This window comes from Vipera ursinii (assembly GCF_947247035.1).
Source record: "Vipera ursinii genome assembly, chromosome: 5".
NCBI classification, from domain to species: Eukaryota; Metazoa; Chordata; class Lepidosauria; order Squamata; family Viperidae; genus Vipera; species Vipera ursinii.
In genome coordinates, this window is record NC_139518.1 from 3,426,724 (window position 1) to 3,496,133 (window position 69,410).

The window sequence follows — 69,410 nt, forward strand, 5'->3', positions numbered from 1 at the left end:
TCTTCTTCTTCTTCTTCTTCTTCTTCTTCTTCTTCTTCTTCTTCTTCTTCTTCTTCTTCTTCTTCTTTTCTTCTTCTTCTTCTTCTTCTTCTTCTTCTTCTTTCTTCTTCTTCTTCTATTATTGTTGTTGTTGTTGTTGTTATTGTCTTCCCACTGATTTTTTTTCATGGTCAGGAAGTTTCTCCTTAGTTCTAGGTTGCGTCTCTCCTTGATTAGTTTCCATCTGTTGCTTCTTCTCCAGCCTTCCGGTGCTTTGGAGAATAGCTTGATGCCCGTCTTCCTTGTGGCAGCCCCTCAGATATTGAAAGACTGCAATTATATCACCTGCTACAGTACATTGTAGGTTTTAACCTCCAGCCCCCAAATCGTCTTTTTAAGAGCTGGATCTATATAACAGAGTTGGAAGGGACCTTGGAGGTCTTCTAGTCCAACCCCCTGCTCAAGCAGGAGTTCCTGTACCATTTCAGACAAAGGGTTCTCCTATTTCTTCTTGAGAACCTCCTGTGTTGGAGCATCCACAACTTCTGGAGGCCAGCAGTTCCACTGGTGAATTGTTCTCACTGTCAGGAAAATTCCTCCTTAGTTCTAGGTTGCTTCTCTCCTTGATCAACTTCCATCCTCTTGAGCACCTGTCAATTAAGGTCTTGGTGCCAGAAAGATTCTTTGCCCCATCTGAGAGAAAAGGTAGCAGCTGTGAGGATTTGATATCCCAAAAGGATATTCCAGAGCTCAAGAAAGACATGGGAAAACAACAACAAAAATACTAAAGAGGCAATGCCAGAATGGGAAAAGTTTTAACGTTTTGGACTGTGAGTAGTGAAGGCGCAATAAATACTTTACAGCAGAGGTCCCCAACCGTGGCTACTTTAGGACTCGTGGACTTCAACTCCCAGAATGCTGGCTGAGGAATTCTGGGAATTGAAGTCCACGAGTCCGACAGTCGCCACGTTTGGGGACCCCTGCTTTACAGAGAGTCCTTGGCTTACAACCCCTGGTTTAATGACTGTCTGAAGTTACAACGGCACTGAAGAGAGAGACTTATGGCCGTTCCTCACCGCTGCAGCATCTCCGTGCTCACGGGATCCTCTTGTGACAACTTTCTCCTGAGCAAAGTCAATGGGGGAAGCCAGATCCACTTCACATCCACATTGCTAACTTAACAGCTGCAGTGATTCGCTTCACGACGTTGGCATAGGAAGGTCACGAAAGGCAAAACTCACTGAATGACTGGAGTGGAAATTTGGGGCTCAACTGTGGCCGGAAGTTGAGATTCTTATCTGTTACCTGATTTCTTCCCTACTGTCGCCATTCGCCGGCGAGATTTGTCTGTTTTTTTTCCACAGAAGCAATTCCGTAATAATCCTCTTTCCAATTGGGTCAATGACGAACAGGATATCGCATCCGTGATCCTGTCAGTTTTCAATCTTTGCCTTTTGAGAAGCTTGACAGCTACACTAATATTTACCAAAAGGCCCGGAACTTGGAAAAGAGTCATCCGATTTTTTTCCTGTGGAAAGGAAAACATCAGCTGAGGACGCCCAAGAAGTCTGCCTGGCTTGTTTATTGGATGACAAAAAAAACACAAAAAAACAACAACCCATGACAGGAGGACATTTTTGATTGATCGTTCTGGAAATGTCAGAACTGGATTGACGTATCCGTCTCCTTGTCAAGCTTCTGAAAGGTTCACCAAGGGAAGAGACACAGGTGCCACGACCAAGTGTCTGTCTGGGAGAACCTGTGAGCCAGAATCACGTGCAGGTATTAAAAAAATAAAATTAAAAATAAAATTAATTCCCCAATTTCAGTACTGTTGAGGACCCAGATGGTCAAGGACTATTTCCAGCCCGGGTTTTCTCGTCTCAGATGTATGTGTGTATTCAGAATTCAGAGAAGAGCAACTAAGATGATCCAAGGCCTGGAGGCTAAAACATACCAAGGACGGCCGCGGGAGTGGGGTTTGGCTAGTCTAAAAAAAAAAGAAGAAATGGGGGAGACATGATAGCAGCGTCCCAGTGTCTGAGGGGCTGCCACAAAGAAGAGGGGGGTCAAATTATTCGCCAAAGCATCAGAAGGCAGGACAGGAAACAGTGGTTGCAAATTGATCAAAGAGAGAAGCAACCTGGAATTTTACGGAGAAACTTCCTGACAGTGAGGACAATGAACCAGTGGAACAGCTTGCCACCAGAAATACAGTTATCAGAAAGTGTTCAGGGGGTCTTTGTAGACCAGCTTCCTCTCTTCTACTTTGAACAGGCGGACATCATTGGGAAGACCAGGAAGAACGTTCTCCTCCACAGGTTGTCCCTTCCGGGACAATGTTCATTGTCTTTTCCACTCAGTTGTCAAGAATAAATCATCCCCACCCCCAAAAGTATTTGTAGCTCAGGTTTCACCTGTGGGAAACCTTGGTGCCTCAAAGCTTGGTTGTTTTCCTGCAGACATTTTATGACCCAACTAGGTAACATCATCAAGGTTAGAAGGAAGGGGACTTTGCAGGGTGGAGAAGGAGAAGAAGAAGAAGAAGAAGAAGAAGAAGAAGAAGAAGAAGAAGAAGAAGAAGAAGAAGAAGAAGAAGAAGAAGAAGAAGAAGAAGAAGAAGAAGAAGAAGAAGTGGAGGCTAAAACAGGAATGGTTGGTGAAATTGGGTATGTCCGGTTTAATGAAGGGAAGGATGAGAGGGGACATGATAGCTGTGTTCCCATATCTCAGGGGCTGCCCCAAAGAAGAGGGAGTCAAGCTATTCTCCAAAGCCCCTGAAGGCAGGACAAGAAACAACTGATGGAAACTCACCAAGGAGAGAAGCAACCTGGAACTAAGGAGAAATTTCCTGACAGAACAATTAACCAGTGGAACAATCTGCCTCCAGAAGCTGTGAATGCTCCAACACTGGAAGTTTTTAAGAAGAGACTGGACAGCCATTTGTCCGAAATGGTATAGGGCAGGGGTCGGCAACCTCGGCTCTTTTATGACTCGTGGACTTCAACTCCCAGAATTCCTGAGCCAGCTATTCTGGGAGTTGAAGTCCACGAGTCATAAAAGAGCCGAGGTTGCCGACCCCTGGTATAGGGCAAGCATGTCAAACTTGCGACGTCATGTGACGTCGTGTAACATACCGCAACCTTTTCCCCATTGCCGGCAATGGGGTGGGTGCGGTTTCAGTGTGATGCAGCCGACCCACGGGCCGGCAGTTTGACATGCCTTGTATATTTCCTGCCTGAGCAGAGGGTTGGACTAGATGGCCTCCAAGATCCCTTCCAACTTTATTATTATTATTATTATTATTATTATTATTATTATTATTATTATTATTATTATTATTATATTCTTCCCAGATAAGAAGACATTTATACCAATATTAACACCAGACCAACAACCAAGCTCTAAAGAACACCCCAGTCAAGAAACTATCAACTCAGGCAAACAATCAAAGAGTAACACTGACAGAGCACCAGCAGGCTGGCTGGGGAATTCTGGGAGTTGAAGTCCATTCCTCTTAAAGTTGTCAAGGTCGAGAAACTTCGGTCTACCGTACAGGTAGTCCTCACCTTACGACTGCAATTGAGCCCAGAATTTATGTTGCTCAGTGAGACATTTGTTAAGTGAGTTTTGCCCCATGATACGGCCTTTCTTGCCACGGTCGTTAAGTGAATCACTGCAGTGGCTATATTAGCAACACGGCTGTTAAGTGAATCCGGCTTCCCCCATTGACTTTGCTGGTCACAAGGTCGCAAAAAGGGATTAACGTGACCCTGGGGGACACTGCAATTGTCGTAAATATGAACCAGTTGTCAAGCATCCAAACCTCAATCACGCGACCATGGGGATGCTGCAATGGTCGTAAGTGTGAAAAATGATCATAATTCGCTTTTTTCAGCGCCACTGTAACTTCGAACGGTCACTCAATAGACTTTCGTAAATCAAGGACTACTTTTATACAGATTATTGATCCAAGAACAGTGATATATGCCAATTTTCTCCCTGCCTTGCAAAAAAGGATCCTAAAAGAAAATGCCGGCCACTCCCCCTCAAGTAAAATAGTATTTATTTTTCTCTCTCTTTCCCTTTGTGTTTTGTTTTTTGACATGAGAAATATAAAAATGTTGCGAAGGTTTATAGAAAGGAAATGTCTTAGAATGCTTAAGTGGAATTGATCTTGAGAAAATTTCAAAAGGACAAAAATGTTTTGAACAGACCTAAAAGATTAGATAATTGGATTTATTAAATGGAACATTTAAATATATGTTTGAATATGGTTAAAAAGAAGAGGAAAAAATCTGAATATAAATGTACCTTAGCCTAAGAGCGTCATGTATTTTACGTAGTATACTATCTTCTTATTTCTTTTTCTTCTCTCTCTCTCTTCTTTTTAAGATGAGAAATGTAAAAGTGTTGGGATGGCCTGTATGAGGAAAAAAGACTTAAATACTTAACTGTAATTAACTTTGAGAAAATCTTAATCGGTAAGAATGTTTTGAACATTGTGGGGAAAACAAATTTAAATCAGAATTTTGTAAACAGAATCTATCACGAGGCGATCAAGATGATCAGTTAGAAAAGAAGCTTTATATTGATGTGGTCATTATTTGCAGAAATATTAGAAAAATGTCTATATTTAATTGTTATTTATCCAAATAATAAATGTATTAGTTCAAGGTTGGCAAAAGAGAATATCATTGGAAGAAGAGAAAATCAAGAAAAGATATTATGTGGACTACAGAATTGAAGAAACTATCTGTTGTTGATTGTTTTTTTTTAAATATAAACCCAGACAACACGCTGTTTACCAAATATTAACGTGATTCTGTTAAAAAAATATCAATAAAACATATTTTTTTTAAAAAATATCATTGCCTTTTGCTGGGTTTACAAGAGACAGTTCCTATGTCAGAAAGAGTGTGGAAGAAAATATGGAATATGGAAAGGTGTTACGTGATCCGGCTTGCCCATTATTTGGCCCTGTAAACTCTACCAAAAAAAACGGAAATCAAAGAAATTTTTTTTAAGCTGACACACAGAACCTCAAACCGACCGATTTCAACAAATGGAAATTTCAAGGAAAACCTCTTCATAATCGGGTAGAAGTGCATGAGGAGCTTCCTGGAGTTGCAGAGGTGGGCCTGGAAGGTCTGGAGATGTTTAAACAGAATGCACGCTGGTCTGGCTAGGGGTAGGCCATCTTGGCTCTTTGATGACTCGTGGACTTCAACTCCCAGAATTCCTGAGCCAGCCATGCTGAGGGGAAAGGGAGAGGTTTCCCAGCTGAGCCATGCTGGCTCAGGAATTCTGGGAGTTGAAGTCCACGAATCATAAAAGAGCCAAGATTGCCTACCCCTGGTCCAGTAAGATTTGTGGACTTCAACTCCCAGAATTCTTGAGCCAGCATGGCTCAGCTTGGAAACCTCTCCCTTTCCCCTCAGCATGGCTGGCTCAGGAATTCTGGGAGTTGAAGTCCACGAGTCTTAAAGTTGCCAAGTTTGAAGGCCCTTGATCTAGATCAGGGGTAGACAACCTTGGCTCTTTTCTGACTCATGGACTTCAACTCCCAGAATTCCTGAGCCAGCATGGCTTGGCTTGGAAACCTCTCCCTTTTCCCTCAGAATGGCTGGCTCAGGAATTCTGGGAGTTGAAGTCCACGAGTCATAAAAGAGCCAAGGTTGCCTATCCCTGGGCTAGAACTACAGATAACATGTGAAAATGGGGGATTCTCCTTGTGTTATGAGGGTATTCACTGCGAATGTGGCCCTATTCAAACAACTAACCAACTTTTACGTTACCCTCTGGGACCGATTTGTACACATACATAGACACAGAATAATAATAATAATAATAATAATAATAATAATAATAATAATAATAATAATAATAAGAAGAAGAAGAAGAAGAAGAAGAAGAAGAAGAAGAAGAAGAAGAAGAAAAAGAAGAAGAAGAAGAAGAAGAAGAAGAAGAAGAAGAAGAAGAAGAAGAAGAAGAAGAAGAAGAAGAAGAAGAAGAAAGTTGGAAGGGACTTTGGAGATCCTCTAGTCCAACCCCCTGCTCAGGGAGGAGACCCTATACCATTTCAGACAAGTGGCTGTCCAGTTTCTTCTTAAATGCCTCCAGTGATGGAGCTCCCACGACTTCTAAAGGGAAAATGTTCCGTTGATTCATTTTTTTTTCAACTGTTGGGAAATTTCTCCTTTAATTGTAGATAGGTTCTCGCCTTGATGAGTTTCCATCCGTTGCTTCTCGTCCTGCCTTCAGGTGCTTTGGAGAATAGGTTGAGCCCATGACATGAGGGCAGTGTTCCAGTGTCTGATGGGCTGCCACAAGGCAGAGCGAAGGATGAGAAACAATGTTTGGAAACTGACCAAAGAGAGAAGCAACCTGGAATTAAGGAGAAACTTCCTGACATTGAGGACAATCAACCAGTGGAACAGCCTGCCACCAGAAATCATGGGCGCTCCATCACTGGAGATTTTTAAGAAGAGACTGGACAGTCAGCTGTCTGAGGTGGTGGAGGTTCTCCTGCTTGAGCAGGGGGCTGGACTAGAAGGCCTCCAAGGTCCCTTCCAGCTCTACTCTACTCTACTCTACTCTACTCTACTCTACTCTACTCTTTGTAGCAGTCCCTGAGATATTGGAGCAGTGCTATCCTGTCACCCCAAGTCCTTCTTTTGATTAAACTAGACATTTCCAATTCCAGCAGCCATTCTTCATAGGCTCTTCATAAGTCAAAGAATGACTTGCTGGTCAGAAATATCTCCGCCATTATCACTGCCCGATACTGGGCCGGGGCTATATAAATCTACATTTTATAAAAGCTTTTAAACTCTTTAAATATTAAATTAACAATTTCCCCTTTGCTAGTTCCTTCCAATTTCTGACAGGCGTCGAGACTGCTGGGTTTTCTTTGGCAGCTGATTCCAGGAAGGTATTGCCGATCCAGAACAAACGGAGGTGGGCACACACAACACCCACCCCTGGGATCAGCCCAGGCTGATGGAAAGAACACAACAATGGGGAAAAACCCGGAACCCTTGGAAACAAACCAAAGGTTATCACGGAGCTTTGTGTTTTTTGGGAACAGACACCTGAGCTAACACCTGTGAGCAGAGCCACAGGTGACACAGCTTCCGCTTCCAGGTGAGCTCCTTCAACCACTCTCAGGGATTGCAAAGTTGGAATCACACACATGCCCATCATAGTAGGCTGGGTAATTAACAGCAGAGCTATAATTAATCAGTTAATTTAGAATTACAATTAGAGTTAGAGTTAGAATTAGAGATAGAGTTAGAAGTAGAAGTAGAATTTTTTATTGGCCAAGTGGAATTGGACACACAAGGAATTTGTCTCCGGTGCATAAGCTCTTAGTGTACATACAAGCAACAAGTAATAAATAATGATTACAATCATAAAATATATTCACCATAAATCACAAGATATAACTCAGTGATTCTCTTTTTAAGAGAGTAGAATAGAGTACGGGAGGGTAAAGTAGGGTAGCATATGAATGGAATGCAATAGAATAGAATAATATTAGGATAGGATAGGATAGGATAGAATAGAGAAATAGAATAGAATAGAATAGAATAGAATAGAATAGAAATTAGAATAGAAAAGAAATAGAAATAGAAATAGAAATTAGAGTAGAATAGAAATAGAAATTAAAATAGAATAGAATAGAATAGAAATAGAAATAGAAATAGAAATTAGAATAGAATAGAGTAGAGTAGAATAGAATATAGAAATTAGAATAGAATAGAGAAATAGAATAGAATAGAATAGAATAGAATAGAATAGAATAGAATAGAATAGAATAGAGTAGAGTAGAATATAGAAATTAGAACAGAACAGAATAGAGAAATAGAATAGAATAGAATAGAATAGAATAGAATAGAATAGAATAGAATAGAATAGAATAGAATAGAATAGAACTAAGTCAGAATATCAGCAAACAGCCTGTGCCTGCAAAGATGAAGTGAGGGAAGCTAAGGCTCAAAATGAACTAAGGCTTGCAACCAAAGTCAAAAATAACAAAAAAAATGCTTCTTTCAACATATAAAAAACAAGAAAAAGGTTAAGGAAATGATTGGTCCATTAGTGGGGGAAAGTGGCAAGAAGGTGAGAAGCAACAGGGAGAAAGCAGAACTATTTAACTCGTTTTTTGCATCTGTCTTTACACAAAGAGAAAAAACAGTCCAACCTACCAAAACTAGTGCCATAAAAAACAGAATAGAAACGGAAGTTAAGATAGGCAAGAAAATGGTAAGTGAGCACCTGTCCAGCCTAGACGAGTTCAAATCACCAGGACCAGACGGATTACACCCCAAAGTTCTCAAGGAACTGGCAGACGTGATCTCAGAACCACTGAACTATATTTTTCAAAGATCCTGGAGCACTGGGGAACTACCAGAGGACTGGAAGAGAGCTGATGCAGTTCCCATCTTCAAAAGAGGGAAAAAAATAGATCCAGGAAACTACAGACCTATCAGCTTGACCTCAATACCTGGGAAGATTCTGGAAAAGATAATCAAACAACAAATCAGCGAACACCTTGATGCAAACAAAGTCATCACTAAAAGTCAACATGGGTTTGTCAAAAACAGATCGTGCCAGACAAATCTTATTACATTCTTTGACCAAGTGACAAAACTAGTGGACCAGAGGAATGCTGTAGATATAATTTACTTGGACTTCAGTAAGACATTTGATAAAGTAGATCACAACCTACTAGTTGATAAGATAGAAAAATGTGGGTTAGACAGAATCACCACCAGATGGATTCGTAGCTGGCTGACAGGCCGTACTCAGCGTGTGGTCCTCAATGGAACCGCATCTACATGGAAGGAAGTGTGTAGTGGGGTGCCCCAGGGCTCCGTTCTGGGCCCAGTGCTCTTCAATATCTTCATTAATGATTTGGATGAGGGGATAGATGGGGAACTCATCAAATTTGCAGACGACACCAAGCTGGCAGGAATAGCCAATACTCCAGAAGATAGGCTTAAGATACAGGAGGATCTGGACACACTCGAACACTGGGCGCTATCTAACAAAATGAAATTCAATGGCGAAAAAAGTAAGGTTCTACATTTAGGCAGGAAAAATCAAATGCACAGGTATAGTACAGGGGGTACCTTGCTCAATAGTAGTAACTGTGAGAGGCCTCACAAGACCGATGGCTCGTTGAGGTGCTTCCAAGCAAAAGGCAGCACGCAGGGATGCAATCAGGTGAAGCTTTATTTAGATATAAAGCAAAGAGAAAGAGTTCCCTGGCATGGAGGCACCCATGCCTGGATTGAGCCCATGGATCAGTCCCAAAGGGAGCTACAACAAGAGCTAAAGAGCAGCCCCTGTGCAGAGGTTTTTTATGGGGGTCCCCGGCCCCTCCCTTACCAATAAGAGTGAGGGGGCCGGAGGGCCATTAACTCTCTCCAATGGGACTGTAGGGGCCGGAGACCCCTGACCCACCAGTGGGAGCAAAGGTGCCTCTTTGCTCCCATCTGGTGACCTTTCAAGGAGCTGCCATGGCTGGCACAAAAACATCTAACAGTAACTGTGAGAGGGATCTCGGAGTCCTAGTAGACAATCCCATAAATAGGAGCCAGCAGTGTGCTGCAGCTGCCAAAAAAGCCAACACAGTGCTAGGCTGCATTAACAGAGGGATAGAATCAAGATCAAGTGAAGTACTAATACCACTTTACAATGCTTTGGAAAGGCCACACCTGGAATACTGCATCCAGTTTTGGTCACCACGATGTAAAAAAGATGTCGAGACTCTAGAAAGAGTACAGAGAAGAGCAACAAAGATGATTAGGGGGCTGGAGGCTAAAACATATAGGGAACGGTTGCTGGAATTGGGTATGTGTAGTTTAAGGGGTGACATGATAGCAGCCTTCCAATCTCTCAGGGGCTGCCCCAAAGAAGAGGGAGTCAAGCTCTTCTCCAAAGCGCCCGAAGGCAGGACAAGAAGCAACAGATGGAAACCAATCAAGGAGAGAAGCAACTAACAACTAAGGAGAAACTTCCTGACAGTTAGAACAATTAACCAGTGGAACAAGTTGCCTCCAGAAACGGTGAATGCTCCAGCACTGGAAGTTTTTAAGAAGAGACTAGACAGCCATTTGTCTGAAATGGTATAGGGTTTCCTGCCTGAGCAGGGGGTTGGGCTAGATGACCTCCAAAGTCCCTTCTAACTAGATGATGATCATGATGATGATGCAAATCAATACATCAATGCCAATACATCAATAAATCAATACATCAATAAATCATTATACAAGTATGCATTGTGTCTTTGATACAAGAACTGTCTGACAAGTCTTAAAGTGGCACAAATGAGGATTGAACAATCCTCGGTTGTATAAACAGAGGCACAGAATCAAATTCCCATGAAGTATTAAGGACCACTTTATAAAAAGCCTTAGTAAAGCCACACCTGGAATACGGCATCCAGCTTTGGTCACCACACTGCTAAAAAAAAAGGTGTTGAGACTCTGGAAAGAGTGCAGAGAAGAGCAACAAAGAGGATCAGGGGACCGGAGGCTAAAAGATACGAAGAACGGTTGCAGGAATTGGGGATGTCTAATTTAATGAAGAGAAGGACGAGGGGAGACAGGATAGCCGTGCTCCAAATTTGAGGGGCTGCCACAAAGAGGAGGGGGTCGAGTTGTTTCCGAAAGCAGCAGAAGGCAAGACAAGAAGCAACGGATGGAAACTGATCAAGGAGAGAAGCAACTTCCTAAAACAGTGAGGACAATTGACCAGTGGAACCGCTTGCCTCCAGACGTTGTGGGTGCTCCATCACTGGAGATTTTTAAGCGAAGACTGGACAGTCAGCTATCTGAAAAAGCACAGGATCTCCAGCTTGAATCTGCCTATGGAGATTCTCAACCGCCCAGGTCAAGGTGCTTTTCCAAAAGGCAATTGGTTTTCTTTTAATCGTGAAAAACGTTTTGCTTCTCATTCGAGACGCTTCTTCATTAGCAACCGGCCTGCCTTCCACTAAGGACTAGTATATTGCGCGGGTCAGAAAAAGGCCTGAGAAAGCATCTACAGACCCCTTGGACATAAAGTCTTTCACCTCCTGCCCTCGGGACACCAGCTTAGGGCACTGCATGCCAAAACAACTAGACACAAAGACAGGTTTTTGGGTTCCCCCCCCCCCCTGTGCCATCACTCGGCTGAACACCTAATCCTCACAATATTGTTTTATGTCTAAGTATATTTACCCGGGTTTGATGGCTGTATTGCTATTCTCCTTCTCGTCTTTTCCACTTCCTTCTCCTATTGGCACCATTATATGGTGATTATTATTATTACTAATACTCTGTTGTTTTGAATGTACACTGAGAGATTCTGCACCGGAGACACATTCCTTTGTGAGTCGAATCGCACTTGGCCAAACGAAATTCAATGGTGGAAAAAGTAAGGTTCTACATTTAGGCAGGAAAAACCAAATGCACAGGTATAGTACAGGGGGTACCTTGCCCAATAGTAGTAACTGTGAGAGGGATCTCGGAGTCCTAGTGGGAGCCAGCCGTGTGCTGCAGCTGCCAAAAAGCCAACACAGTGCTAGGCTGCATCAACAGAGGGATAGAATTGAGATCACACGAAGTGTTAATACCACTTTACAAGGCCTAGGTAAGGCCACCCTTGGAATATGGCATCTAGTTTTGGTCACCACGATGTAAAAAAGATGTTGAGACTCTAGAAAGAGTGCAGAGAAGAGCAACAAAGATGATTAGGGGATTGGAGGCTAAAACACATAAGGAATAGTTGCTAGAATTGGGTATGTCTAGTTTAATGAAGAGAAGGACGAGGGGGGACATGATAGCAGTCTTGCAATATCTCAAGGGATGCCCCAAAGAAAAGGGAGTCAAGCTATTCTCCAAAGCATCTGAAGGCAGGACAAGAAGCAATGGATGGAAACTCATCAAGGAGAGAAGCAACCTAGAACTAAGGAGAAACTTCCTGACAGTTAGAACAATTAAACAGTGGAACAACCTGCTTCCGGAAGCGGTGAATGCTCCAACACTGGAAGTTTTTAAAGAGAGACTGGACAGCCATTTGTCTGAAATGGTATAAGGTTTCCTGCCTGAGCAGGGGGTTGGACTAGATGATCTCCAAGGTCCCTTCCAACTTTATCATCATCATCACCGCCATCATCATTATTAAGTATTCTAGTTCAGCTCAGAAGCTTCTTCTGAAGAATTAAAGAAGCTTCTTGGATGAGAAATGTTTTCAAGGGGGGAAAAAAACCCCATGAAAGTCCAGTTAATCTCTTGCTCCTCCATCAATCCAAGACGGGAGGGATGTTCATCCCACGTGAACCCCCCCCATTGCTAAGGTTCACAGAATTACTTACTGGGGAAGGAATGAAGGCATCATGGTATTTCCTGGGGTTTATCCTTAAGAGAAAAAAAGAAGGAAACATTGAAATTAGATTTCAGCAAAGAAGTTGCTTTAATGTGTTACCAGAAAGTCGAAATAGAAACCAGCGGCCGCTTCCTACTGAGGCAAAACTGACTAATAATGGCTCGGTTGCAAATAAGGCACTTAGTAAGATCCTCCATAAAACTATTATAAAAAGCTAAAGCTATTATAAAAAGCCGAAGCTGCAAGGAGAATATGGCAGGGGTCTTCAAGCCTGGCCCTTTTATGACTTGTGGACTTCAACTCCCAGAATTCCTCAGCCAGTCAGAATTCCTCAGCCAACTCCCAGGAATTCTGGGAGTTGAAGTCCACAAGTCATAAAAGGGCCAAGTTTGAAGGCCTTTGATCTATACCAAAAATTATCTATCAAAAAATAAAATAAAATTAAACGATTCCAGAATCAGGCCTAGCTTTTAAGAAATGCTTTCCCTTGCTGACAATCGAATTCCAACACCTCATTAGTTCTTACTTGATCCTGCAAATGAAGATATTTCCCTGCTAACATTAATAAGAATATTTTAACCGGGAGAAAGAGCCGAAGAAAGGAAGAGCAGATTCTGCAACCTGGATTCAAATGCAGTAGCCACAAATGTCTTTGGCAGTAAAGGCTGAGCCTTGTAGATTTACAGTACTGGCAGTACCGGTATATATCTTCAGGAGAATAAAAACATCTGGCCATATTATCGTAGATCAGGGGTCTTCAAACTTGGCCCCTTCATGACTTGTGGACTTCAACTCCCAGAATTCCTCAGCCAGCGTGGAATTCCCCACCCCTGCTTTAAACCACAATCTATGTCTTGTGTCTCAAAACATGGTGCTTGTGTATATGTGTGCCTATGAGTGATATTCACATTTCATATAACACACGAGCATGTTTCCAGTCCCCTTCTTCCATCATTGTAAGTCCTTGTAAGTCCTCCACTTGCAACAGCTCACTCAGTGACTCTAAGAAGTTACAACGGCACCGGGGAAAAAGTGACTTATGACCGTTTTTCACACTTACGACCGTTGCCGCATCCCCACAGTCCTGTGACTTATATTTGGGTGCTTGACAACTGACTCGTACTTACGACGGTTGCGGCATCCCGGGGTCAGGTGACCCCCCTTTGGCGACCTTCTGACCAGCAAATTCAATTGGGCGGGTGGGGGGAGGAAGCCTGATTGACTTAACACCCGTGCTCCCAGTTTAGCAACTGCAGCGATTCCCTTAACGAAGGTGGCGAGGAAGGTTGTAAAACGGGGCAGAACTCACTGAGCAAATGGTCTCCCACAGCCACATAAACTTCGGGCTCCGTTGTGGCCATACGTAATTTGAGGACTTCCTGTGTGCATTTTATTGCTTATTGCATTAAAAGAAGCCACTAACCTTTGCATTTATGAGTGAAAAGCCCTCTGGGATTGCAGGCCTATTTCTACACCAAGGCCGTAGCGCTTATCTGATCTTTATCTTATCTTGTCATCCCTTTTCTTGGCTAGGGGGCAGTAGCGAGCCAACTGAAAAGCTAAGCAGATACCGAAAAAAACGATCACTGGTGTAGGCTAAACTTGGTTTAAAAGAAACAAACAAACAAAAAAAAACATTTTGTATCCCTGGCAAGGAAATTGCTTGAAAGTTGATGCTGTCTTTCTTTCTGAAGCCGGATTCATGGCTTTGTATCAGGGGTCTTCAAACTTGGCCCTTTTATGACTTGTGGACTTCAACTCCCAGCGTGCCTGGCTGAGGAATTCTGGGAGTTGTGGTCCACAAGTCATAAAAGGGCCAAGCTTGAAGCCCCCTGCTTTGTATGATTCTATTGCCCAACTCCATGGGTTTAAGAATTCCTCAGCCAGCTTGCTGCCTGGGGAATTCTGGGAAATGAAGTCCACACATCTGACTATGGTTGAGGTTGGGAAGCTCTGTTCTAATGGAACAATCCGGAATAGTTCTGAAAAAGATGGTGGATTTCTTAGAGTAACAAATACCAAAGGAATGCTTATATGTTGTTCATTGCAGTGACATTTTTAAACTGATGGGGGGGAGGGAGGCTCTTTATATATTACCTATCTCAAAGCTTTTGTTTATTGTTGCCTGCGTTGCCCTCTGCTCCTCGCTTGGTGGAAAAAAAGCGGTAGTTAAAATTTGGTTTATGGTCATCTCTACCCCAAAAACATGCTTTTGCACAAATTCTTAACATTTTTTTTACTTTGTTGTTGTTAGTTGCGAAGTCGTGTCCGACCCATCGCGACCCTATGGACAATGTTCCTCCAGGCCTTCCTGTCCTCTACCATCTTCTGGAGTCCATTTAGGCTCACGCTTCAGTGAGTCCATCCAGCCACCTCCTTCTCTGTCGTCCCCTTCTTCTCTTGCCCTCAATCTTTCCCAGCATTAGGCTCTTCTCCAGTGAGTCCTTCCTTCTCGTTAGGTGGCCAAAGGATTTGAGTTTCCACTTCAGGATCTGGCCTTCTAAAGAGCAGTCAGGGTTGATCTCCTCTAGGACTGACCGGTTTGATCGCCTTACAGTCCAAGGAACTCGCAGGAGTCTTCTCCAGCACCAGAGTTCAAAGGCCTCCATTCTTTGGCGCTCACCCTTTCTTATGGTCCAGCTTTCACTGCCATACATTGCAACTGGGAAGACCATAGCCTTGACTATACGCACTTTTGTTGACAGGGTGACGTCTCTGCTGTTTAGTGTGCTGTCTAGATTTGCCATGGCTTTCCTCCCAAGGAGAAAGCATCTTTTAATTTCTTGGCTACAGTCCCCATCTGCAGTGATCTTGGAGCCCAGGAAAATAAAATCTGTCACTACCTCCATTTCTTCCCCATCTATTTGCCAGGAATTGAGAGGGCCGGATGCCATGATCTTGGTTTTCTTAATGTTAAGTTTACTTTAACTTTACTTTAACTTTACTTTAACTTCAATTTTACTTTACTTTACCTTTACTTTACTTTAACTTTACTTTAACTTTAACTTGACTTGACTTTAACTTGACTTTAACTTTAACTTTAATTTTACTTTAATTTTAATTTTACTTTACTTTAACTTTAACTTTAACTTTAATTTTACTTTAACTTTAATTTTAACTTTAACTTTAATTTTACTTTACTTTAGCTTTACTTTAACTTTACTTTATTTTAACCTTAACTTTGCTTTATCTTTAATTTTACTTGACTTTAACTTTACTTTTACTTTATTTTAACTTTACTGTAACTTTACTTTAACTTTACTTTACTTTAACTTTACTTTAACTTTAACTTTACTTGACTTGACTTTAACTTGACTTGAACTTTAATTTTACTTTACTTTAGCTTTACAGTAACCCCAGGGATCCAGTGACCCCCTTTTGCAACCTCCTGACCAGCAAAGTCAAGGGGGGGGGTAGAAGCCTGATTCATTTAACAACGGTTTCACTAACTCAACAACCGCAGTGCTTCACTTAACAACTTTGGCACAAAAAGGCTGTCAAAACGGGGCAAAAACTCACTTAACAAACAAAGGTCTTGCTTGGCAATATAAATTCTGGGGCCCAGGTGTGGTTGTTAGTCAAGGGCTCCTTGCATGAAAAAGCTAAAACTGTACACCACCTATAAACAATATAAGAAAGATACTCTAAAAAGTAAAACACTTTTAAAATGTACGTCAAAAACATTGTTTTTTTTTCTGATAGGCTGATAGCTCTGCTTTTGCACCAGGCCATTTTCCCTTCATTCCTATTGCCCCCGCGCCCCCACCCCTCACACACACACACACACACACACACACACACAGAGGTTGGATGTTAATTGCACACTTATGCACACACAACCACACAAAGACAGCTCGTTCCCTTTGCCTCTCCTGCCCTGTCCAATTTAAGGGAATGATGTTAACTGCCCCGGGGCAGTTGCTCTGCAAATACCTCTGACCTCAACTGGTTTTTGTAAAGCCACCCCCCCCCTTACCCCTATGGGGGCAATTCTAGATAAGGGGCAGTGGTGACAGCATCAGGAGCTCTGGGAAGTGATACGCAGAATCTCCTACAAGGAAGCACCAAGAAAGGCCAAGCCAATTTCCCACCACTGGTTGTAAACTTTACTTTGTCTAACCGGGAAAGAAAGATGAAAAAAAAATGAGGTTCTTGGGTCTTAAATCTTGGCCCTTTTATGACTTGTGGACTTCAACTCCCAGATTTCCTCAGCCAGGCATGCTGGGAGTTGAAGTCCACAAGTCATAAAAGGGCCAAATTTGAAAAACCCCGTTCTAAGACAAGAGTCTTCAAACTGGGCGACTTTACGATTTGTGGACTTCAACTCCCAGAATTCCTGGCTGAGGAATTCCGGGAATTGAAGTTCCAAAAGTTGCAAAGTCAGCCAGTTTGGAGACCCCTGTTGTAAGACAGCAGTAGTTTCATAATCCTGAAGCCCGTTTTCCCATTGATGGGGGAGACAATTTGGATCAGAACAGGAGCCTCATTAGAAGGTAAATTTCCTCTTGAGTAGACCTTCCAGGCTGGCGATTTCATGAAAGATATCCAGATAGAGCTCAGCAGCATTTGTGGATATGGGTGCTCCGGCCTTCTACCGGGACTCTGGGATCTCCTTGTGGTCTCCCAACCAAGGACCCGCATGGTCCAATTGATTTTTGCTTTTCTATGTCTGTCTCTCCAAGGCAGCAGCTGCTTCGCAAAGGAAATTGTTTTTATTTGTTTGTTTGTATCCCGCATTTATTAGTTTAACAAATAACTCAAGGCCGTGAACATGGCCGTGAACATGAACTTACCTTCCTCCTCCTAAAATTGCCACAACAACCTTGTGAGGTGGGCTGAGAGAGAGAGACTGGCCCAAGGTCAATCAGTTGGCTTTCACAGCTAAGGCGGGACTAGAACTCACTGTTTCCTGTTGATTGGTAGAAATCAGCCAGTCAGCTTTCATCCTTAAGGGACTAGAACTCACCATCTCCTGGTAATTGGCATCACCCAACCAGCTTTCGTGGCTAAGGCGGGACTAGAACTCAGTGTCTCCTGATGATTGGCCCAAAGTCACCCAGCTAACTTTCATCCCTAAGGTGGGACTAGAACTCACCGTCTCCTAATGATTGACAAATCACCCAGTGGCCTTTCCTGCCTAAGGCGGGACTAGAACTTTCTGTCTCCTGGTAATTGGTGCGAAGTCCCCCGGCCAGCTTTCATTTCTAAGACAGGACTAGAACTCACCATCTCCCGGTTCCTAGCCTGGTGCCTTCACCTGGCTAAAATTATGCCGGGAGAGCGAAAGGTTGAAGCGAGCCAAGGGCTACGGGAGAAAACTCTGTTAAAGGGAAGCATACGCACACATACACACATGCACTCACTAACCAGGATTTAACAAACCACAGGTGCATTCAGAGAGATCATAAGCTCCTGCGCTGCAAACTGCACAGAGTCAGTTCAAAGGGAGAAGGGGGCGGCAAATAAATGTAATAAATAAATCAACAAGAAAGTCCCACTGTGGCTGCACTCATACCACCAGTTTAACCAAGCCAGGCCAGGTTAAACTCAGTGCTTGGCTTTACACAAAAGGCAAAGCTAAAGGTGGTTTAAGCCTCACCTTGGTTACTGAAGTGTGCAAGCAATTAGTCAACCCCGAAGGTGGAGTACATCAAGAACCAGTCAAAGCGTCCTGCAAGGTAAGCTGGCTTCGTTATCATTTCAGAATAACAAGAGTTGGAAGGGACCTTGTAGGTCATCTAGTCCAACCCCCGCCCAAGCAGGAGACCCGGCCTACACCATTTCTGACCGATGGCGGTCCAGTCTCTCCTTGACAGCTTCCTTTGATGAAGCTCCCACAACTTCTGGAGGCAACTCCTGTTCCACTGCTTGATTGTTCTCACTCATTTGATGACCTGCAGATGGTAGCTGGCTTCCCACAACCGCTAAGCCCACCCTCGGGTTAGCCGGGGGAGACGGGCTCGCACCCGCAACTTGTGAGAATCACAGCAGCCGATCTTGGAGCCGATCTCATCTTGCTTCCCCACCTCCCAATTTTTATGGCAGTCAGCATACTCTGGGTCTTGGGATTTTGCAGTGTGGGGTCCACAATGTTTGTCCGTGTGTGTGTGTGTGTGTGTGTGTGTGTGTGCGTGCGTGTACACAGAATCCCTGGAAACAGCTTAAATCCTAATCCTAATAGTAAAGTTGTTGAGGTCCTTTACTTAGGATCTCGCCATCCTCCTTTCTGGCTCCTTGGATCCCCTGAAGACAAAAAAGGGTTGGGAAGGGGGGAAATGAGCCTTGGTGGAGCAGTGGGCTAACCCCTCCTTAAGTAACACCAGCTGCCTGCAATTAGTGCAGGTTCGCATCCCACCAGGCTCAAGGTGGACTCAGCCTTCCGTCCTTCCGAGGTGGGTAAAATGAGGACCCAGATTGTTGGGGGCAATTAAGCTGACTTTGTAATAATGCCGCTTGGGGGTATGTGTGAAAGCCCTAATAATAAGCAGGCATATACATAGAATGAAGGCTATTGCTAAGCACATTGATTTGTGCTTTAGATTGTAAGCCGCCCTGAGTCTTCGGAGAAGGATGGGATATAAATGGGATTAAAAAAAAAAAGTATCCCCCACCCTACCCCTGGAACTTGAGACATTAGGGGAAAAAAGGAGGGAAAGAAAGAAAGAAAGAAAGAAAGAAAGAAAGAAAGAAAAAGAAAGAAAGAAAGAAAGAAAGAAAGAAAGAAAGAAAGAAAGAAAGAAAGAAAGAAAGAAAGAAAGAAAGAAAGAAAGAAGCAGGGGAAAAAGACTGCAAAAGGGGAGGGAAGAAGGGGTTTCTCAACCCCCAACTCAAAGCGTTTGCCGGTGTGAGATGGACTCCCACGCCCATGGTGCCCGGCCGTGCGGGGATCTCGAGCGCGGAAAGCCAGGTCGGAGGAGGAGGAGGAGGAGGAAGAGGCGCCGGCTGAGCTTCGGCCCCAGAGCGCCCCCTCGGGGCCCGTCCCCCCCCCCCCAGGCCAGGAGAAGGCGGGCCGGCGAGCGACGGATGGCTGGATCGCGACGGCTCCCCCCTCCTCCCTCCCCCCCCTCCGGCCGGGGCGGAGGATGCCGTCGGTGCGTCACCTGCAGCTGGCTTATATAAGGCGCGGACAGCCATGCCGGCGCTGCGAGCGAATCCGGCCAGGCAGGCAAAGGCGGCTCCACTCGGCTCTCTTCGGCTCCGCGGTCCGCGCCGTCGAGGATTCTCTCTCGCTCTCTCTCGCCCAGCGGCTCTGCCGGCGCCTGCGCACCCCGGGATGTTCGTCTCCCGTCCGGCGGCCAGCGGGCTGCTGCTGCTGTCCTTGCTGGCGCTCTCCCTCGACGGGAAGCCGCTGGAGCAGAAGTGGCTGGGTCCTGAGATCCCGCCAATGGAGCAAAAGTGGCTGGATCCTGAGATCCCAACAATGGAGCAGAAGTGGCTGGATCCTGAGATCCCAACAATGGAGCAGAAGTGGCTGGATCCTGAGATCCCACCGCTGGAGCAGAAGTGGCTGGATCCTGAGATCCCAACAATGGAGCAGAACTGGCCGGGTCCTAAGGTCCCACCGCTGGAGCAGAAGTGGCTGGATCCTGAGATCCCACCGCTGGAGCAGAGGCGGCCGGGCCCTGAGATCCCACCGCTGGAGCAGAAGTGGCTGGATCCTGAGATCCCAACAATGGAGCAGAAGTGGCTCGGTCCTGAGATCCCACCGCTGGAGCAGAAGTGGCTGGATCCTGAGATCCCACCGCTGGAGCAGAAGTGGCTGGATCCTGAGATCCCACCGCTGGAGCAGAGGCGGCCGGGCCCTGAGATCCCACCGCTGGAGCAGAAGTGGCTGGATCCTGAGATCCCAACAATGGAGCAGAAGTGGCTCGGTCCTGAGATCCCACCGCTGGAGCAGAAGTGGCTGGATCCTGAGATCCCACCGCTGGAGCAGAAGTGGCTGGATCCTGAGATCCCACCGCTGGAGCAGAACTGGCCGGGTCCTAAGGTCCCACCGCTGGAGCAGAAGTGGCTGGATCCTGAGATCCCACCGCTGGAGCAGAAGTGGCGGGGGCCGCTGCAACCCGAGGGACCGCCGCTGATGCAGCCGCACCAGGTGAGTCGTCGGCGGGCTCCGCCGGTTCGCTTGGGCTTTCCTCGACGGGGGAGCCGGGCCTGCTTTGGCTCCGTCTTGAGCCGGGGGGGGGGAGAAGAGACGGGAGGGCCCTTTGCGGCGATGTCGGGCGATGGCGACGTCGGGTTAGGCTCGCGGGGGAGGGGGGAATCCCGGGCGAGAAGCGGAGAGGGGACTACACATCCCATCGGCTCCTCTTAACTTGGCCATTGCAGCCGGGGAGCGCCCGGATGGAGCGAAGGGGCCGCTGGGTGGTGGGAACGGACGGCGGGACCCCCCCTCGCCTTTTTCCCCCTGCACCCGCCCCGTCTGATCTGTTTTCCTGCAAACCCCCTGCACGACCCCCCCCCCGCCTTTCCTCCCCGCTCTCCTCCCCCTCCCCCCTGGCGATCCAGCCTTCGGGCAACGGGCGTCCCTCGTCCCGGGATCGGGCTGCCGTCGGCTCTGCTGCATGACTGCCCTTGCCTTGCAGCTGTCGGCGGGCGGCACGACGGCCTGGCGGGAGGAGCTGAGCCCGAGGGCGGAAGGAGCGTCGGCGGCGTCGCGGCTGATTTATTTATTCTTTTATTTTATTTGAATTCCATTTCTATGCGCACCGACGGCGAGCAGGCGCGGCAAAAGTGGGCCCGGATGGTGCACCACGAGCAACGGCGAGGAGGAGGATGGCGTGATGAGAATCAGCCGCCCAAAGGCAGCAACTGCTTCGGCCACAGGATCGACCGCATCGGCTCCGTCAGCGGCCTCGGCTGCAATAAGGTCGACGACCATGATTAAGGGGGAAGGAGGTAAAAAAGACAAAACCACAAAACGTCGAGGGTTGCAGCTCAGGGGTATCCGAAGCAGAAAACCAGATTCAGTCACAGCTTTGTGCCATACAGTATCAACCTTGGGAACTCTAAAGCTTCCTCCTCCCGTTATGTATTTCATAATAATAATACTAATAATACTAACACTAATAATAATACTAATAATACTAATAATAATAATAATGTAGCAGCAGTAGTAATAATAAAGTTGGAAGGGACCTTGGAGGTCTTCTAGTCCAACCCCCTGCTAAGGCAGGAAACCCTATACCATTTCAGACAAATGGCTGGCCAGTCTCTTCTTAAAAACTTCCAGTGTTGGAGCATTCACAGCTTCTGGAGGCAGGTTGTTCCACTGGTTAATTGTTCTAACTGTCAGGAAGTTTCTCCTTATTTCCAGGTTGCTTCTCTCCTTGATGAGTTTCCATCCGTTGCTTCTTGTCCATTCAAGATGGACAGTGATTAATATTTATATGTTACTTATATGTAAGGGTGTAGGTCTATACATATGTTGTATATAGTATGCTTAAATGTGTGTTATGTAGGTGTACACTTTGAGAGCAAGCAACTAAATTTCATTTTTAATGTGTGCCATTGTGCTCACAGTAAAAAAATGACAATAATTTATTTTTTTATTTTATTTTAATTCCATTTATATCCCGCCCTTCTCCAAAGACTCAGGGCGGCTTACAAGCTTAGCAGTAGCCTTCATTCTATGTATATGCCTGCTTATTAGGGCTTTCACAACCCCCCCCCCAAGCGGCATTATTACAAAGTCAGCTTATTCCCCCCAACAATCTGGGTCCTCATTTTACCTACCTCGGAAGAATGGAAGGCTGAGTCAACCTTGAGCCTGGTGGGATGCGAACCTGCACTAATTGCAGGCAGCTGGTGTTACTTAAGGAGGCATTAGCCCACTGCTCTACCAAGCTTTATCTATCTATCTGTCTATAACTATCTATCTGTCTATATCTATCTATCTATCTATCTATCTATCTATCTATCTATCTATCTATCGCTATCTATCTATCTATCATCTATCTATCCTATCTATCCTATCTATCTATCTATCTATCTATCTATCTATCTATCTATCTATCTATCTATCTATCTATCGCTATCTATCTGTCTATAGCTATCTATCTATCTATCTATCTGTCTATAGCTATCTATCTATCATCTATCCTATCTATCTATCTATGTATCTATTTGTGGGTCTGCTGTTTGTCCTCAGGATAGAGAACTTTAGGGAGGTTGGTGATGGGGGAGGGGCACTGAAAAGACCTGGGGGGTGGAGGGGGCTGTGTTCAGACAATGTGATTTTTCCGTTTCCCGAATCTGTTTCCAGGGTTCGCACACAATTTATTTACAGGCAGTTCTCAATATCTCGTCCGCAATGGAGTCCAAACTTCCTTTGCTAAGTGAGACATTTATGTTAAGGTGAATTTGCCCCCATTTTACGACCTTTTGTGCCGCAGTTGTTAAGTTAGTAAGGCGGTGAGTCTGGCTTCCCCATGGGCTTTGCGTGTCAAAGAAGGTCAAGGAAGTGGACCCCATGGGCCTCGGGACACTGCGACCGTCGTAAATAGGAGTCACTGGCCAAGCGTCTAAATTCGGATCGCCTGACCGTGATCAAACTGCCCGGTGGTTAAGTGTGGGGGGAAAATGGTGGTTTTTTTCCCCCAGTGTTGTTGTAACTTAGAATGGTCAGTAAGTGAACTGCTGTAATTTCAGCATTACCTCTGTTTGTTATTTATTTGTTTATTTATTAAATTTATTAGCTGCCCATCTCCTTGCGAAAGGACTCTGGGACAATGGGACTGTAAAATAATGAAGTCACTTAAGGTTTGCCCGGCCGTAAAGCTGGAAGGAATCCAAGCTAGGCATGTTGGGAAGTAGCTGTTAACCGACCTGGGTTAAGTGTGTTGTGTGAATGGAGCCTGGGAGTGTGTTATGTTCCATCCAGCTCTGGATGGTCCATTATCCTGCCTTTCTTGTAGATGATAGTTTTGCAATAGGGAGAGAGACGTTGGTGTGTCAAACGATGGACCGTGTAGTTTTTGAGCTACAGAGTGTTTTTCCCGTGCAATTGTTAAAACCCGCTGGGAATGCTGGGAGTTGAAGTCTTGAACAACTGGAAGGATTCAAGTTGTGGAAGCTGGGCAACTTTAAGATGGGTGGACTTCACCTCCCAGAATTCCCCAGCCACCACAGCTTTAACTTTCCCCTTTTTCTTCCCAATTTATGAAATTTATTTGCTGCCCATCTTGTATCCAACAACTCCGGCTGGCTTACCGGTATAAAAATATGAAAGCAAACAAAATGTTTTGGCCCAGCGGAGGAAAAGGAACATTGAGAAGGAACCCCAATTCGTCTGTTCCCGGAGCTGAATAGCTGTGCGAGCTGCCAATCCTGATTTTAGTGTGTAAAAACTCTGGCTAGAATGAGCTGAAGTAAGGAGACGCGGTGGCTGCGTTCACATGATACACTGACCCGGGTTATATAAACACAGGACTAGCTCTGTTGCCGGCACTTCTCCAGTTGTTTGAGTGACAGGTTTAGAGACTGACAACCGAGTTTTCTCTGTACACATTTCTGCACAGGTAGTCCTTGGCTTACGACGGTTCATTTAATGACGGTTCAAAGTTTACAAAAAAAAAAGTAACTTAGGATCATTTTTCTCCTAACCCCTGAAGTCTAATTAAAGATGTTTAAATTAAGATGAACATTTCACAAGTAGTCCTCAACTTACAACAATTCGTTTACCGTTTGAAAGTACAGTGGCATTGAAAAAAGGGTCTTATGATCGTATCTCACACTTACAACCGTTGCAGCAACTCAGAATTCAGTCCCCTAGCCACTGACTCGTATTTATGACGGTTGCAGTGTCCCGGGGTCGCGTGATCCCCTTTTGCGACCTTCTAACAATTGAAGTCAACAGGGAATCCAGATTCGCTCAACTGCATCACTAATTTAGCCACACATTAACAAATGTCGAAAGAAATGTTGTAAAATGGGGGAAAATTCATTGAAGAAATGTCTCACTTAGCAACAGAAATTTGGGGCTCAGACGTGTACAGGATTTGTGAGCAATTAGTGTGCTTTGCCACAAGTTGTTTTCCTTCCAATCCTTCAGACGCCGAACGACAAAGTTAAATCCGCTCCTCTCGTCCCACCGGTTTTTATTAATTTTTTAAAATTTATGCACCGCTCATCCCGGTCAGCCTGCAAGCCTCGTTAAAAACAAGGTGCAAAGCATTAAATATTAAAATCAGAGATTATGAAATAAGGTGGGTTTTTTTAGTTTTTTTTTAAAAATCCAATTTTAAGATAGAACACACATTTCTCTTAAATTTCCCTTCGAATTCAAGGCCGGGAGCTCTGCAGCTGGCAGAGCCAATATGCAAGTTATTTTGTAGCCTGTTCAATCTTGCTAGGCAAAACCGCTGCGAGTTTTGCACCAAAACTCTCGATTTTCCCCAAAGATTCTTAAACAAAAGCCGATAAAATTTCTCCAGGGCTGGAAGACTCAGTAAAAAGGGCTTCCCACCCCAGAATCTGGGGTCCCAGATACTTTTTCGAGCAATGTCTCGAATCCAAAACCACAACTGTGCGACAGGGTGGCGCAATTATTTTTTTTTCACCCCTTAAAAACAACCGTCCGATTTGGCCTCCACCTGTTTCTGGCTAAATGAGGCACTGGGCATAATTATAGTTGTCGGCCTGGTTAGCTTTCTAACCAGCCAGCTGGAAAAAGTTTATTTCTCAATTTAAAATAAAATACGTATAAATATATGCAGACGGCTTTGCGAGAGCTTCTTGCACATCTGCTGCATAGCAGAGATGGCTCCAGCCCCAAATCGGTGTGAGAGAAAAAAAAACCCATTGGACGATCTTTCTTGCCGCTGTCCTTCGACAGGTGACTCTTGCCTGCTTTTGCGACTTTTTTGCAATGGTTTTTAAGTGAAGCGTGCAATTGCTAAGCGAATCCGGCTTTAATCTGGGCGAATGAGATCTGTTGTTTCAAGGATTCCAAGTTCCAATTCATCAGAATAGAGCTAGAAGGGGCCTTGGAGGTCATCTAGCCCAACCCCTTGCTCCAGCAGGACACCCTATTATTTCAGTCCAGTCTCTTCTTAAAAACCTCCGGTGATGAAGCACCTACAAAACTTCTGGTGGCAAGCTGTTCCACTGGTTAACTGTCCACCCTGTTAGGAAGTTTCTCCTGAATTCCAGGTTGCTTCTCTCCTTGTTGGAAGCTCTTGATGACTATTTTGATGCTTTTCTTCCAGGTCATTGAAGGGACACCCCACCCCATCCGCAAACATTTCTGGACATCCCCTGCAATTCATCCAGGGCCCCATTGGCGGGACCCCAGAGCCACACAGCCTGTCTCCTGTTGGTACGAAGACTTGAAGCAGAACCGGCCATTTTTGAGCGGGAGGGGTCTGGGTAGGGTTGGATCGAGTTTTGCGCCCCCCCAATCTTCCTATCTTACCTAATATATACAGACGCCATATATGTCAATAGATACAAACACACCCGCCCACAACTTCTTCCCCGCGACAAAGGACCGTTTCGGGAGACTGAGTAAACCAGCTGCGTATGCCATCCAAATTGCTGTTTGTACATTCGTGTCATGCATAAATGTGTTGTTCATAAAGAGATATTTATAAAAAATATTGTATTTATGTAAACTAAATGAAAAGGGGCCGAGCATTGTAACTTTTTCCCCCCCCTCTCAACCTGAATCGTCGGAAGAAAAGAAAAGAAAGAAAAAAAATCACGGATTGCGTTTTAATCGGACGCCATCTTTCTTTCCGAAATGGGTGGTTTGAACAAGGCGTTTAGCTACCATGGATAAGAGTAAATGTATTTGTAAAGAAATCACAGGCTATCTACCAAAGGTTTAAAAGAACCCAAATGCGCCGTTTTTGTCATTTTTATCAGAATTTCAAACCACTTTTCCAAAATGTCCTCATAATTAAACTTGCTAGTCTGGAGGTGATTTTTGTTTTGTTTTTTTTCGTAACGCTACGGCAGCATCGAGTAATTTCTCTGAGAGCTGGTGAATATGGTCCTCTTTGAATGATCTTGGCTCTTCTTTAAAGCTCAAGGGTCCAATCTAAATACAGGTAGTCCTTGACCTACGACCACAAGGGAGCCCAAAATTTATGTCGTTAAGTGAGACATCTGTTAAGTGAGTTTTGCCCCACTTTTTCCTGCCACAGTGGCTAAGTGGATCACTGCAGCTGATAAGCTAGTGACCAGTTGTGAACAGCTGGCTTCCCCGTCGCAAAAGGGGATCACGTGACTGGCACAGAGCAGCGGTCCTAAATTTGAAACGGTAGCCAAGAAGCTGAAATTCGATCACGTGAGCATGGGGAGCAGACCGTAACTGTGGAAAATGGTCATGTCACTTTTTTCAGTGCCGCTGTAACTTTGGACGGTCACTAAGTGAAGTGTTTTAAGTCAAGGACTACCTATTGCTTACAACAGGGTTTCCCCAACATGGCAACTTTAAGTGAGGTTTGCTCCGTGTTTATGTACGGGAGCTTTCCCTGCCAGCGTTGACGGGGGTGTGGATTTCTCCTCGGTAGTTCCTTGATTAGGATATTATTTTCACTGGTTTGTTTGTCTGGGGTTAATTCCTGCTTATCTGGGCATCGGCTCTCCAAGACAACAACCCAGCTCAGAGACTACCAAGGACCCCACAGTCCTCCTCCCCCTCCTCTCCACAAGCCCCCCTCCCTTCTAGCACTGATGATGTTCCCTACTTGGGTCATGAAACGTCTGCAGGAAAACAAGAAAGCTCAAGAGAGCACGAAGTATCCCGTAGTCCTCCTCCTCCCCCTTGTAAAAAACATGCCACTCCCTTCTAGCACTGATGATGTTCCCTAGTTGGGTCGTGAAACCTCTCCAAGACAACAACCCAGCTCAGAGACCACCAAGGACCCCACAGTCCTCCTCCTCTCCACAAGCCCCCCTCCCTTCTAGCACTGATGATGTTCCCTAGTTGGGTTATGTAATGTCTGCAAGAAAGCAATCAAGCTCAGAGCATCAAGGATCCCATAGTCGTCGTCCTCCTCCTCCTTGCTACACATGCCATTCCCTTCTAGCACTGATGTTGTTACTTAATTGGGTCATGAAACGCCTGCAAGAAAACCACCCAGCTCCGAGAGCACCAAGGACCCCACAGTTCAACCCTGAGCTACAAATACTCTCTTCTTTTGGTACCCGTCCGTCCATCCAATTGACAAGACCACTCATCTCGTATGGCCGACTCTGGCTGCTTGCAATTAAAACAATTCCTGGCTGGCTCAGGAATTCTGGGAGTTGAAGTCCACCAGTTATAAAAGAGCCAAAAGGCTGAAACACCAGATGCTCCTCACTTACTACTGCCTTGCTCAGCAAAGGGAATTCTCAACTGTACAGGTAGTCCTCAAATTATAACAGCTCGCTTAGGGGCCGTTCAAAGTTACAACGGCACTGAAAAAAGTGACTTTTTTCAGCTTTTCATACTTATGACCATTGTAGCATCCCCCACGGTCACGCAGTTTACATTCGGACGCTTGACAACTGACTCACATTTATGACGGTTGCAGCATCCCAGGGTCACTTGATCCCCTTTTGTGACCTTCTGACAAACAAAGTCAAGGGAGAAGCCAGATTCGCTTAATGACTGTTACGAATTTTTTTAACAACTGCAGCGATTCGCCTAACGAAAGGTCATAAAAATGGGGCAAAACTCACTTCACAAATTTCTCGCTTAGCGACATCCATTTTGGGCTCGATTGGGGTCATAAGCTGAAGACTTACCTGTACTCATAAGTCGAGGACTAGCTGTAAATGGTTGAGCGGGGCTGGCATTTTCAAAACACCTTGAACACGGATAGTCCTTAGAAAACTAGCAGAAGTGAGCCTGGCAATGAAAGTCGTTAAGTCGTGACGGTCATAAAGCAGGCCGCTGCACAACCTGCCTGATTTTATGAGCTTTTTGGGGGGGCGGAGGGCTCATTAAGGAAATGCAACAGTTGTTATGCAGACCGTGGTTTGAGAAAACCTTGTCAATCACGGCCACGTTCCCGCAGGATGCTGCAAACAGCTGTAAACGCAGGCCGGCTGCCGTGCACTCGAGGCGCTAAGCGACCGGCCGTAAGGTGAGGAGGACTACCTGTATCTGAACAGGTGACCGGATGGGGGGAACCCTGGGCTGTCAACGGGGGGGGGGAATGTTTCGGGCTGCCCGGCAAAGATCAGGAAGAAGAGAGAGCACCGCCCACCGGAGGCCCTTCGCTTCTGTACGCAGCGCCCAAATCCAGATGTATTTCGCTGAAAAAAACCAACCCACACAAGCTCACCACGGGGTGACGTTTCAGGGGTGACTTATCATTTTTTTTTAATAGAAAACAATCCTTCGGTTCAAGTCACCTTGCGCGAGTCTGTAACAGGTATCAAATTAAAAAAAAAAAGCAAAAAAAGCTGAAATGCTCCAAACCGTCTTAAGAAATGTACAAAAGAAGGGGTGTGTGTGTGTGTGTGTGTGCGTCAAAGACAACTAGAAAGGAATTCAAGTTCTCAGCCTCCGAAAGGACCTCTCCTCCGTTGCCCAAACTAAGGGTTCTGGATCAGGAAACGATGGGGGGGGAAGGATCTCTTGGTTGGATCTCCCTGGCGCCCCACGCGCCACCTTCAAGGAGCTGCCTGGGCTTCAAAGGAGAGCCTGACAGATGGTGAGTAAACATGCCCGGCGCCTGCCAGCGTGAGGTAGAGCAGGGGTCCCCACGCCCCGGGCTGTGGACCAGTTATTTACCGGGCCGTGGCCCATTCAAAACCGGGCGACAGAATGGATGGGCGAGCGCACGAATGCAGCTCCAATTGCGCAAGAGGCGGGCGCTCGTACCTGTGGCTCGTGCAAAGGGAGCCAAACTCACGCTCGCCCGCAGCTTGCCCAGAACCGCTGCTTGCTGGAACGGTTGGGGACCACTGAGGTAGAGAGTTGACTTCGAAGATCAAGGCCAAAGAGATGAAGAACGAGCAGCGAAGGCAGGGATGTCACATGCTCCCTCTGGCCTTTGGCCGGAAAACCCGACCTCCCAACCCTGCCCCGCCCCGCCCCCACACGGGGAAGCGCACTGCTGCCAAGGAACAAAACTCCTGGTGGGAGCAACCCCAAAGGGTGGCCATCTGACCCTCCAAATACAGGGAAACCCCCACACACACCAAAGTCCTAACGCAAAGCTCTGGGAGACAATGTTGGCAGTGTCGACTGACTCAGCTGCTGATGGAAGGGGGTTGTGGGGAGGGGGGGGAGGAGGAAGCAGGCAGACCATGGAGGCCAGAAACCCCTTTCCTCCAGAGTCACTGAGGGCCCCCGGCAACTCCCCCCCAACCCACCCCCGGCAGCAGCTCTGGGCACTAGTGGCGACTGGAGACCAGCCCTTTGGCCTTGGAGACCTTCTTGGTGGGTTGCCTCTGCTCTGGGTGAGGACACTCCCGCTCGGCCAGCTGCTGGTCCATGTCTTGGGTAGAAGAGGAGGAGGACGCGGTGGCCTTCAAGGTCTTCTTGATGTTCAGGACCTGGAAGGGAAAGCAAAAGCAGGGACGCTGGGAGCAAGCCATGTTTCTCTGAAGGAGAACCACCGCCAGGCCCCTCCATCCCTTCGACCCAGGTGACAGAGGGCAGAGAGACCTGGCCACTCATGATGGGCCTCCTCACTTTCAGACGGAGGAGGAGGAGGCAACAGACTTCACCTGCCCCGACCCTCAGCAGGTAGTCCTCAACTTACGGCCAGCCCCTTAGCGACTTGTTCCCAAGTTACAGGTAGTCCGCGACCGTTAAGACCACAACGGAGCCCAAAAGGCCTCTTGCAAGTGTGAGACAGCTGTCGAGTGAGTTTTGCCCCGTTTTACGACCTTTCTTGCCACCGTTAAGTGAGTCGCTTGCAGCTGTTAAGTGAGCAACCCGGTTCTTAAGTGAATCCGGCTTCCCCCATGGACTTTGCTGGTCAGAACGTCACAAACGAGGATCACGTGACACCCCCCCAGGGGACACTGCGACTGTCGTAAATACACGCCGGTTGCCAAGGCTCTGAATTCTGATCACACGACCACAGGGACGCTGCAACGGTCATTAAGTGCAAAAAACTGTCAGGAGTCCCTTTTTCCACTACCGTGGTAACTTTGGTCACTAAACGAGTGGTTGTAAGTCGAGAACTACCTGCATGGAAGGAATGGAGCATAAACTGGCAAGAAAACAACAACAACCAGCGGACAAAAAAAAGCAGCAGCACAAGAGCCAGGACGTGGGTCTACTCGGCAGCTTTGGATGTTTTACAGAGAGAGATAATAATAATAATAGTTGGAAGGGACCTTGGAGGTCATCTAGCCCAACCCCCTGCTCAGGCAGCAAAGCCTACACCATTTCGGACAAATGCCTGTCCAGTCTCTTCTTAAAAACTTCCAGTGTTGGAGCATTCACCGCTTCTGGAGGCAAGGAGTTCCACTGGTTAATTGTTCTAACTGTCAGGAAGTTTCTCCACAATTCCAGGTTGCTTCAGGAAGCCAAAGATAAGCCACCTTCCTTTATATTTGGGCATAGCGCCACCTTCTGGGACACAGGAGTCAAAACTCTCTTTATGGGGGGGGGGGAAACCCGAAAGGCCCACAGTATTTTCCTGACCCCTTTCCCCCTCCCGAATCTATCCCGCTCCTACAATCAGCAGCAAGGGAAGAAATCTGCCTGTGAAGTTATATTTTATTACCAATCATTTCAGGATAGGATTGCCAGGGAAACCGTAGTGAAGTTTAGGAGTCGTGGTGGCGCAGGGGTCAGAACCACGGCATTGCAGGCTCACTCACTGCTCACCCCGGTTCGATGCTGACCGGGTTCAAGGCCGACTCGGCCTTCCATCCTTCCGAGGTCGGTAAAATGTGGACCCAGATTGGTTTGTTTCTTTTTGTTGTTGTTTTTTTTTGGGGGGGCGCTACAGGCTGACTCCGTAAACTGCTTAGAGAGGGCTGTAAAGCACTGTGAAGCGGTATATAAGTCTATTGCTATCTTCCTTCCTTCCTCCCTCCTTTTTGTGTTGGCACAGTGGTTAGAATTCAGCATTGCAGGCTGACTCTGCCCACTGCCAGCAGTTCGATCCTGACCGGCTCAAGGCTGACTCGGCCTCCATCCTTCCGAGGTGGTTTAGAGAGGGCTGTAAAGGACTCTGAAGTAGTATATAAGTTTATTGCTATCTTCCTTCCTTCCTCCCTCCCTTCTTCCTTCCTCATCCCTCTCTAGGTGGTTCACAAATCCAGGTCCTCATTTTACCAACCTCGGAAGGATGGAAGGCCGAGTCAACCTTGAGCCGGTCAGGATCAAACTGTTGGCAGCTGGCAGAATTAGCCTGCAATACTGCATTCTAACCACTGCACCACCACAGGAGGGAGGGAGGGCAATAGCACTTAAGACTTATATACTTATATACCGCACCACAGTGGACGGAAGGCTGAGTCAACCTTGAGCGGGTGTGGATCGAACTGCTGGCAGTGGGCAGTCAGCCTGCAATGCTGCATTCTAACCACTGCGCTACCACAAGAGGGAGGGAGGGAGGAAGATAGCAATAAACCTATATGCTACTTCAGAGTGCTTTACACCCCTCTCTAAACAGTTTACCAAGATCAGCATCTCGCCCACCCCAACAGTCTGGCTCCTCATTTTACTGACCTCGGAAGGATGGAAGGCTAGTCAATCTTGAGCTGGTCAGGATTGAACTGCTGGCAGTCAGCACAATTAGCCTGCAATGTTGCATTCTAACCACTGAGCCACCACAGAAGGAAGGAAGGAAGGAAGGAAGGAAGGAAGGAAGGAAGGAAGGAAGGAAGGAAGGAAGGATAGCACGTAGACTTATATACCACTTCATAGTGCTTTGCAGTCATCTCTGAGTGATTTACAGAGTCAACATCTTGCCCCTCACTCAACAATCTGGGTCCTAACTTTACCAACCTCAGAAGGAGGGAAGGCTGAGTTGACGACCTTGAGCCAGTCAGGATCGAACTCCTGGCAGTGCGCACTTTGCCTGCAATGCTGCATACTTAACCACTGCACCACCACGGTTTGTGCCTATCTCAGAAATCCTCTTTGCTACGGTGGCGCAGTGGCTAAGAATGCAACCATCTGGGTCCTCGTTTTACCGACCTGGGAAATGAGGGAAGGCAGAGTCACCTGGAGCCAGTGAAAAATCGAACTGCTGGAAGTCGTCAGAATTAGCCTGCAATGTTGCATCCTGACCACTGCGCCACCCCTGATCTTGTGAGGCGCCTACCTCCGTCTCCACCTGTTGCTGAGTTCGGTTGTGGTTCTCCTTGTACTGGTTGGCTCTGAGGACCTGTTGTTCGATTCCTAACAGGACAGCCTCACACCCGTCGCACCTGCCGACACAAAAACTTCCCACAGTTAAGGAGAAGGGAAGGGAGAAGCGAAAAAGGCAGCCATGCTGCCTAAACTGGGAACAGGAAGAGACCCCCACACACACCTGTTGGACCAGAGGGAGGGAGGCTGGAGGGAGGGAGGCTGGGAAGGAGAGAGGGAGGCTGGAGGGAGGAGGGAGGGAGAATGGAGGGTGGGAGGCAGGAGGGAGGGAGGAGGGAGGGAGGGAGGCGGGAGGGAGGGGGAGAGAGGGAAGGAGGGAGAGAGGCGGGAGAGAGGGAGGCGGGAGGGAGGGGGGAGAGAGGAAAGGAGGGAGAGAGGCGGGAGGGAGGGAGGCAGGAGAGAGGGAGGCTGAAGGGAGGGAAGGAGGGAGGCTGGAGGGAGGAAGGAGGGAGGGATGTGGGAGGGAGGCGGGAGGGAGAGAAGGAGGGAGGCAGGATGGAGGGAGGGAGGCAATGAGGGAAGGAGGCGGAAGGGAGGGAGGCGAGAGGGAAGGAGGGGAGGGAGGCTGGAGGGAGGCTGGAGGGAGGCTGGAGGGAGGGAGGAGGGAGGCAGGAGGAGGGAGGGAGGAAGGCGGGAGGGAGGCAAGGAGGGAGGGAGGGGGGAGAGGGAAGGCTGGAGGGAGGGAGGCAGGAGAGAGGGAGGCTGGAGGGAGGGAAGGAGGGGAGTGGCTGGAGGGAGGGTGGGAGGTGGGAGAGAGGGAGGGGCAGAACTCACCACTCATTGAGGGTTTTAATGATGTTGCTGATGTCCTTCCTTTGGATGTCCCGCCCGATGCAGAAATCCACTTCTAGCACTTGGTTCCGTTGATCCAGTTTGCCTTGGATGATGTCAGTGTAAACGGCTTCAATAATCAGGTCCTCCAGCTCCCGGAGGTTGCGCATGTCCAGGTCTTTCAGCAGCACCGAATAAGGGATGCACTGGGGAGGGGGAGGGGGGCAGGGGAGAGAGGGAAGGTCGGAAGGGAAGCCACTGCCCAGAGGAGGCATAGCAGCAGCACTTAAGACTTATACAGGCAGCCCTCAACTTACGACTGTTCGTTTAGTGACTTCACTTATCAACTGCAGTGGCTTACTTAATGACTGGGGCAAGGAAGCTGGTAGATTGGGGCAAGACTCACTTCACAACTGTCTCACTTAACAACAGAAATTTGGGGCTCCATTGTGGCTGTAAGACAAGGACTACCTATAAACCCGCTCCACAAGGCATTGCAGCCCTGTCTGAGCGGTTTACACAGCCAGAGTCTTGGCCGCCCCCCAACAATCTGGGTCCTCATTTTACCGACTTCGGAAGGACGGAAGGCTGAGTCGATGTGGAGGCATAGCCTAGGGGTAGGCAACCTGGGCTCTTTTATGACTGGTGGACTTCAACTCCCAGAATGCCTCAGCCAGAGTGGGGGAACTTTGGCCCCTTCATGACTAGTGGACTACAACTACCAGAATTCCTCAGCCAGCGTGGGGGAACTTTGGCCCCTTCATGACTCGTGGACTTCAACTCCCAGAATTCCTCAGCCAGCATGGCTCAACTTGGAAACCTCTCCCTTTCCCCTCAGCATTGCTGGCTGAGGAATTCTGGGAGTTGAAGTCCACCAGTCATAAAAGGGCCAGGTTTGAAGTCCTACGATCTAGATCAGCGTTCCCCATCCTTTCCGGCTTGATGGGCCAGAGGGGAAGGGGGTGTGTGTGGGGGGGGGAGAGGGGATAGTTCTGCGCGAGCTGCATCACTTGAGGAAATGGGACTTCACACATGCACGCACTCACACGGCGCTCGCACAAATGGAACTGCGTCCGTGCACACGCACGTACGCTCACCTGCCGCTCGCCCAGCCCGGTTCCGCTCGGGCCGTGTGGAGTTGTGGAGCCCCTGGTCTAGGTGGCATTAACCTGGAATCAACACTGGGAAGAGAGACGAGGCGAAGTTGCACAGAAGAAGCCCGAGGAGGCAGCGTCTCTCATTGCTGCTTGCACATGAAGGCAAACGTGATCCTGCTGGAGGTGCCTAAAGTTTGGGCAGAGTTGAGAAGTAGAATCTCATGCTACTATTCTAACTTTAAAACCCCACGCGAATCTCACAAGAGGGCTGGGAAGGGTTCCTGGTCTTTTTTCCCCCGCCTTCTGACAAAATTGCATTTCAATGCATAAAATAACCGAACGGGGAATAAGCTAACACTGATGATGGTCTCCTCCTTTGGGTAACGAAAGAGCGGCGGGAAAACAACCCCAGCTCAGAGGGCACCAAGGACCCCTCATAAAAAAAACAACACTGACAGACTGAGGGCTGCCTTACCAAGCAAACCAATCGCGCTCAAATACAGTTCTCAAAATATTAAAGGTCAAGGTTCCCCCGCACACGCGTGCTAGTCGTTTCCGACTCTCGGGGCCGGTGCTCATCTCCGTTTCAAAGCCGAAGAGCCAGCGCTTGTCCGAGGATGTCTCCGTGGTCATGTGGCCGGCATGACTAGACGCCAAAGGCGCAGGGAACGCTGTTACCTTCCCACCGGAGTGGTCCCTATTTTTCTACTTGCATTTTTTACGTGCTTTCGAACTTGTAGGTTGGCAGGAGCTGGGACGAGTAACAGGCGCTCACTCTGCTACGCGGCAGTCGGGATTCGACCCAATTTATTAGAGCTAACCAACATTTTCGGAGTCGCACAGCCGCGTATGATTTACCGCCGCCTGCCTTCCGTGGAACGCAAAGTTAAATTTCAGTCAGTAGCTAGTGAAAATAAAGTTGGAATTTCTTCCCTACCCAGTTCGAGAGTTCCCTAAAATCAATCCACAAGAAAACACCGGTTCAGAGGAATCTCACGCTGCCTCAAGTCCTCCAACTTCCTTGGAATTACAAGTCCATGCTTGGGTGGGGTAAACATTTTGGTCTGAGTACATCAGGAGGGGATCAAGCTAATCGAATAACTTCCCCCCATTGAGAAGAAGAGAGAAACTAGCCAGGAATATCCTGACCACAGCTAGCTAGCAATCTATGCCAACCGGCAAGGGGGCTTAAGGCTGGTTAGCACTCTGAAGCCCCTCCCCCACCCTTTTAATTTCAATTATTTCATTCTTGTTTTTAACAGTTTTTAATTGTAATATTTAAATATGGCTTGCTTTTGTATCTTCATGGTTTTATCTATAATGCCCAATCACTCTATGAAGGAGAAAGAGAGAAATAGCGAGGAGAGAGTGAGAAAGAAAGAAAGAAAGAAAGAAAGAAAGAAAGAAAGAAAGAAAGAAAGAAAGAAAGAAAGAAAGAAAGAAAGAAAGAAAGAAAGAAAGTGTCTAACGTGCCCAGGCCCAAATGCTAAAGAGAAGGGCAATACTTGAGGCATCCACGTTCCCGATCTGTCCATTTCCCTACTGAAATCCTGGACGGGCGTCTACTCTAGAACGTCTAGATTTGGGTGGGACAGAGCAGAGCCATCACCGTCATCTCTGCGTGCACGTTGGTCACCGGCTCCGCCTGCGGAAAATAACCGGGGTTTTAACTCAGCGCATCACTGCTTTACCTTCATCCTGGAAGCTAAGCTGACGATGGTCAAGTGTTTCAACTTGTTCCTCTGGAGCCCCGTCAACGCTGGCAAGTTCTTCTGGTTTGCTGTCCGAGAGATCAAAATTCAACACCGCCTTCAGATTACGGATTCAATTCAGTGTATTTGGGGGTCTTCCCGTTTCCCCTTACCACCCTTGGCAAACGGCAAAGACGGTCAGCCCGAGGCCCTTTCGGAAGAGAGCGGCACAGATTGTCACATCACTGGGGGAGGGGGGGGCGTGGTTGTCACCAGGAAGAGAAGTGTGTGTGTGTGTGTGTGAGAAACAAAGGCTTGCAAATACAAGCGGTCCTCACTTCACGAGGGTACCTGGGGACCGGCCAACGCAGCCATAGAAACCGCGACAGCCTTACGAGAATGGAAATCCTGGTTGCCGCCGTTCAGCAAATCACCCTGAGTTACTAAGTGGGTTGCTAAGTGGGGGACATATCAACCGCCTACTGTTGCCCCGCCGATTTTGCTTGGAGGAAGCTGGCACAGAAGGGCGACGATGGGAAGGTGGGATTCTGCAGCGTCACAACTGCCAGCCAAACGTGCGAGTTGTAAGCGCCGCTTGCTCAGCTCGGCTACCGGTTTGGGCAGTTGCTGAGGAATCGGTCGTTAAAGGAGGACCACCCATGTAAAGCAAAACGCAGACAGTGTCACTCGCTTCCAGGGTCAACCTGGAATTCTACGCTGTTCTAAACGCCAGCGGTTACGATGCTGAATCTTAAATGTTGGCAGATGAAAAGTTGTAACCTGCAGATAGGAGCACCCTGTCCTTTATCGCACTCAATCAGCAAAGACATTCTGGACAACAGATTATGCCTACTAGGGTGAAAGCGACAGGCATATTGGGTGATCTTTCTTTACTGGGCCATAAGTGGATATTTTGAGAAAGAAATTTGCCAGCTTAAAAAGGCAGTTTTCTGTCACCCATAGTAGCCTTTAATGAGATGAGCAGCTATATTTATTTATTTGTTTCTTTGTTTATTTACTTTAGGGACTTATATGCCGCCCTATCTCCCGAAGGACTCAGGGTGGCTAACAACAATAAAACACAATAATACAAATGTTAAAAAAGATTAAACTAACAAGCCCCAATTAGGCCAGGGGTAGGCAACCTTGGCTCTTTTATGACTCGTGGACTTCAACTCCCAGAATTCCTCAGCCAGCATGGCTCAGCTGGGAAACCTCTCCCTTTCCCCTCAACATGGCTGGCTCAGGAATTCTGGGAGTTGAAGTCCACCAATCATGTGTTTCCCCAAAAATAAGACCTATCCTGAAGGCCTCCGCTGGAGAATGTGGAGAAAAGCAAAGTGTTACGTTTAGGCAGGAAAAATCAAAAGGCACAAATACAGACTGGGCGAGACCTGACTCAAAAACAGTAACTGTGAGAGGGACCTTGGAGTCCCAGTGGACGATCACTTGACTAAGAGCCAGCCCTGTGCAGCAGCAACCAAAAAAGCTAACACAATCCTGGGTTGTATAAACAGAGGCGTAGAATCAAGATCACGCAAAGTATTAGTAACGCTTTATAAAACCCTAGCGAGAGCAGACCTGGAATACTGCAGCCAGTTTGGGTCACCTTATCATAAAAAAGATGTTGAGAGTTTGGAAAAAATTCAGAGAAGAGCAACTAAGACGATCCAAAGCCTGGAGACCAAAACATACGAAGAACGGCTGCGGGACTTGGGTGTGGCCGGTCTAAAGAAAAGAAATAATAGGCGACACATGATAGCAGTATTGCAGTATCTGAGGGGCTGCCACAAGGCAGAGGGGGCCAGGGTGTTCACCAGAGGGAAGGACGAGAAACAATGGTTGGAAACTGACCAAAGAGAGAAGTAACCTGGAATTAAAGAGAAACTTCCTGACAGTGAGGAAAATTAACCAGTGGAACAGCTTGCCACCAGAAATTGTGAGCGCTCCATCACTGGAGGTTTTTAAGAAGAGACTCAGCAGTCACTTGTATGAGATGGTATAGGTTCTCCTGCTTGAGCAGGGGGCTGGACTAGAAGACCTCCAAGGTCCCTTCCAGCTTCTATTTTACATACATACACACACACACACACACACACACACACACAGACACACGTGTGTGTCATCCTAGGGCTCTGTTGTCGGCTGCAGAGGCCTTTCCTGCCGGCGAAACGGAGGCTGGGGGCGACACACACTATTGGTCAGTGAGTGGCTGCAGAAGAAATGGGCTGGGGACGGCCACGGGGGGTCCTGCTGGATGGGGCTGTTGGTGCCACCGCCCTGAGGCAAGACAGTGGGGGAAAAATAAGACACCCCCCCAAAATAAGACCTTATGCCCCTTTTGGAGGCAAAAAAACCCCATATAAAACCGGATCTTATTTTGGGGGAAAACACTATTATTGCTGCTACTTGCATCAGGTCAAAGTTTTCCACAGTTCAAGCAGATCCTCACCAACGTAATCTGGATAGATTCCATAGGCAAATAGATTCAGCAGCTGAAAATAAGCAGCATTGGGCCCTTCAGCAATCTGGAGACACAGAAAAGCAGAAGGAGTTATTCGTGTGCTCTTAAAACATGGCCAACAGAACAGACTAAGCCAGGGCTCGGTGTAGGCCAGGGGTAGGCCACCTTGGCTCTTTTACGACTCGTGGACTTCAACTCCCAGAATTCCTCAGCCAGCATGGCTCAGCTGGGAAACCTCTCCCTTTCCCCTCAGCGTGGCTGGCTCAGGAATTCTGGGAGTTGAAGTCCACCAGTCATGAAAGAGCCGAGGTTGCCTATCCCTGTCGGCACAGAGAGCTGAGTCAAGAGAAGGCACAAAGGCTGCGACAGCCAGTCCTCGACTTCACCACAGTTCACTTAGTGACCCTTCGAAGTCGCGACGGCACTGGAAAAAGGGACTCGTGACTGTTTCTCACACTTAATGGCCGTGGCTGAATCCCCACGGTCACGCGATCAAAATTCGGACACTTGGCAACTGACTCGTGTTTAAGACGGTTGCACTCTCCTGGGGAGACAGGACCCACTTTTGCGACCTTGTGAGAAGCAAACTCAATTGGGGGTGGGGGGGAAGGGGAGGGCCAGGTCCACTTGTCTGAAAGGATATAGGGCTTCCTGCCTGAGTAGGGGGTTGGACTAGAAGACCTCACAAGATCCCTTCCAACTTTATTAAGTGAATTGCTGCAGCTAAGTTAGTAACACGGTTGTTACGGGAATCCGGCTTGCTGGAATTGGGTATGTCTAGTTTAATGAGAAGAAGGACGAGGGGGGACACGATAGAGGTGTTCTAGTATCTCAGGGGCTGCCCCAACGAAGAGGGATTCAAGCTCTTCTCCAAAGCCCCAGAAGGCAGAACAAGAAGCAATGGAGGGAAACCCATCAAGGAGAGAAGCAACCTTGAACTAACGAGGAATTTTCTAACATTGAGAACAATCAGTCACGGGAACTACCTGTCTCCAGAAGCTGTGAATGCTCCAACACTGGAGGTTTTTAAGAAGAGACTGGACAGCCACTTGTCTGAAATGGTATAGGGTTTCCTGCCAGAGCAAAGAGTTGGACTAGAGGACCTCAAGGGCCCTTCCAACTTTTATTATTACTGTTGTTGTAGAAGGGACGCGATGGCTCAGTGGGTTAGGACGCTGAGCTTGTCGATCAGAAGGTCGGCAGTTTGGCGGGTCGAATCCCAAGTGCCGCGTAACAGAGTGAGCGCCTGTTACTCGTCCCAGCTTCTGCCAACCTAGCAGTTCGAAAGCACGTAAAAATGCAAGTAGAAAAATAGGGACCACTACGGTGGGAAGGTAACAGCGTTCCGTGCGCCTTTGGCGTCTAGTCATGCCGGCCACATGACCATGGAGACGTCCTCGGACAAGCGCTGGCTCTTCGGCTTTGAAACGGAGATAATCACCGGCCCCTAGAGTCGGAAACAACTAGCACGCATGTGCGGGGGAACCTTTACCTTTACCTATTGTTGTTGTTGTTATTATCTCAAAGAATAGGAAAATTGGGCCAGTTCAGCAAACAAGAAGCAGTGAAAAAGGCAAGGAGATACACTACCTTTCACCTTCTCTGTCTTTCCAGGAATCTGGTGAGCGGGTTGATGACTTCAACCTGATGCTCCTTGATAGGGAAGGGAGAGGGTACGGGAAGTCCTCCACATACGACCATAATTGAGCCCCACATTTCTGTTGCCAAGCGAGACATTTGTTCAGTGAGCTTTGCCCCATTTTACTTGCCACAGCTGTTGAGTGAACCACCGCAGTTAAGTTAATGAGATGGTTGTTAAGTGGATCTGGCTTCCCCATTGGCTTGGCTTCCCAGGGGATCACGTGACCCTGCAGGAGAGTGCAACCGTCATAAATACGAGTCGGCGGCCAAGTCTCTGAATTTTGATCACGGGCCCAGGAGATGCTGCGATGGTCCTAAGGGTGAAAACAATCCTCACTGTTTTCAGTGCTGTTGCAACTTCAAATCGTCACTAAACGAACCGTTCTCAGTCACTACCTGTATTCCTTTTTCTTTCATTGTTTGTCTGGTATTCATCCCTGTTTATCTGGATGCTGGTGCCGGAGTAGAAGCTATTAAGGAGAAAGCCACACCGCTACCAACACTGGCAGGGCAAGCTACTGTGTAAAAACAGAAAGAAAAACCCACGCTTGCTAGCACTGATGATGTTACCTAGTTTGGGTCATAAAATGTCTGCAAGAAAACTGCCAAGCTCCGACAGCACCAAAGACCCCACAGTTGTCATTGTCCTCCTCCTCCTCCTCTCCACAAACCCCCCTCCCTTCCAGCACTGATGATGTCACCTAGTTGGGTCATGAAATGTCTGCAAGAAAACCACCAAGCTCAGAGAGCACCAAAGACTCCACAATCATTGTCCTCCTCCTCCTCCTCTCCACAACCCCCCATCCCTTTTAGCACTGATGATGTTGCCTAGTTGGGTCATGAAACGTCTGCAAGAAAACCACCCAGCTCAGAGAGCACCAAGGACCCCACAGTCGTCATTGTCCTCCTCCTCCTCCTCTCTACAACCCCCCCTCCCTTCCAGCACTGATGATGTCACCTAGTTGGGTCATGAAACGTCTGCAAGCTCCGAGAGCACCAAGGATCCCACAGTTCAACCCAGAGATTCTCTTCGATTGGAATCTTACTGTAACTTCTTGCTCCAGCATAGAAACAACTGACGAAGGCAACAAGTCCAATGCTTACCTCTCGCACATTAGGTAATTCCAGTAGTTCTCCAAATACGTAAACCCCTGGAGCCTCCAGGACTTGGTTGATGAGAGCGATCAGAGCTGAACCACTGGTGCCTTTGGCTAATAAAATGAACTGCTCCAGGAGATTACAGGCTGGTTTCTGCTCCCCTGCCATTCTGTTTTTAACACTGCAAAACAGGAGCGTCACAGTTGCCATTCAATCTTTGGTTCAAAAGGAATATTCAGACAGCGGCCAGCCTGATGATTGAAAGCAGCTTTACTTCATGTCTAAAAAAAAGCATTGTCCTAAAGAAACAATTTATGTCAACCCTAAAGGAGGAAAAAAAACCTAAAGTACACATCTTTTCAACTGGGAAAAGAGGTTTTTCATTGTTTTTACATAGAGGTGGTTCTCAACTTATAACAATTGAGCTCAAAATTTCTGTTGCTAAGCAACTGAGTTCTGCCCCATTCTACAACTTTTCTTGCCAGTTTTTAAGTTAGTAACATGGTTCTTAAGTGAACCTGGCTTCCCCCATTGACTTTGCTTGTAAGAAGGTCACAAAAGAGGATCACGTGTCCCCGGGACATGGCAACATGAGCCAACTGCCAAGTTTCCAAAATTTGATTATACACTTGGGAGTTCATAAATAAGTAACGTACATACCACTCAGGGGCTTACAAAGAGAGTGAGGAGGGTCTCCACTGGATATTGTAGAAGCAGAGTCTTCTGTCCAGGTATCCCAGAGGCAGTGAACAGAAATAACCAGTGTTATTTCAGGCTCCAGTGTGCTCAGAAATACAGACTAGGAGAAAAATTGGTTACCACACATAACTGGTTACCACATAACCGGCTGCATTTAAGGGAGTTGATGGCTGCACATGTTCCCTGCAAGAGAAAGGACACAAGAGAAATGTCTGTGGAGATTCTCAGTCATCCGGGTCATAGTTACCCCAAAGCTGCTTTTTCATGAGGCAACTGGACTGCCTTGTTTTTTTTTTTGGAAGATGTTTTGCTTCTCATCCAAGAAGCTTCTTCAGCTCTGACTGAATGGTGGGGAATGAAAGGATTTATACTCCTTGCAGACAGAGCTGGTCATTGCCTTCTTTTAGAGTGGTTGAGGCCACTTGTAAGTTTACCTGTGTCCTCGGGGTCACCTGAGTGGTGCAAATGGGTGTGAAGCCTTCTTGGAACTGTTGAAAGGACTGTGTTGAAGACTGGAGATAGCTGAAGTCACTAGTCAGGTGACCCCAAGGACACAGATAAACCTCCAGGTGGGCTCAACGTTTCTCAAAAAGAAGGCGAATGACCAGCTGTCTGCAAGGGACTATAAATCCTTCCATTCCCCACCATCCAGTCAGAGCGGAAGAAGTCTCTGGGATGAGAAGCGAAACGTCTTCAAAGAAAAAGAAAGTTCAGTTGCCTTATGAAAAAAGCACCTTTGGGGTAAGTCAAGAGAAGCGTTCCAAATCTGGCCTGCAAAACTCCACCAGGCCACCAGGGGGCAGCCACAGCTCGGTAGGCACTTAACTGGCGCCCTCTAGCGGTCGCCCGGAGCTTTGCAGCCTAGAGCCGCCATGAGAAGGAAAGGAGGCGGATACTCCGGCTAAAAGGGCGCCCGCTACCACGCCCATCATCCCCAGCCACCCAACCCCTTTTTCTTTTCTTGAGGCCATTCATCTGGCCTGATTCCCCTGGCTCGTCAACCTCCCCACCCCCCTCTCCCCGCAAAGCCGTTTGGACTCCAAATCCCATCATTCCCACATGGCAGCGTGGAGGGAGCCAGGGAGGCTCCGGAGAGTCAAAGGAACGGCGGCAGCGAAGGCAAACGCCTCCTTGCCCGTTTGCCGGCTCGCCCGCCTCCCGAGGCGCCCCGAACGAGGGACTTTCCCGGCCCCCGAAGTCGCGCCCTTCTCCAGGCCGGGCTTAGGGCCGCGGTCCTCACCGGGCAGCTGCCGTTCTCCCCCGGCGGCTTCTCTGCTCGGCTGCAGCGCGCCTCAGGCCGCCATGACAGCCGCCGTGCCCAAACGGGCGCCGCTCGCAAGGGGGTCCGACGGTCCGTTCGTCCCCCGGCCCGGCCGGAAACCGCGTCCCCCGACACAAACGTTCCGCTCAAGAGGCTCCCTGAGGGGCTGAAGGAGAAATTGCGCTGGGGGAGGGGAGGGAGCCGCCTTTTGAGAATCAGGGGCTGGCCTCCCATGATGCACTTCGCTTGGATCCCCCCCTTTAAAAAAAAACTTCAGTGTTTCGCCACATGATGGGCGGACTTCAACTCCCAGAATTCCCCAGCTTTCATCCCTAGTCCTGCTTTTCATTAGACTAGGCCAGGGGTAGGCAACCTGGGCTCTTTTATGACTCGTGGACTTCAACTCCCAGAATTCCTCAGCTAGCCATGCTGAGGGGAAAGGGAGAGGTTTCCATGCTGAGCCATGCTGGCTCGGGAATTCTGGGAGTTGAAGTCCACGAGTCGTAAAAGAGCCAAGGTTGCCTACCCCTGGACTAGGCCAGGGTTGGGGAACCTTGGCCCTTTTATGACTGGTGGACTTCAACTCCCAGAATTCCTGAGCCAGCCCATTTCCAAAGAAAGTGTTGCAGACAAACCCCTTCCTAGTTCTCCCAAAGATACAGGTAGTCCTCACAATGACTGATTGTTTAGCGACCACTCAGAGTTGTGACAGACCTCATCGTCTCCTCCAAAGTCACATGACTGCATTTTGGGCACATTTGCAGAATCCCAGAGTTATGATTTTCGGATTTTTTTTTTACTGATTTCTGTTGTTTACTTCCAGTTCTTGGCAAAAAAGGGGGGGCATTGAAGAAAATGGATTTGCTTAATGACCGCAGCATTCACTTAATGACTGTGGCCTTCATTTAAGCATCATCCCCCAAAACGTCATGTATCATGTTGTCATCTGATTAATGACCACCACAATTTACATTTGTTAATTCGGGGCTCAGTTACGTTAATAATTTGAGGACTACCTATACACAGAGAGAGATAATAATGCTTTGAGATTTGCCAGATTCCGTTATTGTAGCTTTATAATAAAAGTAATATTGGCTGCCTGACTTGGCCTCCTAGTTTGGTCTACTCTAAAGGGTTGACATGACTATAGGCTATTTATTATTTGGGTTTGCTATTTGATTTACAGCTCTTTCTGTTGGGGAGTCTCGCTGCATTTCTTTGCAATATTTTAACAATCTATAATTGGTGTCACCTGCAAACTTGCTATTTTTCTCCTCACCCCTTGGGCCAGAGGTCCCCAACCTTCTGGGCACCAGTGACTGGTTCCGTGGAGAGAGGTTTTTCCGCGGACCGGCGGGTGCTTGGTTTTGTGTGCTGCCTGGATCCCGCAGATGGGGCTTTGCTTGTTTGTGCGGACCAGTTGCTGGCATGCCACGGCCCGGTACCGGTCCACGGACTGTGGGTTGGAGACCCCTGCCTTAGACCAAATTGTTCATAAGGAATTTAACAAAAATACTGATTTCACCCAGCATCTCATTGTTGGAGTTCGGCAGCCTTCTGCATTTTAAAGATAGATAGATAAATAAATCTCTGCATCCCAGAACATTAGCTGGTCTCTTTAACTTTCAGTTAACGTCTGTAGCAACTAAGAATATTATGACATCTAGGACAGGGGTCCTCAACCCCCAGTCCGTGGACCAATATCGGGCCACGGCATGCTACCAACCGATCTGCACAAACCAGTAAAGCCCCATCTGTGGGATGCAGGCAGCACACAAAATCATGCACACACACACCCCGGCCGTGGAAAAACCTCTCTCCACGGAATCGGTCCCTGGTGTCCAAAAGGTTGGGGGCCTCTGATCCAGGACTTCTCAGGTAAGCAGGCTGGGTTAATTTGGCTCTTACAGAACAACAGCATCAAATTCATCATTGATCCCTCTCTCGGGGCCAACATTAGAAATATCTGCTTTTTGATGGTTGCCCGGAGTTCTAGTCAATGATTTGTTCATGTTGTTGTTGTTAGCTGCGAAGTCGTGTCCGACCCATCGCGACCCTATGGACGTTCCTCCAGGCCTTCCTGTCCTCTACCATCTTCTGGAGTCCATTTAAGCTCACGCCTCCTGCTTCAGTGACTCCATCCAGCCACCTCATTCTCTGTCGTCCCCTTCTTCTCTTGCCCTCAACCTTTCCCAGCATGAGGCTCTTCTCCAGTAAGTCCTTCCTTCTCATTAGGTGGCCAAAGGATTTGAGTCTCAACTACAGGATCTGGCCTTCTAAAGAGCAGTCGGGGTTGATCTCTTCTAGGACTGACCAGTTTGATCGCCTTGCAGTCCAAGGCACTCGCAGGAGTCTTCTCCAGCACCATAGTTCAAAGGCCTCAATTCTTTGGCACTCAGCCTCTCTTATGGTCCAACTTTCACTGCCATACATTGCAACTGGGAAGACCATCGCCTTGACTATACGCATTTTTGTTGACAGGATGACGTCTCTGCTTTTTAGTGTGCTGTCTAGATTTCTCATCGCTTTCCTCCCAAGGAGCAAGCGTCTTTTAATTTTAATAATTGTTCATGTAGCGATGGGTAAAAACAGCAGGAGGCTGCTAAAGCCATTTTCTTAAATTCTGTTGCGTTGTGACATTAAGTTTTTGTTTGTTTCTTTTCTTTTTTTTCCTTTTTGGTCAGTGTTGCCCTTTTAATAATAAGGAACAGGAGCAACAACCTGGAAGCTGGGGAAAATTGCTACCAGGAAATTGAGTTCATTAACAAACCATGGATAAGTTAATTATGGCTAAAACGTATTAAACAAATGCAGCCCCAGCTAACCATTTTATTGTTGTGTAATCTTTTGAAGATTACTGCTTTTGAATGGCAATGTTTTTTTAAAGGTCAGCCACATTTATTTATTTATCAAACTTATATGCCGCCCATATTGCCAAAAAGCAAATCTGGCTGGCTTACAGTTATTGAAGAGAATGCAGTATAAACATTACAACAATGAGGATCTTCAATTTTTAAAAAAATGATTTAAACTAAGCAGGAGGGTGAGGGAAGGAGCAAAATTGGACATGGGGAGGAAATGGGATGGTCTCTAATCCATCAGCACACACACACACACACACACACACAACTTGCCACACAGCCTCAGTTACCTGTCGATTCTGAAAGATAATACAGTATTGTTTGTATGTGAAACCCTAAGAGCACTTAATGGCTTTATGTTGCTACCTAATATTTGGGTGGGTGGATACCTGGAATTTTTCATTGTTTTTTTCTTTTCCGTTTTAATGTGGATGCTTGAAGCAATGTATCCAAAACTAGAATATTGAGATATAATTCTTAAGGAAATGAATAAAGCCAGCCACCCCTTTAGAGGGGGGGGGAGAAAGATGGGGTTTTTTTAAAAAAATTGAAAAGTTAAAAGAATGGGGGCAAATTCTAAGGGGCACATATGGAGTTTTCCAACCGGAGTTGCCCCAACAAGGGTGTCCAAACGTGGCAACTTTAAGACCAGCGGACTTCAACTCCCAGGATTCCCAGTCACCAGCGTTCTGGGAGTTGTAGTCCGCGCAGGTCTCAAAGTTGCCGAAGTTGGACACCCCCTGCGCTAAATCCTTCATTAGTAACCACGAAGGGACGTATCTCGGGGCAACGTGGGAACGGGCAGCCCAGGCGTAGAAGGCGCAAAAGCCCCGCTCTTCCTGCCACCCCCTCTCTCGACGCCAGGGGGCGCGCTCCGCCTCGTCGCCCACACTGCGAGCAAGACTCTGCGCTGGCCTTCGCCTTTTGGAGAAGATTGTCCCGAGGCGACACCCGTCTCCAGCTGCCCGCGGTTGCTGTGAAGGGTGGTGGTGGTGGTGGGGGAATCCCTTCCATAGCGACGGGGTGGGGAGCCGCTAAGCCTCTCCTCGCCCTCTGATTGGCCTCCGCTGACGCCCGTCACCCTCCGCGGGCGGCGATTGGCCGGCGCGGGCGGGTCCACCACGACGTCCAAAAGATGTTGAGACTCTAGAATAGGGTTCTTCAAACTTGGTCCTTTTATGACTTGTGGACTTCAACTCCCAGAATTCCTTAGCCAGCATGCCTAGCTGAGGGATTCTGGGAGTTGAAGTCCACAAGTCATAAAAGGGCCAAGTTTGAAGACCCCTGCTCTAGAAAAAAAGAGTGCAGAGAAGAGCAGCAAGGATGATTAGGAGACTGGAGGCTAATGGTTGCAGGAATTGGGTATGTCTAGTTTAATGAAGAGAAGGACGAGGGGGGACATGGTAGCTGTGTTCCAATATCTCAGGGGCTGCCCCAAAGAAGAGGGAGTCAAGCTATTCTCCAGAGCGCCTGAAGGCAGGACAAGAAGCAATGGATGGAGAAACTAATCAAGGAGAGAAGCAACTTAGAACTAAGGAGGAATTTCCTGATGATGGGAACAGGTGGTCATCTATCTCAAAACTGAACAGCCCTCCCTCAACAGAGGGGGAGGGATACGACACCTCCTATCTCCAGTCCACAAAACATTCCTTTCCGCAGTCCCAAGAAGGCTCCACCCCCATTTGCACCACTCAGGTGACCCTGAGGACACAGGTAAACCTCCAAGTGGCCTCAACTCCTCTCTAAAAGAAGGCAAACGACCAGCTCTCTGCGAGGAGTACAAATCCTCCCATTCCCCCACCATCCAGTCGGAGCTGAAGAAGCTTCTGGGATGAGAAGCGAAACCTCTTCAAAGAAAAACAAGAAAGTCCAGTTGCCTCCTGAAAAAGAAGCACCTTTGGGTCTCCTTTCCCTCCTGCGAAGAAGCGAAGCTCTTGGTCTGGCTACAGAGTTTACGTCTTCTCTGGCAGAAAAGGAGAAAAGGGGTCCACTTGGGCCTTTAGCCTGCCCCCCCCCACCCCAAAGCTTCCTTTGGTCTGCCTAGCTACTTCCTTGCCTCGTGTTACTGTTCATTTAGTGAGCAAAGTTACAAGGGCACAGGAAAAAAGTAACCGTTTTTCACACTCACTGCTTTCTGCCGTTCTCATGGTCACGCGATCAAAATTCAGTCGCTGGGCCACTGGCTCGTGTTTGTGACGGTTGCCGTTTCCCAGGGGTCACGGGATCCCCTTTTGCGACTTTCGGACAAGCAAAGTCAGTGGGGGAGCCGGATTCCTGTAACAACCGTGTTACTAACTTAACAGCTGCAGCAATTCACTTAATAAAGTTTTTTTTAATTTTTTATTTTTTTTATTTTAATTCCATTTATATCCCGCCGTTCTCCGAAGACTCAGGGCAGCTTACAAGCTTAGCAGCAGCCTTCATTCTATGTCTATGCCTGCTTATTAGGGCTTTCACACACACACACCCCAAGCGGCATTATTACAAAGTCAGCTTATTGCCCCCAACAATCTGGGTCCTCCTTTTACCTACCTCGGAAGGATGGAAGGCTGAGTCAACCTTGAGCCTGGTGGGATGTGAACCTGCACTAATTGCAGGCAGCTGGTGTTACTTAAGGAGGCATTAGCCCACTGCTCCACCAAGTCCTTCCAAGTTGGAAGGGACCTTGGAGGTCTTCTAGTCCAACCCCCTGCACAGACAGGAAAGCCTATATCATTTCAGACAAATGTCTGTCCAGTCTCTTCTTACAAACTTCCAGTGTTGGAGCATTTACCACCTCTGGAGGCAAGGAGTTCCACTAATTAATTGTTCTAACTGTCAGGAAATTCCTCCTTAGTTCCAGGTTGCTTCTCTCCTTGATAAGTTTCCATCCGTTGCTACTTGTCCTGCCTTCGGGCGCTTTGGAGAATAGCTTGACTCCCTCTTCTTTGGGGCAGCCCCTGAGATACTGGAATGCTGCTATCATGTCTCCCCTCATCCTTCTCCTCATTAAACTAGCCATACCAATTCCAGCAACCGTTCCTTATATGTTTTAGCCTCCAGTCCCTTGATCCTCTTTGTTGCTCTTCTCCCCACTCTTTCTAAAGTCTCAACACCTTTTTTACATTGTGGTGACCAAAACTGGATGCAGTATTCCAGGTGTGGCCTTACCAAGGTCTTGTAAAGTGGTATTAACACTTCACCTGCTTTTGATTCTCTCCCTCTGTTAATGCAGCCTAGCGCTGTGTTGGCTTTTTTGGCAGCTGCAGCACACTGCTGGCTCATATTTAAGGGATCTTCCACTAGGACTCCGAGATCCCTCTCACAGTTGCTACTATTGAGCAAGGTACCCCCTATACTATACCTGTACATTTGGTTTTTCTTGCCTAAATGTAGAACCTTACTTTTTTCACCACTGAATTTCATTTTGTTAGCTAGCGCCCAGTGTTCAAGTCTGTCCAGATCCTCCTGTATCTTAAGCCTGTAACTTCTGGAGTGTTGGCTATTCCTGCCAGCTTGGTGTCGTCTGCACATTTGATGAGTTCCCCATTTATCCCTTTGTCCAAATCGTTGATGAAGATGTTGAAGAGCACTGGGCCCAGAACAGAGCCCTGGGGCACCCCACTACACACTTCCCTCCATGTAGATTTATGATGGTTTCCCAGGGATCAGGGGATCCCCTTTTGCGACCTTCGGACAAGTAGAATCTGGGGGAGGCGGATTCACGTAATAACCGTGTGACTAACTTCACAGCCGCAGCGATTCACCTAACAGGTGTGGCGAGAAAAGGTGTCGAATGGGGCAAAACTCACTTCACCGTTGGGGAAATTTTGGGCTCCGTTTTGGTCGTTAAGTCGAGGGCGGCCTGTAGAATAGTAAAGACAAGAAGGGCACTGGAGCTTCTTTGAAGTAGCAGAAATGGTGGACACCACCTTTTTATCTCTCTCCCCTCCCCCCCCAAAAGAAACAAAACAGAAGGGGACACAGATAAGAAATCTGCAGTCAAACCAGGTTGTTGAAGCTACTGCTTGTCTCATCCCCTGGGGCAGAGTTTCTCAACCGTGGCAACTTGAAGGTGTGCAGACTTCAACTCCCAGAATTCCCTTAGTCGATTTTAAGGTATGAGGACTTCAGTGCTGCCCCAGGGGATTCTGGGAGTTGAAGTCTCCCTATCTTAAAAAGTTACCAACCGAAAAACACTGGGAGGAAAAGAGAAGGAATGGAGCATCTTCAGTATGAGAAAAGATGACACAATGGGAAGTCCACACCAGTCTTACAAAGTTGCCAAGGTTGGATACCTTTCGTTTACATACCAGACGCTTCACCTGGCCCCGGCGTTAACCCACTTTCTGGGTTAGTTTGCAGAATAAAACTTGGGTGGGACCCAGCTCTTTCCCCGGTGGTGTCTCCCTCAAGGGCACAAGGGAGAATAGAATAGAGATGGAAGGGACCTTGGAGGTCATCTAGTCCAGCCCCCTGCTCAAGCAGGAGAAGCTATACCATTTCAGACAGATGATCGTGTAGTATCTTCTTAAAAATCTCCAGTGATGGAGCGCCCACGATTTCTGGTGGCAAGCTGTTCCACTGGTTAATTGTCCTCAATGTCAAGAGGTTTCTCCTTAATTCCAGGTTGCTTCTCTCTTTGATCAGTTTCCAACCATTGTTTCTCATCCTGCCCTCTGGTGCTTTGGAGAATAATTTGACCCCCCCTCTTCATTTAGACTTTGCCCCAACCCCCCTTGGCTGTTCACAGGGCACTAAACAACTGTTTTGCCATACAACCAGAGGCCCTGATAGCACGGATGCGTCTGTATCATTTGTGAGCTGTTTTTAATGTCATTTTTGGTGTCTCTGGTTGTTTTTATTGTTTTAATTGCAAGCAGCCTGAGTCGGCCATATGAGATGGGTGGTCTTATCAATTGGATGGATGGACGGGTACCAAAAGAAGAGAATATTTGTAGCTCAGGGTTGAACTGTGGGGTCCTTGGTGCTCTCTGAGCTGGGTGGTTTTCTTGCAGACGTTTCATGACCCAACTAGGCAACGTTATCACTGCTAGAAGGGAATGGCATGTGTAGCGAGGAGGAGGAGGAGGACGACGACTATGGGATCCTTGGTGCTCTCTGAGCTTGATTGCTTTCTTGCAGACATTACATAACCCAACTAGGGAACATCATCAGTGCTAGAAGGGAGGGGGGCTTGTGGAGAGGAGGAGGACTGTGGGGTCCTTGGTGGTCTCTGAGCTGGGTTGTTGTCTTGGAGAGGTTTCACGACCCAACTAGGGAACATCATCAGTGCTAGAAGGGAGTGGCATGTGTAGCAAGGAGGAGGAGGAGTATGGGGTCCTTCGTGCTCTCTTGAACTTTGTTATTTTCCTGCAGACGTTTCATGACCCAACTAGGGAACATCATCAGTGCTAGAAGGGAGTGGCATGTTTTTTACAAGGGGGAGGAGGAGGACTATGGGATCCTTCGTGCTCTCTTGAGCTTTGTTGTTTTCCTGCAGACGTTTCATGACCCAACTAGGGAACATCATCAGTGCTAGAAGGGAGGGGGGTTTGCGGAGAGGAGGAGGACTGTGGGGTGCTCTCTGAGCTTGGCTGTTTTCCTTGCAGACATTTCATCACCCAAACCAGGTAACATCATCAGGACTAGTGTTTGCTCCCTGTTAATAACATACAGTGGCTTGCCCTGCCAATGTTGGTTGAGGTGTGGTAGACACCTAGAGATAAACCACGTTGATACACGGTTGAAAAGATAATAAAAAAAACTAAGAAGGAAACAAGATCAGATCCCATCATCTCCAGCAGCCGATGCCCAGATAAGCAGGAATTAACCCCAGACAAACAAACCAGTGAAAATAATATCCTAATCAAGGAACTACCAGGAGAAATCCACACCCCCATCAACGCTGGCAGGGAAAGCTCCCGTACATAAACAGGGAGCAAACCTCACTTAAAGTTGCCATGTTGGGGAAACCCTGTTGTAAGCAATAGGTAGTCCTTGACTTAAAACACTTCACTTAGTGACTGTCCAAAGTTACAGCGGCACTGAAAAAAGTGACTTATGACCATTTTCCACAGTTACGGCCTGCTCCCCACGTGATCGAAATTCAGCTTCTTGGCTACCGTTTCAAATTTAGGACCGCTGCTCTGTGCCAGTCACGTGATCCCCTTTTGCGAACTTCTGTCAAGCAAAGTTGACGGGGAAACCAGCTGTTCACAACTGGTCACTAACTTATCAGCTGCAGTGATCCACGTAGCCACTGTGGCAGGAAAAAGTGGGGCAAAACTCACTTAACAGATGTCTCACTTAACGACAGAAATTTTGGGCTCCCTTGTCGTAGGTCAAGGATTACCTGTATTTAGATTGGACCCTTGAGCTTTAAAGAAGAGCCAAGATCATTCAAAGAGGACCATATTCACCAGCTCTCAGAGAAATTACTCGATGCTGCCGTAGCGTTACGAAAAAAAAACAAAACAAAAATCACCTCCAGACTAGCAAGTTTAATTATGAGGACATTTTTGAAAAGTGGTTTGAAATTCTGATAAAAATGACAAAAACGGCGCATTTGGGTTCTTTTAAACCTTTGGTAGATAGCCTGCGATTTCTTTACAAATACATTTACTCTTATCCGTGGTAGCTAAACGCCTTGTTCAAACCACCCATTTCGGAAAGAAAGATGGCGTCCGATTAAAACGCAATCCGTGATTTTTTTTCTTTCTTTTCTTTTCTTCCGACGATTCAGGTTGAGAGGGGAAAAAAAAAGTTACAATGCTCGGCCCCTTTTCGTTTAGTTTACATAAATAAAATATTTTTTTATAAATATCTCTTTATAAACAATATATAAATAGCTTTTACAACTTAAATACATTTATGCGTGACACGAATGTACAAACAGCAATTTGGATGGCATACGCAGCTGGTTTACTCAGTCTCCCGAAACGGTCCTTTGTCGCGGGGAAGAAGTTGTGGGCGGATGTGTTTTTGTGTTGGGTGTGTTTGTATCTATTGACATATATGGCGTCTATGTATATATTAGGGAAGATAGGAAGATTGGGGGGGCGCAAAACTCGATCCAACCCTACCCAGACCCCTCCCGCTCAAAAATGGCTGGTTCTGCTTCAAGTCTTCGTACCAACAGGAGACAGGCTGTGTGGCTCTGGGGTCCCGCCAATGGGGCCCTGGATGAATTGCAGGGGATGTCCAGAAATGTTTGCGGATGGGGTGGGGTGTCCCTTCAATGACCTGGAAGAAAAGCATCAAAATAGTCATCAAGAGCTTCCAACAAGGAGAGAAGCAACCTGGAATTCAGGAGAAACTTCCTAACAGGGTGGACAGTTAACCAGTGGAACAGCTTGCCACCAGAAGTTTTGTAGGTGCTTCATCACCGGAGGTTTTTAAGAAGAGACTGGACTGAAATAATATCACGTGATCACGTGACCACGGGGATGCTGCGATGGAGCATGAGTGAAAAAAACGACTATAACTCAGTGGCGGGATTCAAATACGTGAACAACCGGCTTGTGTGGATGCCGCTTCCGGAAGTCCATTCTGGGCCGAAGTGGTGCGAACTGGTTGAATCCCACCTACTGCTATAACTCTCTTTTTTCCAGTGCTGTCATAACTTTGAATGGTCACTAAATGAACTGTTTTAAGTTGAGGACTACCAGTCTGAATAGCTTTATTGGTGTCCATTTTTTATTTTTAGTGGATTTTGCTCCATTTTAGGACCTTCCTCTATTTTATACGTGTGGCGCTGAGGTAAAAAGTGTCTTTAAGAATCTTCATTTATACAAATTTGACGCCTGGCAAGTGTGACGCGGGTTGGATAACTCTGATTTGCAGCTTCATCCCAATCTCTACTCATTTATTTATTTATTTATAACTCTAGATTACATTTTATAAATTTTTATAAGATTTAGGGCTAGAAAGAGGTCCATGTCCCTCGTGAAAATCAGGAGGCGCTCCAATCTTGTGTCATTCCTCGACTTAACCACAACTTGCCCTTGCTAAGTCAGCAAGTTTTAACTCTTGAAAAGCAAAACATTTTTTTATTTTTAGTGGATTTTGCTCCATTTTAGGACCTTCCTTGCCACACGTGTTAAGCAAATCCCTGCAGTTGTTAAGTTAGCAACACAGTTGTTAAGCGAAACTGGCTTCTCCCATTGACTTCTCTTGTCAGAAGGTCGCAAAAGGGGATCACAACACAACAACCTGGGACAGTGCGACCCTCATAAACATGAGTCAATTTCAACATTTTGTTTTGTGTTGCTTTAAAACAGGGGTCTTCCAACTTGGCCCTTTTAGGACTTCCTCAGCCAGCGTGGGAGAACTAAGGCCCCTTCATGACTTACAGACTCCAACTCCCAGAATTCCTCAGCCAGCGTGGGGGAACTATGGCCCCTTCATGACTTGTGGACTTCAACTCCCAGAATTCCTGAGCCAGCCATGCTGAGGGGAAAGGGAGAGGTTTCTAAGCTGAGCCAGGCTGGCTCAGGAATTCTGGGAGTTGAAGTCCACGAGTCATAAAAGAGCCAAGGTGGCCTACCCCTGGTTAGGAGATGTGCACCCAGAGAACTGCTTGCTTGCTTGCTTGCATTCTGCGGGGGAAGAGTTTAATCAATCAGAAGAGAAGCTGGAAGGGGCCTTGGAGGTCCTCTAGTCCAACCCCCTCCACAGCTGAACCTTCTCCATCAGGTCTCATGAGATTGCAAGTCACTAAAAGCCCCTTCAATTGACTTCATCCCCACATCCCTATGCACACAAATCATTAATACGATAACAGAGTTGTAAGGGACCTTGGAGGTCTTCTAGTCCAGCCCCCCTGCTCAAGTAGGAGACCTCTACCATTTCATGAAAGTGACTATCCAGTCTCTTCTTAATAACCTCCAGTATTGGAGCACCCAGAACTTCTGAAGGCAAGCTGTTCCTTCATCCATCTTATTTATCTCAGAGTCATAGAATCACAGGGCTGGAAGGGACCTTGGAGGTCTTCTAGTCCAACCCCCTGCTCTAGCAGGAGACCCTCTACCATTCCAGACATGTGGCTGTCCAGTCTCTTCTTAAAAACCTCCAGTGATGAAGCACCTACCACTTCCGAAGTTGTGGTTACCTAATTTTTTAACGAAGTGGGAAAATGTGTGTCCCAGAGACCCTGAATGCTAATGGATTAACCCTTGGGAAGGCAGAGTTCATCCTCCTGAGCACTGCAGGTTAACAATTTGCACTAACAACTACGTCGCAACAACGATACTGAGCACATGAGCATGGTTAATTTCCCCCCCCCCACAAAGAGCCTCTTCCTTTTATCGAAAGAGAGAATCGTGAATGCAATCCCTACTCTTTTTAAAAAGTTCTACCGACACACACACACACCCGTGCACACACACACACACGCACACAAAAACATGTCCAATTCACACAGGGACCTTCCGTAGACAAACAACCTTTTGTGCACAAGCGGTTGCTAAGGCAAAGCAATTCGCTCCCGGCATCAGTCTGCTTGATGAAGAGGCCCTAAATTTAGGATGCTCGCATGCCGCTCCTGTTTTGCTTTGCGGTTTCTCTCCAATACAATCAAATCTTCCCTGTCTCAAACTGAATACAGCTACTCCTCAATTTACAACAGTTCATTTAGTGACCAAAGTTGCAACGGGCCTGAAAAAAGGGGACTTGCGAAGTTACAAGGGCATTTTTTTTAAAAAGGGGACTTTTTTCCCTGCACTTAGCAACCGTTGTGGCATCTCCAGGGTCACATGAGCGAAATCCCGATGCTTGGCAACAGATTCCTATTTATGACGGCTTGCAGTGTCCCCAGCAGATCACAGGATCCCCTTTTTTGGTGACCTTTTGACAAGCAAAGTCCATGGGGAAGCCAGATTCCCGTCACAATTGTGTTATTAATTTAACAGCTGCAATAGTTCACTTAACAACAGAGGGGGGGGAGAGAGAAAGGTCGTAAAACGGGACAAAATTCACTTGCCAAATGTCTCGCTTAACAACAGAGATGTCGGGCTCAATTGGGGTCGTTAATAATAATAATAATAATAATAATAATAATAATTATTATTATTATTATTATTATTATTATTATTATTATTATTTTATTTGTACAAGCCAAGGACTACAGGTCAGTTAATAACAGTCTACGCCAGGGGTCTTCAAACTTGGCCCTTTTATGACTTGTGGACTTCAACTCCCAGAATTCCTCAGCCAGCATGCCTGGCTGAGGAATTCTGGGAGTTGAAGTCCACAAGTCATAAAAGGGCCAAGTTTGAAGACCCCTGGTCTACGCCAAGGGTCTTCAAACTTGGCCCTTTGATGACTTGTGGACTTCAACTCCCAGAATTCCTCCGCCAGCCACAGTTGAAGTCCACAAGTCACAAAAGGGCCAAGTTTGAAGACCTCTGGTCTACACCAACATTTTTGTTTCAACCATAGCTGCTTGAAGATGGGTGGACTTCAACTCCCAGAATTCCCCCCTTAGCTGTAGCTGGCTGGGGAATTCTGGGAGTTGAAGTCCACCCATCTTCAACTGCCAAGGTTTGGAAAACCCAGGTCTAGGCTGACCTTCCTTCTAGATCTTTGCTCAATATTTCATTCCACCCGGTTTTTAAGCGTTTCCTGCTTTGCCAGGGCTTTTCCCAAACCAGATTTGCAGCTATAAAAAGCTGTATTAATATTCGGCAACCTTTTAATAAAGACTTAATTAAGACCTAAAAAAAAACCAACCAGAATAACCTCCGTGGGGAGGATTAGAGAAGCACCTGTCCAGAGGTTCTGAAGGCATCGCTATGAGAAACAAAGAAACAAAGAAAAAAATAATAATCAAACCTGGCAATTTGGAAGCTTAAAAGAAATTAGTTTGGTTCTTGAGTCACGGAAAAAAAAAAACAAGTGGAGAAGCTTCCTTAAAGAGGCACTACAGGCAGTTCTCGCGTTCACTTAGTGACGGTTCGAAGTCAAGGGGGAAGCAACTGTGGCGAGGAAGGCCTTCAAATGGGGCCGAGCTCCTCTCACAGACGTCTTACATCGCAAGAGAAATTTTGGAGTCCATTGTGGTCGTACGTTGAGGACTACCGCACTACAGAACGAATGGAAATACTCCCTAGTCCTCGACGTACGACGATTCATTAACTGAAACCACAACGGCACTGAACAAAGTGACTTACGACCATTTTTTCCCCCACTTAACGCCCCTCGCAGCCCCCCGGTGGTCACGTGGTCAAAATTTGGGTGCTTGGCAACAGACTCCTATTTATGACGGGGTTGCCGTGCCCCGGGGTTGTGTGCGATCCCCTTTTGCGGCCTTCTGACAAGCGAAGTCAAGGGGGGAAGCCAGATTCAGTTAGCAACCAGGTTACTAAGTTATCAGCTGGAGCGACTCACTTAAGGACAGCGGCAAGAAAGTTCGTCCAATGGGGGCAGAAGTCACGTGACAAATGTCTCGCTTAGCAACATACGTTTTGGGCTCCACTGCGGTCGTAAGGCGAGGACTACCTGTATTCCTAATCTCTGCCTAGTGGGAGTTTTACTGGAAGTAAATCTGCACTGCAGGATTTCCGGATCTGCTTAATATCCTTGATCACCGTTCCCATCATGCACAACGGCATTATCTGAGGATGATGGGAGAATCTAGGCGGGAAGCCTGGCAGGCAAACGCTTAAAATAAACAATTAATAAAATAAATGCAGCCAGTAAGACATTTTCATGCTGGGATCAGTCCTCTTTTGTTTAGGTTTTTTTTTCTCTCACGCCGATTTGGGGCTGGAGCCATCTCTGCTATGCAGCAGATGTGCAAGAAGCTCTCGCAAAGCCGTCTGCATATATTTATACGTATTTTATTTTAAATTGAGAAATAAACTTTTTCCAGCTGGCTGGTTAGAAAGCTAACCAGGCCGACAACTATAATTATGCCCAGTGCCTCATTTAGCCAGAAACAGGTGGAGGCCAAATCGGAAGGTTGTTTTTAAGGGGTGAAAAAAATAATAATTGCGCCACCCTGTCGCACAGTTGTGGTTTTGGATTCGAGACATTGCTCAAAAAAGTATCTGGGACCCCAGATTCTGGGGTGGGAAGCCCTTCTTACTGAGTCTTCCAGCCCTGGAGAAATTTTATCGGCTTCCGTTTAAGAATCTTTGGGGAGAATCGAGAGTTTTGGTGCAAAACTGGCAGCGGTTTTGCCTAGCAAGATTGAACAGGCTATAAAATAACTTGCATATTGGCTCTGCCAGCTGCAGAGCTCCCGGCCTTGAATTCGAAGGGAAATTTAAGAGAAATGTGTGTTCTATCTTAAAATTGGATTTTTTAAAAAAACTAAAAAAACACCTTATTTCATAATCTCTGATTTTAATATTTAATGCTTTGCACCTTGTTTTTAACGAGGCTTGCAGGCTGACCGGGATGAGCGGTGCATAAATTTTAAAAAATTAATAAAAACCGGTGGGACGAGAGGAGCGGATTTAACTTTGTCGTTCGGCGTCTGAAGGATTGGAAGGAAAACAACTTGTGGCAAAGCACACTATTTGCTCACAAATCCTGTACACGTCTGAGCCCCAAATTTCTGTTGCTAAGTGAGACATTTCTTCAGTGAATTGTCCCCCATTTTACAACATTTCTTTCCACATTTGTTAATGTGTGGCTAAATTAGTGATGCAGTTGTTAAGCGAATCTGGATTCCCTGTTGACTTCAATTGTTAGAAGGTCACAAAAGGGGATCACGTGACCCCGGGACACTGCAACCGTCATAAATACGAGTCAGTGGCTAGGGGACTGAATTCTGAGTTGCTGCAACGGTTGTCAGTGTGAGATACGGTCATAAGACCCTTTTTTCAATGCCACTGTACTTTCAAACGGTAAACGAATTGTTGTAAGTTGAGGACTACTTGCGAAATGTTCATCTTAATTTAAACATCTTTAATTAGACTTTACGGGTTAGGAGAAAAATGATCCTAAGTTACTTTTTTTTTTGTAAACTTTGAACCGTCATTAAATGAACCGTCGTAAGCCAAGGACTACCTGTGCAGAAATGTGTACAGAGAAAACTCGGTTGTCAGTCTCTAAACCTGTCACTCAAACAACTGGAGAAGTGCCGGCAACAGAGCTAGTCCTGTGTTTATATAACCCGGGTCAGTGTATCATGTGAACGCAGCCACCGCGTCTCCTTACTTCAGCTCATTCTAGCCAGAGTTTTTACACACTAAAATCAGGATTGGCAGCTCGCACAGCTATTCAGCTCCGGGAACAGAGGAATTGGGGTTCCTTCTCAATGTTCCTTTTCCTCCGCTGGGCCAAAACATTTTGTTTGCTTTCATATTTTTATACCGGTAAGCCAGCCGGAGTTGTTGGATACAAGATGGGCAGCAAATAAATTTCATAAATAAGGAAGAAAAAGGGGAAAGTTAAAGCTGTGGTGGCTGGGGAATTCTGGGAGGTGAAGTCCACCCATCGTAAAGTTGCCCAGCTTCCACAACCTGAATCCTTCCAGTTGTTCAAGACTTCAACTCCCAGCATTCCCAGCGGGTTTTAACAATTGCACGGGAAAAACACTCTGTAGCTCAAAAACTACACGGTCCATCGTTTGACACACCAACGTCTCTCTCCCTATTGCAAAACTATCATCTACAAGAAAGGCAGGATAATGGACCATCCAGAGCTGGATGGAACATAACACACTCCCAGGCTCCATTCACACAACACACTTAACCCAGGTCGGTTAACAGCTACTTCCCAACATGCCTAGCTTGGATTCCTTCCAGCTTTACGGCCGGGCAAACCTTAAGTGCCTTCATTATTTTACAGTCCCATTGTCCCAGAGTCCTTTCGCAAGGAGATGGGCAGCTAATAAATTTAATAAATAAACAAACAAATAAATAACAGAGGTAATGCTGAAATTACAGCAGTTCACTTACTGACCATTCTAAGTTACAACAACACTGGGGGGAAAAAAACACCATTTTCCCCCCACACTTAACCACCGGGCAGTTTGATCACGGTCAGGCGATCCGAATTTAGACGCTTGGCCAGTGACTCCTATTTACGACGGTCGCAGTGTCCCGAGGCCCATGGGGTCCGCTTCCTTGACCTTCTTTGACACGCAAAGCCCCTGGGGAAGCCAGACTCACCGCCTTACTAACTTAACAACTGCGGCACAAAAGGTCGTAAAATGGGGCCAAATTCACCTTAACATAAATGTCTCACTTAGCAAAGGAAGTTTTGGACAGTTTTGGACTCCATTGCGGGCGAGATATTGAGAATTGCCTGTAAATAAATTGTGTGCGAACCCTGAAAACAGATTCGGGAAACAGGGAAAAATCACATTGTCTGAACACTCAGCCCCCTCCACCCCCCAGGTCTTTTCACTGCCCCTCCCCCCATCACCAACCTCCCTAAAGTTCTCTATCCCGACGACAAACAGCAGACCCACAAATAGATAGATAGATAGATAGCTATAGACATATAGATAGATAGATAGATAGATAGATAGATAGATAGATAGATAGACAGACAGACAGACAGATGATAGATAGATAGCTATAGACAGATAGATAGCTATAGATAGATAGATAGATAGATAGATGATAGATAGGATAGATGATAGATATAGATAGATAGATAGATAGATAGATAGATAGATAGATAGATAGATAGATAGGATAGATAGATAGGCAGAGATAGATAGATAGATAGATAGATAGATAGACAGACAGACAGACAGACAGACAGACAGATAGATAGATGATAGATAGATAGCTATAGACAGATAGATAGCTATAGATAGATAGATAGATAGATAGATAGACAGATAGACAGATAGATGATAGATAGATAGCTATAGACAGATAGATAGCTATAGATAGATAGATAGATAGATAGATAGATAGATAGATAGATAGATGATAGATAGGATAGATGATAGAGATAGATAGATAGATAGATAGATAGATAGATAGATAGATAGGATAGATAGATAGATAGGCAGAGATAGATAGATAGATAGATAGATAGATAGATAGATAGATAGATAGACAGACAGACAGATAGATAGATGATAGATAGATAGCTATAGACAGATAGATAGCTATAGATAGATAGATAGATAGATAGATAGATGATAGATAAAGCTTTATTGTCATTTTTTTACTGTGAGCACGGCACACATTAAAAATGAAATTTAGTTGCTTGCTTTCGAAGTGTACACCTACATAACACACATTTAAACATACTATATACAACATATGTATAGACCTACACCCTTACATATAAGTAACATATAAATATTAATCACTGTCCATCTTGAATGGACAAGAAGCAACGGATGGAAACTAGTCAAGGAGAGAAGCAACCTGGAACTAAGGAGAAACTTCCTGACAGTTAGAACAATTAACCAGTGGAACAACCTGCCTCCAGAAGTGGTGAATTCTCCAACACTGGAAGTTTTTAAGAAGAGACTGGACAGCCATTTGCCTGAAATGGTATTGGGTTTCCTGCCTGAGCAGGGGGTTGGACTAGATGACCTCCAAGGTCCCTTCCAACTTATTATTATTACTACTACTACTACTACTAATTTTTATTTTTATTTTTATTATTATTATTATTATTATTATTATTATTATTATTATTATTATTATTATTATTATTATGAAATACATAACGGGAGGAGGAAGCTTTAGAGTTCCCAAGGTTGATACTGTATGGAACAAAGCTGTGACTGAATCTGGTTTTCTGCTTCGGATACCCCTGAGCTGCAACCCTCGACATCGATTCAGCCAGGCCCAGATCGTTTTGTGGGTTCCCCCTCCCCCCCCACTTTCCCCCTCCTCCCCGCCGCTCGACCCATTGTGCCGCCGGAGCCACTGAGGCCAGGCGCGCTGCCACTCACCGCCGCCAGGTGCCGCCTCCGCGCCGCCCTCGACGTCTTCAGCAGCCGAGGCCGCTCATGGAGCCGATGCGGTCGATCTTGAGGCCGAAGCAGCCGTTGGCGCCCCCTTTCTTGGGCAGCCCCTTCGGACGCCGCGATCCTCCGCCGTCGCCTCCTCGCTGTTGCTCGTGGTGCACCAGCCGGCCCCACTTTTGCCGCGCCTGCTTGCCGTCGGTGCGCAAGTCCCGCATCAGCCGCGACGCCGCCGCCGCCGCTCCTTTGGCTTTCGGCGGCTTCGGGAGCGCGACGGCCGCCTTCGAGGAGCTGCCGCCGCCGACGCCAGCAGCAGCAGCCGCGGGGCCCGACGCCGCTTCTGCCCTCGGGCTCAGCTCCTCCCGCCGGGCCGTCGTGCCGCCCGCCGACAGCTGCAAGGCAAGGGCAGTCATGCAGCAGAGCCGACGGCAGCCCGATCCCGGGATGAGGGACGCCCGTTGCCCGAAGGCTGGATCGCCAGGGGGGAGGGGGAGGAGAGCGGGGAGGAAAGGCGGGGGGGGGTCGTGCAGGGGGTTTGCAGGAAAACGGATCAGACGGGGCGGGTGCAGGGGGGAAAAAAGGCGAGGGGGGGGTCCCGCCGTCCGTTCCCACCACCCAGCGGCCCCTTCGCTCCATCCGGGCGCTCCCCGGCTGCAATGGCCAAGTGAAGAGGAGCCGATGGGATGTGTAGTCCCCTCTCCGCTTCTCGCCCGGGATTCCCCCCTCCCCCGCGAGCCTAACCCGACGTCGCCATCGCCCGACATCGCCGCAAAGGGCCCTCCCGTCTCTTCTCCCCCCCTTCAAGACGGAGCCAAAGCAGGCCCGGCTCCCCCGTCGGGGAAAGCCCAAGCGAGCCAGCGGAGCCCGCCGACGACTCACCTGGTGCGGCTCCATCAGCGGCGGTGCCTCGGGTTGCAGCGGCCCCCGCCACTTCTGCGGCAGCGGCGGGATTTGAGGACCCAGCCACTTCTGCTGCAGCGGCTTCCCGTCGAGGGAGAGCGCCAGCAAGGACAGCAGCAGCAGCCCGCTGGCCGCCGGACGGGAGACCAACATCCCGGAGTGCGCAGGCGCCGGCAGAGCCACTGGGCGAGAGCGAGCGAGAGCGAGAGCGAGAGAGAATCCTCGACGGCGCGGACCGCGGAGCCGAAGAGAGCCGAGCCGGGCGCTTTGCCGCAGGAGCGTCTCGTCTAGTCGCGTTTGCCTGCCTGGCCGGATTCGCTCGCAGCGCCGGCATGGCTGTCCGCGCCTTATATAAGCCAGCTGCAGGTGACGCACCGACGGCATCCTCCGCCCCGGCCGGAGGGGGGGGGAAGGAGGAGGGGGGAGCCGTCGCGATCCAGCCATCCGTCGCTCGTCGGCCCGCCTTCTCCTGGCCTCGGGGGGGGGGGGACGGGCCCCGAGGGGGCGCTCTGGGGCCGAAGCTCAGCCGGCGCCTCTTCCTCCTCCTCCTCCTCCGACCTGCCTTTCCGCGCTCGAGATCCCCGCACGGCCGGGCACCATGGGCGTGGGAGTCCATCCCACGCCTCCAAACGGAAGGCTGGCAAAAAGTTGGGGTTGAGAAACCCCTTCTACCCCCCCCCTTTCGCAATCTTTTTCTCCTGCTTCTTTCTTTCTTTCTTTCTTTCTATCTTTCTTTCTTTCTTTCTTTCTTTCTTTCTTTCTTTCTTTCTTTCTTTCTTTCTATGTATTTCTTTTAAAATCTTTTTCTCCCTCCCCTTCCTTCCTTCCTCTTGCTTTATTGCTTTCTTGCTTTCTTTCTCTTTCTTTCAATTTATTTCTTTTAAAATCTTTCTTTTCCTTCCTTCCTTCCTTCCTTCCTTCCTTCCTTCCTTCCTTCCTTCCTTCCTTTCTTTCAAATTATTTCTTTTAAAATCTTTCTTTTTCTCCCTCCTCTTTCTTTCTTTCTTTCTTTCTTTCTTTCTTTCTTTCTTTCTTTCTTTCTTTCTTTCTATGTATTTCTTTTAAAATCTTTTTCTCCCTCCCCTTCCTTCCTTCCTTCCTCTTGCTTTATTGCTTTCTTGCTTTCTTTCTCTTTCGTTCAATTTATTTCTTTTAAAATCTTTCTTTTCCTTCCTTCCTTCCTTCCTTCCTTCCTTCCTTCCTTCCTTCCTTCCTTCCTTTCTTTCAAATTATTTCTTTTAAAATCTTTCTTTTTCTCCCTCCTCTTTCTTTCTTTCTTTCTTTCTTTCTTTCTTTCTTTCTTTCTTTCTTTCTTTCTTTCTTTCTCTCTCTCTCTCTCTCTCTCTTTCTTTCTTTCCCTCCTTTTTCCCCCTAATGTCTCAAATTCCAGGGGTGGGGTGGGGGATACTTAAAAATTGGATTAAATTCCCGTTGACTCGAGGGAGGTTGTTCTCCCCAATTGTTGGTTGGGAAATTCCCAGTGTCTGCCCCCCCCCCGCCAGGGATCAGTAATTGGGAAGGGGGAATCTTGACCGAGGTATCGTAGATTGCTCATTTCCCCCCTTCCCAACCCTTTTTTGTCTTCAGGGGATCCAAGGAGCCAGAAAGGAGGATGGCAAGATCCTAAGTAAAGGACCTCAACAACTTTACTATTAGGATTAGGATTAAGCTGTTTCCAGGGATTCTGTGTACACACACACACATGTACGCACAAACATTGTGGACCCCACACTGCAAAATCCTGAGACCCAGAGTATCCTGACTGCCATAAAAATTGGGAGGTGGGGAAGCAAGATGAGATCGGCTCCAAGATCGGCTGCTGTGATTCTCACAAGTTGCGGGTGCGAGCCCGTCTCCCCCGGCTAACCCGAGGGTGGGCTTAGCGGTTGTGGGAAGCCAGCTACCATCTGCTGGTCATCAAATGAGTGAGAACAATCAAGCAGTGGAACAGGAGTTGCCTCCAGAAGTTTTGGGAGCTTCATCAAAGGAAGCTGTCAAGGAGAGACTGGACCGCCATCGGTCAGAAATGGTGTAGGCCGGGTCTCCTGCTTGGGCGGGGGTTGGACTAGATGACCTACAAGGTCCCTTCCAACTCTTATTATTCTGAAATGATGACGAAGCCAGCTTACCTTGCAGGACGCTTTGACTGGTTCTTGATGTACTCCACCTTCGGGGTTGACTAATAGCTTGCACACTTCAGTAACCAAGGTGAGGCTTAAACCACCTTTAGCTTTGCCTTTTGTGTAAAGCCAAGCACTGAGTTTAACCTGACCTGGCTTGGTTAAACTGGTGGTATGAGTGCAGCCACAGTGGGACTTTCTTGTTGATTTATTTATTACATTTATTTGCCTCCCCCTTCTCCCTTTGAACTGACTCTGTGCAGTTTGCAGCGCAGGAGCTTATGATCTCTCTGAATGCACCTGTGGTTTGTTAAATCCTGGTTAGTGAGTGCATGTGTGTATGTGTGTGTATGCTTGCATTTAGCAGAGTTTTCTCCCGTAGCCCTTGGCTCGCTTCAACCTTTCGCTCTCCCGGCATAATTTTAGCCAGGTGAAGGCACCAGGCTAGGAACCGGGAGATGGTGAGTTCTAGTCCTGTCTTAGAAATGAAAGCTGGCCAGGGGACTTCGCACCAATTACCAGGAGACAGAAAGAATAGGGAGGACAATAGAATAGGGAGGACCAGAGATCTTTTCAAGAAAATTGGAGAGATGAAAGGAACGTTTCATGCAAAAATGGGCATGATAAAGGACCAAAATGGCAGGGACCTAACAGAGGCAGAAGAGATTAAGAAGAGGTGGCAAAATTACACAGAAGAACTATACAAGAATGAGCTTAACGTCCCTGATAACCACAATGAGGTGGCCACTGACCTCGAGCCAGACATCCTAGAATGTGAAGTGAAGTGGGCCTTAGAAAAGCTGAGCAACAACAAAGCTAGTAGAGGTGACAGTATTCCAGCTGAGCTATTCAAAATCTTAAGAGACAATGCAGTAAAAGTGCTACACTCAATTTGCCAGCAAATTTGGAAAACTCAACAGTGGCCACAGGATTGGAAAAGATCAGTTTACATTCCAATTCCAAAGAAAGGCAGTGCCAAAGAATGTTCAAACTATCGCACCATTGCACTCATTTCTCATGCTAGTAAAGTTATGCTTAAAATTCTACAAGCTAGACTCCAGCAGTATGTGGATCGAGAACTACCAGAAGTACAGGCAGGATTTCGAAGAGGCAGAGGAACTAGAGATCAAATTGCTAACATACGGTGGATCATGGAGAAAGCTAGAGAGTTCCAGAAAAACATCTACTTCTGCTTCATTGACTATGCTAAAGCCTTTGATTGTGTGGATCATAACAAACTGTGGCAAGTCCTTAAAGAGATGGGCGTACCAGACCATCTTATTTGTCTCTTGAGAAACCTATATGCGGGCCAAGAAGCAACAGTGAGAACTGGACACGGAACCACTGATTGGTTCAAAATTGGGAAAGGAGTCCGGCAAGGCTGTATACTGTCGCCCTGCCTATTTAACTTATATGCAGAGCACATCATGAGAAAGGCAGGGCTAGATGAATCAAAAGTTGGAATTAAGATTGCCGGAAGAAACATCAACAACCTAAGATATGCAGATGATACCACTCTAATGGCAGAAAGTGAAGAGGAACTAAAGAGCCTCTTGTTGCGAGTGAAGAAGGAGAGTGCAAAAGTTGGGTTGAAACTAAACATTAAGAAAACCAAGATCATGGCATCTGGCCCTCTCAATTCCTGGCAAATAGATGGGGAAGAAATGGAGGTAGTGACAGATTTTATTTTCCTGGGCTCCAAGATCACTGCAGATGGGGACTGCAGCCAAGAAATTAAAAGACGCTTGCTCCTCGGAAGGAAAGCCATGGCAAATCTAGACAGCACACTAAAAAGCAGAGACATCACCCTGTCAACAAAAGTGCGTATAGTCAAGGCTATGGTCTTCCCAGTTGCAATGTATGGCAGTGAAAGTTGGACCATAAGAAAGGCCGAGCGCCAAAGAATTGAGGCCTTTGAACTATGGTGTTGGAGAAGACTCCTGCAAATCCCTTGGACTGCAAGGCGTTCAAACTGGTCAGTCCTAGAGGAGATCAACCCTGACTGCTCTTTAGAAGGCCAGATCCTGAAGCTAAAATTCAAATCCTTTGGCCACCTAACGAGAAGGAAGGACTCACTGGAGAAGAGCCTCATGCTGGGAAAGATTGAGGGCAAGAGAAGAAGGGGACGACAGAGAATGAGGTGGCTGGATGGAGTCACTGAAGCAGCAGGCGTGAGTTTAAATGGACTTCAGAAGATGGTGGAGGACAGGAAGGCCTGGAGGAACATTGTCCATGGGGTCGCGATGGGTCAGACACGACTTTGCCAGCTAACAACAACAAAGTAAAACAAAATGTTAAGAATTTGTGCAAAAGCATGTTTTTGGGATAGAGATGACCATAAACCAAATTTTAACTATTTTTCCACCAAGCGAGGAGCAGAGGGCAACGCAGGCAACAATAAACAAAAGCTTTGAGATAGGTAATATATAAAGAGCCTCCCTCCCCCCCCATCAGTTTAAAAATGTCACTGCAATGAACAACATATAAGCATTCCTTTGGTATTTGTTACTCTAAGAAATCCACCATCTTTTTCAGAACTATTCCGGATTGTTCCATTAGAACAGAGCTTCCCAACCTCAACCATAGTCAGATGTGTGGACTTCATTTCCCAGAATTCCCAAGGCAGCAAGCTGGCTGAGGAATTCTTAAACCCATGGAGTTGGGCAATAGAATCATACAAAGCAGGGGGCTTCAAGCTTGGCCCTTTTATGACTTGTGGACCTCAACTCCCAGAATTCCTCAGCCAGGCACGCTGGGAGTTGAAGTCCACAAGTCATAAAAGGGCCAAGTTTGAAGACCCCTGATACAAAGCCATGAATCCGGCTTCAGAAAGAAAGACAGCATCAACTTTCAAGCAATTTCCTTGCCAGGGATACAAAATGGTGTTTTTTTTTGTTTCTTTTAAACCAAGTTTAGCCTACAGCAGTGATCGTTTTTTTCGGTATCTGCTTAGCTTTTCAGTTGGCTCGCTACTGCCCCCTAGCCAAGAAAAGGGATGACAAGATAAGATAAAGATCAGATAAGCCAGGGGTCTTCAAACTTGGTCCTTTTATGACTTGTGGACTTCAACTCCCAGAATTCCTCAGCCAGGCATGCTGGCTGAGGAGCCAGGCATGCTGGCTGAGGAATTCTGGAAGTTGAAGTCCGCAAGTCATGAAGGGGCCATAGTTCCCCTATGCTGGCTGAGGAGTTCTGGGAGTTGAAGTCCACAAGTCATCCAAGGGCTAAGTTTGAAGACCCCTGAGTTAAGCCTTTATTGTCATTTATTTACTATGAGCCCACATTAAAAAAAGAAATTCTGTTGCCTGGTCTCAGGGGAATCCTGGGAGTTGAAGTCTACAAGTCTTAAAGAAGCCGAGGTTGGGCCTTCTTAATCTAGTGGTTAAGGCAGTCAGGGTAGAAAGCTGGAGTTTGGACCATGAGTTCAAGTCCTGCCTTAGCCACAAAACCCAGCTGGGTGATTTTGGGCCGGTCCCTGTCTTTCCCAACCCAACCCAACTCACCGGATTGTTTTTGTGGGGAAAATTGGAAGAGGAAGTTGGGTTATGTATGTCTGCCGACCTGGGTGGTTTGTACAAATAAATAAAGGCGGGAAATAAACAAATATTGCGCATATGTAGCTAGATAAGGAAGAGGGACCTGTGCTTTGGGAGAAAACGTATCTGTGAAGGTGGGAGATGCTACAGGCGAGTGCAGCTGTCTGCGTACCCAATTTTTACAACATTTGAAGGAGTTGGATTGCCAGCTCTTTGCAAATGGATGTTCCCTCAAGTGGCCTTTAGCCCGATCTTGACAAACGAGGTGTTCCTCTATTCTGTTTTGTCAGTGATAATCCGTCAAAAGCAAAATTGCCTGCTAGAAAGAGGTGGCACCAAGTGGGGTTTTTTCTTTTCTCAAAAAAGAAAGAAAGAGAAAGGGTGTGATGGCATGAGAACGCCTGTGTTGGGCAAGGGGGTCAGACTAGAAAACCTCCAAGGTCCCTTCCAACTCTGTGATTTTATTGGTACCACATTGTGGGAGGCCATCTTGTTAGCATGCAGTGAACTCCCTCATGAGCAGGGAGATGGGCTCAATACTCCATAATCCTAGAAAATTACAGGGGATTGAAAAAGGAATGCTGTCAGTCTCTGTCTGTCTATCTATTTATCTATCTATCTATCTCTAGATCTATCTGTCTGTCTATCTATCTATCTCTAGATCTATCTGTCTGTCTATCTATCTATCTATCTCTAGATATATCTGACTGTCCTGTCTGTCTCTAGCTACTGCATCTATCTATCTATCTGTCTGTCTGTCTGTCT

General features: G+C 47.1%; 3 protein-coding genes and 2 long non-coding RNA genes across 16 annotated transcripts; 2 read left to right on the top strand and 3 right to left on the bottom strand.

Moving 5' to 3' along the window:
• Positions 1–8,791: 8,791 nt before the first annotated feature.
• On the bottom strand, positions 8,792–18,400 carry LOC310641213. Of its 3 annotated transcripts, XR_014492686.1 has the most exons (4): positions 16,873–17,950; positions 15,877–15,976; positions 12,347–12,389; positions 8,792–9,028 (listed from the first exon to the last, which is right to left on the bottom strand). It is a non-coding gene; the product is annotated as an uncharacterized lncRNA (long non-coding RNA). The 3 variants fall into 3 exon arrangements; XR_014492687.1 differs by lacking the exons at positions 8,792–9,028; positions 12,347–12,389 and adding an exon at positions 17,957–18,400 and having other exon boundaries at positions 15,711–15,976; positions 16,873–17,266; XR_014492688.1 differs by lacking the exons at positions 8,792–9,028; positions 12,347–12,389 and having other exon boundaries at positions 15,711–15,976; positions 16,873–17,046; positions 17,151–17,950.
• A 1,074-nt stretch (positions 18,401–19,474) lies between these two features.
• Positions 19,475–26,281, top strand: LOC310641178 (uncharacterized protein). Of its 5 annotated transcripts, XM_083364014.1 has the most exons (5): positions 19,475–20,149; positions 20,330–20,344; positions 20,381–20,452; positions 21,080–21,255; positions 25,566–26,281. In XM_083364014.1, exons 1-4 carry the CDS (start codon positions 19,490–19,492, stop codon positions 21,242–21,244), a joined length of 912 nt encoding a protein of 303 aa, XP_083220140.1. In that variant the 5' UTR covers positions 19,475–19,489; the 3' UTR covers positions 21,245–21,255; positions 25,566–26,281. The 5 variants fall into 5 exon arrangements, with proteins under 5 accessions (XP_083220140.1, XP_083220137.1, XP_083220136.1 ...); XM_083364011.1 differs by having other exon boundaries at positions 19,475–20,344; XM_083364010.1 differs by having other exon boundaries at positions 19,475–20,452.
• A 3,214-nt stretch (positions 26,282–29,495) lies between these two features.
• On the bottom strand, positions 29,496–42,274 carry COPS7B (COP9 signalosome subunit 7B). Of its 6 annotated transcripts, XR_014492677.1 has the most exons (8): positions 42,058–42,274; positions 41,404–41,578; positions 38,647–38,722; positions 36,195–36,283; positions 33,410–33,612; positions 32,589–32,694; positions 32,270–32,461; positions 29,699–29,853 (listed from the first exon to the last, which is right to left on the bottom strand). XR_014492677.1 is itself a non-coding variant. In XM_083364049.1 (6 exons), the coding sequence occupies exons 3-6, from the start codon at positions 36,198–36,200 to the stop codon at positions 29,692–29,694; spliced, it is 477 nt and encodes a 158-aa protein (XP_083220175.1). In that variant the 5' UTR covers positions 36,201–36,283; positions 38,647–38,722; positions 40,249–40,613; the 3' UTR covers positions 29,496–29,691. The 6 variants fall into 6 exon arrangements, 5 of the variants coding, with proteins under 5 accessions (XP_083220175.1, XP_083220174.1, XP_083220176.1 ...); XM_083364049.1 differs by lacking the exons at positions 32,270–32,461; positions 41,404–41,578; positions 42,058–42,274 and adding an exon at positions 40,249–40,613 and having other exon boundaries at positions 29,496–29,853; XM_083364046.1 differs by lacking the exons at positions 32,270–32,461; positions 42,058–42,274 and having other exon boundaries at positions 29,520–29,853.
• An 8,792-nt stretch (positions 42,275–51,066) lies between these two features.
• Positions 51,067–53,277, top strand: LOC310641214. The gene is made up of 2 exons (XR_014492689.1): positions 51,067–51,459; positions 52,005–53,277. It is a non-coding gene; the product is annotated as an uncharacterized lncRNA (long non-coding RNA).
• Positions 53,278–62,081: 8,804 nt separating this feature from the next.
• On the bottom strand, positions 62,082–63,388 carry NPPC (natriuretic peptide C). The gene is made up of 2 exons (XM_083365048.1): positions 62,969–63,388; positions 62,082–62,481 (listed from the first exon to the last, which is right to left on the bottom strand). Exons 1-2 carry the CDS (start codon positions 63,371–63,373, stop codon positions 62,116–62,118), a joined length of 771 nt encoding a protein of 256 aa, XP_083221174.1. The 5' UTR covers positions 63,374–63,388; the 3' UTR covers positions 62,082–62,115.
• Between the last annotated feature and the right edge of the window lie 6,022 nt (positions 63,389–69,410).

Coding starts and splice junctions, on each gene's coding strand:
- COPS7B (XM_083364046.1), bottom strand. CDS start 41,565: ATGGCAGGGGAGCAGAAACCAGCCTGTAATCTCCTGGAGCAGTTCATT. Junction 38,723..41,403: donor AATTACCTAATGTGCGAGAG/GTAAGCATTGGA, acceptor CTGTGTCTCCAG/ATTGCTGAAGGGCCCAATGC. Junction 36,284..38,646: donor AATCTATCCAGATTACGTTG/GTGAGGATCTGC, acceptor TCTCTCGGACAG/CAAACCAGAAGAACTTGCCA.
- NPPC (XM_083365048.1), bottom strand. CDS start 63,373: ATGCCGTCGGTGCGTCACCTGCAGCTGGCTTATATAAGGCGCGGACAG. Junction 62,482..62,968: donor CGCTGATGGAGCCGCACCAG/GTGAGTCGTCGG, acceptor CTTGCCTTGCAG/CTGTCGGCGGGCGGCACGAC.
- LOC310641178 (XM_083364010.1), top strand. CDS start 19,490: ATGCCGGCGCTGCGAGCGAATCCGGCCAGGCAGGCAAAGGCGGCTCCA. Junction 20,453..21,079: donor CGCTGATGCAGCCGCACCAG/GTGAGTCGTCGG, acceptor GACGGCGAGCAG/GCGCGGCAAAAGTGGGCCCG.